The 71226-nt window shown below is 45.1% G+C and overlaps 1 protein-coding gene across 4 annotated transcripts; it reads left to right on the top strand.

Annotated features, from left to right (window-relative positions):
- The first annotated feature begins 13521 nt into the window (after positions 1-13521).
- Positions 13522-66906, top strand: Stau1 (staufen double-stranded RNA binding protein 1). Of its 4 annotated transcripts, none has more exons than XM_037205569.1 (13): positions 13574-13768; positions 39849-39990; positions 41306-41471; positions 53434-53532; positions 58453-58665; positions 60233-60313; positions 60878-61021; positions 61829-61975; positions 62978-63053; positions 63228-63547; positions 64041-64163; positions 64800-64885; positions 65599-66906. In XM_037205569.1, exons 2-13 carry the CDS (start codon positions 39911-39913, stop codon positions 65612-65614), a joined length of 1551 nt encoding a protein of 516 aa, XP_037061464.1. In that variant the 5' UTR covers positions 13574-13768; positions 39849-39910; the 3' UTR covers positions 65615-66906. The 4 variants fall into 4 exon arrangements, with proteins under 4 accessions (XP_028724388.1, XP_037061464.1, XP_037061463.1 ...); XM_037205568.1 differs by having other exon boundaries at positions 58435-58665; XM_028868555.2 differs by lacking the exon at positions 60233-60313 and having other exon boundaries at positions 13522-13768.
- Positions 66907-71226: the final 4320 nt, after the last annotated feature.

Genomic DNA, 71226 nt, shown 5'->3' with positions numbered 1-71226 from the left:
TGCTGGGATTAAAGGCATGTGCCACCACTGCCCGGCCTAGTTTCCTTTTTTTTCTTAAGAAAACAATTTTTATTCATTTTACATACCAAAGATCTCCCTTTTTCCTCCTCCCACCCTTCCAGCCTCCCCCTCTCAACCACCTCCTATTCCCTCCTACAAGAAGGTGAGGCCTCCCATGGGGAGGTACATTTAGTAGAGGCCCCTCCCCCTGTTTCAAGGCTGTGTGAGGTGTCCCATCATTGAAAAAGGCCTTCTGATGCACCAGGGATGGATTCTGATCCTACTGCCAGGGGGCCCCTTAAGCAGATCATGCTACACAACTGTCTGACTGTGCAGAGGGCCTAGTCCAGTCCCATGCAGGCTCCACAGCTGGTGATCTAAATTTCATTAGTTCCCACTGGTTTGGTTGTCTCTGTAGGTTTCCCCATCATGATCTTGATGCCCTTGCTCATAGATTCCCTCTTCTCTCTCTTTGACTGGACTCCTGGAGCTCAGCCTGGTGCTTGGCTGTGGATCTTTACATCTGCTTCCACCAGTTCCTGGAGAAACAATTAGTTTTCTTTATAAATTGAAGTCTCTTGCTTTTGAGATATTTGTTGCTAATATCTCCCCAAGAATTACTGAAAGCTCTTTGGCAATGTTCATTTTCTGTCCATAATGAGGAAATTTTAGCATTAGTAAAAGGTACCACAATTTCCACTGGGCCTATTTCTGTTAATTGACAAAGTCTTAATTTTCTTTCAGGATCAATTTGGAAACATTTTCTCTATAGGCCTTTAATATTTTACTCTGTTTGTGTGATAAAAATATCCATTTAAAGATTTTATCTTCTCAAGCCGGCGTTGGTGGCGCACACCTTTAATCCCAGCACTCAGGAGGCAGAGCCAGGCGGATCTCTGTGAGTTCAAGGCTAGCCTGGGCTACCAAGTGAGCTCCAGGAAAGGCGCAAAGCTACACAGAGAAACCCTGTCTCGAAAAAACCAAAAAAAAAAAAAAAAAAAAAAAAAAAGATATTATCTTCTCTTTGCATTAGGCTTCCAACAGGAGAATGTGCAGTAGGTAAAATAACCAGAATACAATCAAGCTCTGGATCTAAGTGACCCACATCTGCATCCTGTAATTTTTTTTCTACCAAAGCCAATTCTCTCTCAGCCTCAGCTGATAATTTTCTTGGACTATTCAAGTCCTTATCACCTTGTAAGTTTTGAAATAAATTACTTAGTTCTTGAGTTGTCAATACAGTTGTGTGCTGAAACCAGTTAATATCTTCCAGTAATTTTTGAAAATCATTGCGAGTTTATAATTGATCTCCCCTGATTTGTAGTTTGTGTGGTTGAATTTTTTGTAAACCTATCTTATATCCTAGGTAATTAATAGAATTTCCTCTTTGTATTTTTTTCAGGAGCAATTTGTAATCCCCAACAAGGAAAAATTTACTTTAATTCCTCAAACATTTGCTCTAAGGTATCTGCATCTTAATCAGCTAGTAAGATATTCATATAATGGCAAGTTATAAAATTAGGAAACTGATTACAAATAATTTCCAATGGCTGTTGTACAAAATAATGACACAAGGTAGGGCTGTTTAACATTCCTTAGGGAAGAACTTTCCACTGATTTTATTTTTTCTTTTTGTTTTATCGAGACACGGTTTCTCTGTGTAGCTTTGGAACCTGTCCTGGATCTTGCTCTCTAGACCTGGTTGGCCTTGAACTCACAGAGATCTACCTGTCTCTGCCTCACAAGTGCTGGGATTAAAGGTATGCACCATCACCAGCAGGTTGGGAATTATTATAAGTAGGCAACATGAAGGCAAATTTTTCTCTATCCTGTTCTTGCAAAGGTATAGTTAAAAAGCAGTCTTTCAAATCAATCACTATAATAGACCATCGTTTAGGTAATAGAGAAGGCAAGGGAATTCCAGGCTGTAAAATGCTCATTGGATGAAACACCTTATTAATAGCTCTTAGATATATTACCATTCTCTATTTTCCAGATTTATTTTTAATAACAAATATAGGAGATTTGCAAGGGCTGGTCACTTCTTCAATATGTTGAGTATACAGCTGCTCCTGTATTAACTGTTCTAAGGCCTGTAACTTTTCTGATGTCAAAGGCCATTTTTCCACCTAGACAGGTTTGGCAGTTAACCATTTTATTTACTTATTTAATTAATTTATTTATTTTGGTTTTTTGAGACACGGTTTCTCTGTGTAGTTTTGGTGCATGTCCTGGATCTCACTCTGTAGACAAGGCTGGCCTTGAACTCACAGAGATCTGCCTGGCTCTGCCTCCCAAGTGCAGGGATTAAAGGCATGCACCACCACCGCCCAGCTCCAGTTAACTATTTTAAAGGCAGGACTGTTGGTATCTTTGAAAGACCAGCAGCTGTTGTACTCTGTTTATGTACACTCTGAATGGTTTGTGTGTGTTCTTTATAATACCTTCTAATATTTTTCTTAGAAATATATGTTAGCTTATGATTTGTTTCTGAGATCGAAGGAATGTTAATATGGATATTTTATTGCTGTAACAAATCATGTTCCCATAAATTCATTGCTATGTTAGCCACATATGGCTTTAATTTTCTCCTCTGTCCTTCTGGACCTATACATTCAACCCATCTTGTGTTTTTTTTTTTTTTTTTTTTTTTTTTTTTTTTTTTACTTGAGCTAAAGTTCCAGTCTCTAACAGCTGAACATTTACCTCCTGAAGAGGCCAATTTGGATGCAAAGATTTTGGTGCAATTAGTGTTACATCTCCCCTGTGAATACCAAACTCAAATAAAATATATATATGGTTTTTCGAGACAGGGTTTTTCTGTGTAGCTTTGTGCCTTTCCTGGAACTCACTCTGTAGCCCAGGCTGGCCTCGAACTCACAGAGATCCGCCTGCCTCTGCCTCCCAAGTGCTGGGATTAAAGGCATGCACCACTACTGCCTGGCTCTTTTATTTACATTTTAACTTTGGTCTTTGATCATTTATAGAAGTTTGCCAAAATATTTGCTTTATTGTTTTTCCTGAAATTTTTGTTTTATCTTCTAAAGCTGTTCTTTCATCAAGGTAGTATAGTTTTCTATAACAGGCATTAAGCCTTTTATTTGCTCTATGAAAGAGTTTTCCCAGTACTGACAGGGAATGACTGAACCAAATTTGATATGGCGGTCTGTGAGAGACCCCCGATGGCATTTCCTAATGGCAAAGGGTTACCTTGCCTATCCTATGTTGAGCTCCATTCATTATTCCAATGTTGACCTTTGCCCCACCTTCTGCATATTCCAGAGGCTGGGGCCTTCTGTTTGGATTCTTTGTAGAAAAAACAATGTTCCTAGGAACATCTGGCCTATAATTCCTTTTCAGATGACCTGGTTTACCACAATTAAAACATCTAACTTTTTCCTTTTTCTTAAAATTTTTAGATCTCACTTCTCCTATCCAAGTATCATCATAAACATGAGATCATCAGCTGTATTTTTTTTTTTTTTGTGAGACAGGGTTTCTCTGTTTTGGTGCCAGTCCTGGATCTCGCTCTGTAGACCAGGCTGGCCTCTAACTCAAAGAGATCCACCTGGCTCTGCCTCTCTAGTGCTGGGATTAAAGGTGTGCCACCACCACCCAGCCTGAATTAGCATTTTCAAAAGCCACAGATTCAGTTAATATTAGTCTACCTTCTGGATCTGATATCATTCTATTTACATCTTTGTAATTTTTGCAAACAATCAGTGAATACTTGTTTGGGGCCTTGTATAGTTTTAGTAAATGGCTCAGTCCTCTTTTATGATTCTTCAACCTTTTCCAAGCATTCAAAGCTGCTGTACAGCATAGAGCCAAGGTAGGTGTGATCATCTAATGTAACCTGTCTTTTCACATCAGCACACTGGCCCTCACCAAGGATTTGATCTTGGAAAATCTCATAAACTCTAACCCTACCTTGCTGTTCTATGGCCCTAGCTTCATCTCTCCACCAGGTTCTCTACTGTAACTGAGGACCAGCTTCCAAAACTCCGGTACCTAAATCTTTACAGTCTTGTGGAATAATTATGTTCTGAGTGGCCCTGTTAGGGTTTGCAGGTCACCCGACAAAAGACCACACCACTCACATATGCAAAAGAGAAGAATTCATGAATGCAGAGGTCAGCCACACAACATGGCGATGACCATGAGAAGCTTGAAGGTTCCTTTTATAGATGGCCAGTAGGGGATTAAGTCATCCTAAACATGATTGGACAAGTGAACAGCAGCCACAGTAATATGTTTATGATTGGCTGAGGCTGTAAGTGCTGAATCATGCCTGGTATGCAATATCTCCCTTGCCTGCTTTACCAGAAACAGAAACTAAAACTTAACTGAGACTCAGGCCTAGTAGAGGCTGGGGCTGGAAGAAGCCCACCATGGTGCTACCATGGCCTCACAGCCCATGAATTTAACTTCTGCCTCACAAAAGTGGAATGCATACCATATGAAACTATTGCTTCCTTAAATTTCTTCCAATCTAACATTTCTATAGGATTCCAGTTAACGCTAAATAGCCTTGGGGATTCCTGTCATCTGGTGGTTGTTCTTGAATGGTAATTGGATAAATTAAGGTTGGTTTTCTAGTAAACTTGGGCTGCTACTCTTCATTTTCATAATGCAATGGTGCAGTAGCTTTTGCTCTAAACTCCTCTGTGTGTGAATATTTTTCTTAGTTCCATTAGTATGTCTTTCTAATGATCTTATCTTACCAGTCAATTTTTCATATTTGGCACTGATATCAAACACCTTTTTTAGGGATAAAACAAGAATCACCATGGGTTTGGGGATTTAACTCAGTGGTAGAGCACTTACCTAGCAAGCACAAGGCTCTGGGTTCGGTCCTCAGCTCTGACAAAATAAATAAAACATAAAATAAGGGCTGGAGAGATGGCTCAGAGGTTAAGAGCACTGACTGTTCTTCCAGAGGTCCTGAGTTCAATTCCCAACAACCACATGGTGGCTCACAACCATCCGTAATGAGATCTGGTGCCCTCTACTGGCCTGAAGGCAGAACACTGTATATATAATAAATAAATTAAAAAAAAAATAAATAAAATTGCTTTGGCTGGGCGATGGTAGCGCACACCTTTAATCCCAGCACTTGGGAGGCAGAGCCAGGCAGATCTCTGTGAGTTCGAGGCCAGCCTGGGCTACCAAGTAAGTTCCAGGAAAGGCACAAAGCTACACAGAGAAACCCTGTCTTGAAGAAAAAAAAAAAAAGAAAGAATCACCAAAATGATAACTAGCATTATATCAATTCCAGCTAAGTTGATTATCCCTTCCTTTAATTATTCCATTTTCACACCATCCATTGTGGAACTATTCAGAGACCTAACTCCATGCATTGTAATATTTCTCATTTTTAACATGGGAAAAAAACTTTTGTTTTAAAACTAATTTCCCATTTTAAGAATTCCCAGTTGTTGTAATGCCTCGGCCCCCCCCCCCCCCCCCCCCCCCCCCCCCGCACTTACCAACCTAAGACAGAGCACCTGTGTGGCCTGGGCAGGTGTCTCTATGACGGGTAAGGTGACCTGCTGACATCCCACGCAACCTAAGTCAGAAGCTCATTTTTTAGTAAAAGGGGGACCTGTAGGTCCCTGGCCCCCGTTTTGGGTAACTGTTGCCTTGCTTGCTGACCTTGACCTTGATATCCTCCCTATGCTAATTCCCTGCCGGGTTTCACTCTCCTGAATGCTTAAGGGAAGTTCCTTGTCTGTGTATCCTGCCTAATGGGCATTAACAGCTTAGATGCAAGATTGTAAAACATCAGTAGTGAACTTCTGCCCTCCGGGGTTCTCCCATTGTGCTGTAAGCCTGTATTTTAGACCTCTTCCCTCCTTCAATAAACAGCATTCAGCATTAAAAAAAAAAAAAAAAGAAATTATTAAACTACTTGAGAGACAACTCTGCATGAACAGGATGTGATATGTTGGATTTCTTTCTTCTCTATACTTTCTCCCAGCTACCTATGTCTATTAGATTTAATCAAAGAATGTTTTCCCTTCATTTTTTTTCACTATTCCTTGTATAAAACAGGAAACAAAGAATTTGGAAGTGACTAGCACAATCTTGAAATGATTGTGATTTTATTTAATTTGCACTGTGGTGGATTCATTAAGTATGGGTTATTGGGACAAAAAAAAAAAAGAATTCCCAATTGTCTCACCAAATCTGCTGCTGATGACAGTGAAGTGTAGGTTGTCTTGGACAGAGAACACAGAGGGTACACAGCCTGGCTGAGGGCAGCTGCAGTTGCTTGTGTGTAGCTGTGAGCTGAGAGTGTGTGGCAGTTGCAACAACAATAGAAATTCAAGCAAGTGTCGAGGCAGCTAATCAAGTGGCAGCCCAACCTGAGGAGGGGGTTTGGAAGAAGCCCACAAATCATGGGGAAAAGGAGCCAAGGAGCCATCCATCTTAAAAGCAGATGGGGGAGGGGGAGCCTCCAGCAGCAACTGTGGAGGCTGTGTTGCCTGCAAAGCCACAATAGAGTGGCTATCTCATACTATTATGCCCCATGTTGGGCGCCAGAAGATGTATTCATCTAATTATTCCTTATCAATAAAAAAATCAGGAGTCAGATATTAGGGTAAGAACCTGAAATATCAGAGAAGCAGGGGAACAGCCACCAGTGTGGTGGTATTCTAATTGTACTGAAATGTGATTTTGATTGTATGTTAATAAATAAAGTTACCCGGGGGGTCAGAGCTATTAGAGCCATAGACAGAGTGTGGCGGTGGTGGCACACACCTTTAATCCCATAGATCTCTGTGTGTTCAGGGATACAGCCAGCATTGGAGACATATGCCTTTAAGACCTAGGGGGCTGTACATTCAGACAGTGACGAGGCAGTCATGTGTTTGGGTTTACAACCAATGAGAAGGCAGAACAACATACTATAAAAAAAAAAAAAAAAAAAAAACGAACAGACAGGATATAGCTCTCTTTTGGGAAGCTGGGACACTGAAGGCGGAAGGGTGAGATTTTAGCTCTGAGCTCTGACCTCTCGGCTTTCTCTTTTACATTGTTTCTGTGTTTCTTATTTAATAAGACTGTTGATTACATCAACACACCAGTGACTTCCTACCTCTTCCATTCCTTCCTCCAAAGGGGCGGAGATCCTCCCTAAGCCCCACCTTACTACTTTCTCAGTCTTCCAAAACCTCAATGGTTAATTTTGTTCAGCTAGTGACTACCTCTGTCCTCTGATTCAAAACAAACTTTATTGTCACAATGCAATCAAAATATCACACAACAAAAGTGCTAGTCTTGCTGGGTGGTGGTGGAGCACACCTTTAATCCCAGCACTCAGGAGGTAGAGGCAGTTGGATCTCTCTGAGTTTGAGGCCAGCCTGGTCTACAGAGTGAGATCCAGGACAGGCACTAAAACTTTGGGGATTTAGCTCAGTGGTAGAGTGCTTGCCTAGCAAGTACAAGGCTGTGGGTTCGGTCCTCAGCTCCAGTTTTAAAAAAAAAAGAGTGAGGGGCAGAATACATGTAGAAGTTGAACTGGCATGGAAGCCACCTGTTATCCTAATACTTGAGAGACAGAAACACAGGATCCTGGGACCAAGCTGGTCTACTAGGTCTACCAGACTAGCCAGAATCACCGAGGTCTAGGTTTGGTGTGAGACTCTGCCTCAATATATTAGGTAGAGAGCAATCCAGGATGACACCCAATGTCAACCTGTGTCCTTCACACACATGTTCCCCTGTGGTGAATAGAAATGGCTCCCATAGGCTTATAGATTTGAATGCTTGGTCACCAGGGAGTGGAACAATTTTAAAGGATTTGGAGGTGTGGCCTTGTTGGGTAGGTATGGCCTTGTTGAAGGAAGTATGTCACTGGAGGTAGGCTTTGAGGTTTAAAGGGCCCAAGCCAAGCCCAGAGTCTATCTTTCTGCTGCCAGTGGATCCAGATGTAGGACTCTCAGCTCCTTCTCCAGCACCATGTCTGCTTGCATGCTGCTGTGCTTCCCACCATGACAATAATGGATTAAACCTCTGAGGTCTGTAAGCAAGCCCCAATTAAATGCTTTCCTTTATAAGAGTTGCCGTGCTCATAGTGTCCCTTCACAGCAACAGACAGTGACTGTGGCAGTTTGAATGTAAGTGGCCAGCATAACTTCATAGGGAGTGGCTCTTTTATTAGGTATGACTTTGTTGGAGTAGATATGGCTGCTATTGGTTGTTTTTGCTCTTTAGGGGGGGGTCTGCCACCCAGATCCCAAATAAATCACACATGGAGGCTTATTCTTAGTTATAAACGCCTGGCTTTAGCTTGGCTTGTTTCTTGCCAGCTTTTCTTTTTATTTGACAGGGTTTCTCTGTGTAGCTTTGCACCTTTCCTGGAACTCACTCTGTAGCCCAGGCTGGCCTCAAACTCACAGAGATCTGCCTCGCTCTGCCTCATGAGTGCTGGGATTAAAGGCTTGTGCCACCACCACCTGGGGCTTGCCAGCTTTTCTTAACTTTAAATTATCCCGTCTACCTTTGCCTCTGGGCTTTCCCCATTCTCTCACTTCTGTAAATCTTACTCTTACTCTGTGATTTGCTGTGTAGCTGGGTGGCTGGCCCCTGGAGTCTGCCTTCTTCTCTGGCTACTTCTTTTTTTCCTCTCAGATTTCTCCTTCTATTTATTCTCTCTGCCTGCCAGCCCCGCCTATCCTTTCTCCTGTCTTGCTATTGGCCATTCAGTTCTTTATTAGACCATCAAGTATTTTAGACAGGCACAGTAACACAGCTTCACAGAATTAAACAAATGCAACATAAACAAAAGTAACACACCTTAAAATAATATTCCACAACATATGGCCTTGTTGGAGGAGGTGTGTAACTATGGAGGTGGGCTTTGAGGTCTGATACATGCTTCTGATATATGATAGTTCACTTCCTGTTGCCTGCTGTTCAAAATGTAGGACTCTTGGCTCCAGCGCCATGTCTGCCAGCATGCTGCCTTGTCCCATCATGATGATAATGGACTAAACCTTTGAACTGTAAGTGAGCCAACACAATTAAATGTTTTCCCGTATAAGAGTTGCTGTAGTCGGGCTGGAGAGATGGCTCAGAGGTTAAGAGTACCGACTGCTCTTCCAGAGGTCCTGAGTTCAATTCCCAGCAACCACATGGTGGCTTACAACCATCTGTAATGAGATCTGGCGTCCTCCTCTGTATACATAATAAATAAATAAATCTTTAAAAAAAAAAAAAGAGTTGCTGTAGTCAGTGTGTCTCTTAACAGCAATAGAAAGCCTAAGACACTTTGCTGGGCAGTGGTGGCACACACCTTTAATCCCAGCACTCGGGAGGCAGAGGTAGGTAGATCTCTGTGAGTTTGAGGCTAGCCTGGTCTATAGAGCAAGTTCCAGGATAGGCTCCAAAAACTACACAGAGAAACCCTGTCTTGAAAAACCAAAAAAAAAAAAAAAAAAAGAAATCCTAAGCCAATGACCAAGAACATGCATACATAAAGGCATGTGTACACATACACACCATACATGCATACAATTAACCAAATAATTGAAAGAAAAACACTGAATTGTAGTGTCATAGCCCCTGCTTAAATATCATACTACACTTAGGACAAAATCCCAGTTTAGGCAGCAGGATTTACCTACCCACTCATCCAGCTTTAACTTCTGTCTCTCATGTATGTCCCCTACAGTCACACAAACCAGTCTTATTCTTTCCAAAGCCTTTGCATGGTCTGTTCCTTCTGTCTAAAATACTGTTTCTGATGCTTAACACATGACTGACTCTTTTTCACGGCAATGTCTTTGTTCCAATGATGCTTCCTTTGGGTGTTGTCCTCTGAGTACTTGTATACATACACTGTATGTATGTATGACCTCCACAAAAAAGGCAGACATGGAGATGGAGTGGTGGTATGTAACCACATGCTGGGAAGAAGAAGCAAGGCAGAGACAGGCAGATGAGTGGAGCTCCCTGCCCATACATCCAGTCTAGCCAGTCAGTGAGAGCTGGGTTTTGTGAGAGATCCTGCTTCAAAAAATAGGTGGAGAGCAATGAAATAAATCACTCTTTTCTTAACATACCCATACATGGGTGCACACCCAAAGATATACACATAGAAACACACACACACACACACACACACACACACACACCAAAAATAAATAATATGCCAGGTGGTGATAGCGCACATCGTTAGTTCCAGCACTGCAGAGGCAGAGGCAGGCAAATCTCTGTGAGTTCAAAGCCAGCCTGGTCTATGAAGCTAGCTAGTTCCAGGACAGCCAAGGCTACACAATGAAACCCTGCTTCTAAAAACCATAAATAATAGGATTTAGTGACAAGGCTTAGCAGCTGAAAGCACTATTTGCTCTTGCAAAGGAGTCAATTTGGTTCCCAGCTCCAGATCTGGATCACAGTTATCTGTAATACCAGTTCCAGATACCAACATTGTCTTCTAAACTCCGAGGGCACAAAGCATGTACATGGTACACATATGTACCTGCAGGCAAAACAATTATACACATAAAATATCTAAAAATAGGGTTGGAGAGATGGCTCAGCGGTTAAGAGCACTGGCTGTTCTTCCATGGGTCCTGAGTTCAATTCCCAGCAACCACATGGTGACTCACAACCATCTGTAATGAGATCTGGTTCCCTCTTCTGGCCTGCAGGCAAACACAGAACACTCAGAACACTGTAAACATAATAAAAAAAAATAAATCTTTTAAAAAAAATCTAAAAATAATTACAACAAATATTTTCTCCATCTTAGCACTGTTGCCGTTTGGGGCTGGTGGGAACCTGCCTGTTGTGAGGTGTTTCCAGCATTCTCCACCCACTAGATGTCAGTGGTGGCCCCTTCCCTGCTCAGACAGTCAACCAGGGTTTCCGATTGTTGGCCCCATCTGACAATCTGCTGCTTGGAACAGAGTCAGCATCTCGCTCCTCCAGGTTCTTGAACCAGGATTGTCCAGGTGTGACCCAGTTATTGGCCATGTGTGACACCACAGTTATTGCCCAGGTGTGACACAGTTATTGCCCAGGTGTGAAACCACAGTTATTGCCCAGGTGTGACACCACAGTTTTATTGCCCAGGTGTGACACCACAGTTATTGCCCAGGTGTGACTCAGTTACTCTGCCTGCTGGTACTAGAAACAGTTTTGCTTCTGTGTTCAGCCTGGGCAACAGTCCCAAAACAACACAACAAAAAACCTAAACAAATAACCACAACAAAGTAAAGAAACAGCATTTTACAGCAGTATCATCGACATCATCAACAACAACTAAAAACACATTTACAGGTTACCTGTTTTTAATCTTTTTCTAGTTTGCCTATTTTGTTCTAGGATTTCTTAGCAGGACTTTTGACAAACATATTGGACAACTAAGTGTAGCCAATTTGATAAACAGATGGGCCCCATGAGCTGTGGGCAGAAGAGTTTATTTATTTATTTATTTTGGTTTTTCGAGGCAGGGTTTCTCTGTGTTGTTTTGGTGTCTCTCCTGGATCTTGCCCTGTGGACCAGGCTGGCCTCGAACTCACAGAGATCCACCTGGCTCTGCCTCCCAAGTGCTGGGATTAAAGGCGTCCACCACCACCACCTGGCTTTTTTCCCCCAAGACAGTGTTGATAAAATGCTGTGTAGCTTTGCGCCTTTCCTGGAACTCACTCTGTAGACTAGGCTGGCCTGTCAAACCCAAGTGCTGGGATTAAAGGCATGCTTCACACACACACACACACACACACACACACACACACACACACACACACACACCGGGCTTATTTATTTATTTTTTTAAAGACAGGGTCTCTCTACATAGCTCTGACTGCCCTGGAACTCACCAAGATCTGCTTCACTTGCCTTTGCATCCCAATCCAAGCGCTGGGATTAAAGGTGTGTGCATTATCATGCTCAGTTGTTTTTGTTTTGTTTTATTTTTTGTTTCCCCAAGACAGGGTTTCTCTGTGTAACTGCCCTGGCTGTCCTGGAACTATCTCTGTAGACCGGCTGGGCTCGAACTCACAGAGATCCACATGCCTCTGCCTCCCAAGTGCTGGTATTAAAGGTGTGCTCCACAGGCAGTAGACTTTTTTTTTTTTTTTAAAGTTTTATTTATTATGTATACAGTGTTCTGTCTGCACATAACCCCACAGGGCAGAAGAGGACACCAGATCTCATTACAGATGGTTGTGAGCCACCATGTGGTTGCTGGGAATTGAACTCAGGACCTTTGGAAGAGCAAGCAGTGATCTTAACCTCTGAGCCATCTCTCCAGCCCCCAGTGGACTCTTTTTTGAGAGTAGTTCAGTATGTACCATAGGCTGGCCTTGAACTGTTAGCAATCCTGCCTCAGCCTCCCAAGTGCTGGAATTTGAGGTGTGAGCCTCAATGTCCAGCTTTTTCCATCCCTTTTTAGAAAGCCTTTCTTTTTATCTTTTTTTTTCTTTTTTCAGAGCTGAGGACCGAACCCAGGGCCTTGCACTTGCTAGGCAAACACTCTACCACTGAGCTAAATTCCCAAACCCAAGTCTTTATTTTTAGAGGTCTTTCTTCCATTATATCTTCTTGCTAATGACCCTCTCACATTTAGAAATAGTCCAATGTAACAGTTTTTCAGCAAATTTGGGAATGGTTTATATGGACTTATGGACTTAGAAGTGCTTTTCTTTTTCTTTCTTTCTTTTCTTTTTTCTCTCTTTCTTTTTTTTTTTTTTTTTTTTTTTGGATTTTCGAGACAGGGTTTCTCTGTGTAGATTTATGCCTTTCCTGGAACTCACTTTGTAGACCAGGCTGACCTCGAACTCACAGAGATCCGCCTGCCTCTGCCTCCCGAGTGCTGGGGTTAAAGGCATGCGCCACCACCGCCCGGCTTAGAAGTGTTTTTCAGTCTTGCTTCTCTCATATACCACATGCTTTAAGTGAGCGAAACATACACTCACGTACACACTTAAAAAAAAATTAAAACAACAAAACCCAGGAGGTCAAATAAAAAACAAAAAACAAACAAACAAAAAAAACTACATGATGAGTGGTAGATGGAGCTCAGTGGTAGAAGTTCGGTTCAGTCCCCAGGACAGCATCAAACAAAGCCACACCAACCTCTGAAAAGTCGTGTGAAGCAACCAGAAAGCACTTGTGCACGTTTGTTTTAGGCTCAGACTTCCGCATTAGAGTGTAAACTTCGTGAGGACAAGGACTTCTGCATCTCGCCTTTTTCTCAGCTTCTGACCTTGCACACAGCAGCAGGTTAACAAATGTTGACACAGAGAAGCAGTGACTGCGCAGAAGCAAACATAAAGCCGAGAAAGAAAGGAAGATAGGCCTGCTTTCCCAGCCCAGCTTGAGCTCCCGGGAAACTACAACTCCCAGCATGCCTGGACCCAACAGACCCGGGCTCGGCCCCTGACGCCCTAGCGTGTCTAGAGGGCGCAGGCAGGCTGCGGCGCCCGCCGGGACTTGTGGTCCCAGCCGCGGTGGGGGTGGGGCCGGCATGGAGGCGGGCGGGGGCCGGGGGCGGGCGCGGCCCCTCCCCCGTCACTTCCTGCCGGGCTGCGGGCGCCGGAGCCGCTCTTCAGCGTTTGCGCTGGCGGTCGTCGCGTCTGTGTCGTCTCCCTCTTCTTCTGATCCCCAGCCCGGCGGCGCCCGCCTCCTCCGCGGCCGCACCGCCTCTTCCCTCCCCTGGTCCCTTCTTCCTTGCCCTCTTCCCTTGCTCCTTCCCCTCCTCGCCGCCGCTCAGGACCGCCGGCCCGGGGACGAGCTCCGTGGAAGCAGCCAGGTGAGGCGGCGGGGCCGGGCCTCGGTACGGCCCTCGGAGGCACGGAGGCAGCGGGAGGTGGGCTAGGCCTCGCGGGCGCTCGTGCTGCGGCCCAGGCCCGTCTCCGCCCGCGGGGCCTTCCCGGAGGAGGCGGGCCCTCCGCGCCGCTCGTGGGCCGGGTGCCCGAGTTAGGCGGGGGCGCGGGCAGGGTCTGGGCCGGTCGGGAGCCCCCCGGGCCTCGGTGCTGTGCAGAGTGCTGCGTGCGGCCACTGCCGAGCAGTGGGACGTGGTGCCAATTCTCGGTTCTGCCCCCTTCGCGAGTCACTTCGTACTCTTTGTGTCTCTGTTGTGAGGGGAAAGGCGGGGGTAGAGAACTAATCCTGTCCGGATCCTGTCCCTGCCTCTTTAGACGGCAAAGGTGCAGTGAAATGGGGCGTGTAAAGCGCTTATCAGCGTGCCAGACCCACATCGTGTCCCAATAAACGGTTTGCATAATTTATTAGCATGATATGAAGGTATAATTTAGGGTGCAGACTGGACAGAAGTTGACCTACCTTCCCGTTTGGGTTTTCTCCGAGGCAGAAGAACCCGCGTGCCCACTGGCAGCGCCTGGGCATTGTGCTTGCTTAGCATCAGAGAGGGGCGCGCGCTTAATGGGGACACGGTAGCAGGCAAAATATGGATGTAAAGACATAGCCATCCTTTCTGTAGAACCAGCTGCGGGGGTTTCACCGGCTCCCCCAAGCTCAACCGTCTGTCCGCTGTCTCCCTGCCACCATCCACAAGCTCCCCTTGGGTTCAGCAGACCTTTCTGGATCCCTCCTGTGTGTCAGGCTCTGGAGGTGGGAGTGTGCGAAGCTGTGAAAACGCTGCTTTCCTGCTCCACATCTGCAGCCCTTCACTTTGGTTGGTTGAACTTCTCTTTCACTCCGGGGTCCCAGTTAGCAGTTTCCCTTAACCCCTGGCTGCACCTCCCTCCCCGTGGCAACATTGCTAGTGTGGAAGCTTTATTTGTTCCGTGCTGCCCGCCGTGGTGTGGGGTCCTTTTTAAAGGTCACTCTTTTCATCTGCTTGTAGCTGTAATTCTTGAGAAGGTGTTAGAAGAGATTTTGGATTTTCAGGCATCTGTGCTTACCAAATGAACTTAACATCGCTACTTGTTGAAGTAAAAACTAAAAATACAGTTGGTGAGTGTGGAGGAGCAGTCTCGGCCATTCTGGTGAACTTTTAGAAGAGCATCTTTTCTATTCTGACTCAGCCTTTGTTTTTATTTCTGAGTATTGTACCGGCCGCAGCTGTTGAAGTCAGAAGATTACTTTTGGATTCGATAGGTTGTCCGGCTCCTTGCTGCATGCTGAGCTGTCTCAAAGTGTCTGGTTTGTTTGTTTGTTTGTTTGGAATGTGTGCTTAGTGATGTAGGCATCCCCTCCCTTAAAGACATGTAAACTCAGATTTTCGAGTAGTATAGTGTGTTTGTGCTCAGTGACTCTTCTGTGCCTTAGGATGTATGTTTGTTTTTTTCCGAGACAGGGTTTCTCTGTGTAGCTTTCGAGTCTATCCTGGATCTTGCTCTGTAGACCAGGGTATCATCAAACTCAGAGATCCTCCTGCCTCTGCCTCCTTTAGTGCTGGGACTAAAGGCGCGCCACCACCGCCCCAGCTGCTTTAGGATTATTGTGTGTGTGTGTGTGTGTGTGTGTGTGTGTGTGTGTATTTTACCTTTGTGTTTATTTTGCCTTGGTGTTTATGTGGGCGTGTACACATGTGCATGTCCCTGTGTGCCTGTGGAGGCCAGAGGTCAACCTCTGGTGTCTTGCTCTTCCTTATTTTCTGAGACAGTCTCTAAGCATGATGCTCCCCTGACCTACTCATTTTTTCAGTCCCCCTGTCACCAGATTGCTTTGGGCAGTGAATTTCCTTAGTAAGTGGAGAATGTTTATATCACACCCACCTCAATAATGCAAGGCAGCCTCTGTGTTTTTGACATCTTTCTAAAATTTGTAACAGTCAGGAAATAGTTTCTAGTATCAATTGTTGAGTGTAGTGGCTTTTTAACAGCTCCTCCAGAAACGATTCTGCAAGCGGGTGCCAAGCATAGCCTTTGCCACATCGAAAATATGGTAGTTCAGGGAAGGGGTATTTAAGTGCTGTGGGGGAGAGCCTGAAGGTTTTTTTTTTTTTGACAGTATCTTTAGCTTCGGCTGACCTTGAAGGCCTGTCAGTCCTCTTGTCTGACCCACCAAGGTGCACAGATTACAGGTGTGAGCCGTCACGCCAGGCTTCTGAAGTTATTAAGTATGAAAGTTGAACACTATAGAGGGCACTGTGAATTGGCTGCCCAGCTTTGGCAATGATTAACTCCTCGCTCAGGTCAGGCCCATTTCATTTTGACCTCCATCCTTTGAGCTGGCTTGTTTGGAAACAAACCCTAAACCTGTTATAATCTTAGTCATTTTGACTTTACCATATCACCTCAGATTGCCTATTAAACTGTTAATAAAACACCATTTCTCAGTGTACTGGAACTGACAGGGTTTTTGTTTTGTTTTGTTTTGTTTTGTTTTGTTTTTGGTCTGGCTTCCTTGTTGACATGATTAATACACAGCAGAAAAAGAGCTGCAGAGTTAGCAGATTCCCCTCCTAGAGAACCGAGATTTCAGTCTTTCTCCTTACAACTGAATCAACTGTTCCTGAACTATTAATGACTAATTGAAAACTGGAGCAGTGGTGAATGTCTTTGATTCCAACACTTGGGAGACTGAGGCAGGCAGAGAGAGCCTGTCTGGAAAGGAAAAAGAAAAGGGCCGTGGGACTGCAGCTCAGTGGTGGGACACTTGCCTGTCATGCACGAGGCTCCAGGTTAAACCTCTAGCCTGCAAAGCTCCCAGACGTGTGCATTGCAGTCTGAAGGGCCCCTGCGGTGTTTACAAACAACTGTTGGCTGAGTGTTGAGGTCATCCTTAGCTCTCTGAACATATGGAACCCTAGGTAGGGATTGGTATTCAGAGATGAGGAGGACCGGAATGGTGTCAGCGTTTGCTGCTCTTACTCAGTTTTCGCTGTAACTTTGTTATTTCTGTGCTGCAGGTGTATATCAGAGCTCCCCCAGTACAGTGCTCTGCTGTTCAGTTGTTGCAGCCTGGGGGGGTAAGGAGGGGCGGCCTCTAAACATTAATTTAGGAGCCTGTTTTTGTTTTTTCTCTGATTTTTTTTTTTAAAGGGGAGGACGGGATGGAGGTTTTTTTTTTTTTTTAATTTTATTTATGTATTTTTTAGGTATGTGTGTTCTGTCTGCATGCATGTCAGAGAGAGCTTCAGATACCATGTGGTTGCTGGGAATTGAACTCAGGACCTTTGAAAGAGCAGCCAGTGCTCTTAAAACCTCTGAGCCATCTCTCTAGGCCCCCCCCCCCTTTTTTTTAATTTTTTTGAGACAGGGTTTCTCTGTGTATCCTTAGCTGTCTTGGATCTCACTCTGTAGACTAGGCTGGCCTTGAACTCACAGAGATCCGCCTGTATCTGCTTTCCAAGTGCTGGGATTAAAGGTATGAGCCACCACTGCCATGCTTAGAGCCTGTTCTTTTTTTTTTTTTTTTTGGTTTTTCGAGACAGGGTTTCTCTGTGTAGCTTTGCGCCTTTCCTGGAGCTCACTTGGTAGCCCAGGCTGGCCTCGAACTCACAGAGATCCGCCTGGCTCTGCCTCCCGAGTGCTGGGATTAAAGGCGTGCGCCACCAACGCCCGGCTAGAGCCTGTTCTTAATCCCAGAATTCCATGTATAAGAAGGAATAATAAAAAAAAAAAAAAAATTAAAAACACTTGATCTGCCAAGCGGTGGTGGCGCACATTTTTAATTCCAGCACTTGGGAGGCAGAGGCAGGTGGATCTCTGAGTTGGAGGCCAGCCTATTCTACAGAGTGAGTTCCAGGACAGCGAAGTCTACACAGAGAAAACCTGTCTCAAAAAACCAACCAAACAAACAAATAAAAACAAACCCAATTGGTCTTTCCTATTAGGCTTAAAGTAAAACTTTGGAGTACTTAGAATTTTTTTTTTTCTTTTGGTTTTTTGAGACAGGGTTTCTCTGTGTAGTTTTTGGTGCCTGTCCTGGATCTCACTCTGTAGACCAGGCTGGCCTCGAACTCACAGAGATCCGCCTGGCTGTGCCTCCTGAGTGCTGGGATTAAAGGCATGAGCCACCACTGCCCGGCTGTAAAGTAAATTTTTTGCTGTACTTAAAATACGTGTTCTCTTAAGTTTCAGTCATAAAGCTCATTTATATGCACATTACTTTAAGTTTAGACATGAACTTGAATCATGGATCCCCCTTAGTCTTTAGACTCCTTAGTCTAAACGGGAGCATCATTCCTGCTGCAATCCTGGCAGGTCAGGCAGCAGGAACCCAGTGGGCACCTTTCCTGTGTAGGTCCTGTACCTAGACTCGGGGGAAACAAGGTGTCTTCAGAGTTGATCTGCTCAGTTTTCCAGGCTGAAGGTTTTTGAAAAACATAGAACTTTTATTAGTTTTCTTCTTTGACAATTTGCGTACACTGCAGTCTGACTGCCCTCCTCACTGGCCCCTCTCCTACGGGGTGTTATGACCTCTATCCTATGCTGGGCCATCTTAAGTGACACTGTTGCACTCCTCAGTTGATGGGTTTGAGAGTGCTTGAAAAGCATTCTCTTAGCCTGGAGTTTTAAAGACTTCAAAACCATTAACAGGGTTTTCATGACTTGTTTCACAGCAGACCTGTTAATGGAGGACATGTGTGGAATTTTGTTGGTTTTTTTTTTTTTATTAAACACAAAAGCCAAAACTCCTTACTAGAATCAAAGCTGTAGTGTTTATGCTGCTCCAAAATATAGAAATTACAGGCTAACGGGTTGAACATGAGAAGACCTGTGAATTGCTATGGTTTACTTTCTCCCAGCATTTTATTACAAAGTTTCTGAAACTTGAGTCCTGGCCCTTGAGGCCCCACCTACTCTACCATTACCACTGACCCCACTTGCACTAACATGCTTGTCTGTCTCCTGTTGTTAATCTAGATTCTGGTGCACTTCACAGTTGCCACAGCGCCGCCACAGTTCACTGGTGCTCACTAGTTTGTTATTTGTTTTGCTCTGCTGAGAGTGGGCCTAGGACCTGGCTTAAAATAGCCAAATACCCTACTGCTGAGCTCCATCTCCAGCTGTTAAATAGCCAAATACCCTACTGCTGAGCTCCATCTCCAGCTGTTAAGGTTGATTTTAGTTTATTTAGTTTTCAGTTTTTTCTTTTTGAGTTGGGTCTTGCTTTGTAGCCCTGGCTGGCTGTCCTGGAACTTGTTCTGTAGACCAGGGTGGCCTCAAACTCACAGAGATCCACCTGCCTCTGCCTCCTGAGTGCTGGGATCAAAGGCGTGTACAACCATGCCCAGCCCAGATCTTTTGTAAAAGTCAAGAGTTTTGTTGATTTTTACTTCCAACTAGGCTTTGACTGAAAAATCTCTGCTTTTAAAGCTAATTGTTTATGAACTTTTCCACCAGGATCATGTTGACCAAATCTTTTGTTCTCACCTGCAGAGGAAATGGGTTAGAAGTAGCTGCGTGGGGATCTGTCTGTCAAAGGGTCCAGATGACGTTTGGCTATCTGCTTTGCTGGCTGCTTAGTGCTCTGAACTAAAAACCACACTGTGAACTGTTTTCAAGGAAGCTAAAGGAAATTACTGCCAGTACCTGAGTTATTTTTTAATATTTTCATTCTCACAGTAGTGACAGGTTGATTTATTTATTTATTTTTGACAGGTTGATTTAAAGCTGATGTCACCTTGTAAGTGGAGGAGACAAAACAAACCTCCAGTGTCACGTGTTCCTTTGCTTAATAAGGTGCACTCTGGAAGCAGAGATGGGAGGCATTTGCCTCTCACTAAATCAGTCTCTGCCAGGTGTGGTGGCACACACTTTTCTCTCAGCACTTGGGAGGCAGAGGCAGGCAGATCTCTCAGTTCCAGTCAGGCCTGGTCTACAGCCAGGGCTACAGGGATAGACTCTGTCTCAACCCTTCTGCCCCCAAACAAATAAAAAAAGAATTACAAGGTAGAGTTATTTATTTGATGAAGAAAAGAATCCAAGATGTGGAATTTATCTAAGAAATGGAAGCTGCCTGTTACTGAACTCTTGTAGACCGAGGTTGAAGTAGACCTTTCTTTATGTGGATTCCTCCCTTCTAGGACTAACCAGGCTGACCCCACTTTGGAGATCAGATGAGATCTGGTCTGACTGTAGACTTGATGTTAGATTTCTGTTCCCTTATCCGCTCCAGAGTAAGGGTCAGAGCTGAGGGTAGGCAAGCCCTTGGGACTCAAGTCCCTGGCAAGGTCCTCCACCACCGGAGCACTGATGGGCCTGATTCTAAAGTAAGGTTCTTGTTTTAGCCCTAATGGCATGTCATCTCTTGAGCCCAGACACTCTTTCCACAGAGTCGTGTGCGTCTCTGCACTTAGGGTACATTGCTTTTCTCTCTGGCATGGCTTTTGTTCATTAGAATTTCAGGCCAGTTTGAAAGAAAATGTGTTTAAGTAATGCATGGTCTTGTTTATGGGCCCTTTGGGTCAGTGAGTGCAGGACTCAGTAGTCTACACTGCTGCTTCCCTTAGTATACAGAGCATGTCACATGCGTAGGAGTCAGTCTTTCTTGTTACATATAAAATTGGGTTCCCACTGCCATTTTCATATGATTAGCTACTCAGTTGTCAAGTGATTCCTGGGTGGATTAGCTGTTAATGTGGATGATATGGTTGTAAACAAACATGTCTCACTAGTGTTGACTATTAAACTGTTAACCTGCCCACACCTTGCATTCATAAAACATTCCTAATAAGCCATATAAGTACATTAAGAAAAGCCACCTTAGAAAGACTGTGTACAGAGGCAGGCAGATCTCTGAGTGCGAGGCCAGCCTAGTCTACAGAGTGAGTTCCAGGGCAGCCAGGGCTACACAGAGAGACCCTGTCTCAAAAACAAAACAAAACAAAAAAGGTTTATGTGCATGCCAGATGGTGGTGGAGCACACCTTTAACCCCAGCACTCAGGAGGCAGAGGCAGGTGGATCTCTGTGAGTTCAAGATCAGTCTGGTCTATAGATGGAGTTCCAGGAGAGCCAGGACTACAGAGAAAAACCCTGTCTAAAAAGAAAAAAAAAAGGCTGTGTGCATGCAGAACAACATTCTCTTGTTCTTTTGGTGTTGAATGCTTCACTCTCAGCAGACAAGCCGCTGTCTAGAGGTCAGTGGTGGTGAGCTAAGTATTGCAGGCAGTGGAGGTTCATGCTGCAGCAGACTGAAAGAACTCTATCTCCCTACCTGCCTGTCACCAGGTAAAGGGTCATGGCACCTCACTGGGTAGACCTGGTAAATTGGGCAGCAGAGAACTGTAGACTCCAAACCTAATGTGCCTTTGCTGGGTGTGTTAGCCTCTGACAGGGAGGGCGCCAGCATTCTGTACAGCATCAGCAAGCAGCACTCCCATTTCTATCAGGGTGAACTCTGCAAAAGCATCCTAAGCCTGTAATCCCAGCACCTGGAAGGTGGGGATAGGAACATCAGGAGTTCAAGGCCAGCTTTGGCTACATACCAAGTATGAAATTGTTCCAGGCTCCATGAGACCTGTCTTACCCACACCCCTCCCAAAAAAGGGGGGGGCATGGAAAAATTAGGCAAGATCTGAGGCAATCACAAGGCCTGTTCCTGATGGAAGTAATTAGTAACCTGAGCAGTATTATCCATTCACTTCATCCCAGAACAGACCCTTCTGTTGGATGAGACACACTCATTCCATCTGATTTCACAGTAACCTCCAGATGTCACCCACCACACACCACCAAGGCAGTGGGTGTCACTGATCAGCCTCTTAGGAGCAGCCATAAGGAGGACTGACTGACTAGAAGGGGGCCAGAGAGGCTTGTAGTTCAGGAGATGAACAACTCAAAGGAAGTGAGAGAGAAATGGTTCAGCAAGCAGCTTACCGCTGAACGCTAAACTACTAAATTAGCCAGGCTCTTAGAACAGGTGGGAAAGACAGTGGCAGACACACTGACCCTGGAAAAGTCGCTGGGATTGGAGAACCGAGCCCCTCCCTCCCAAAAAAAGTTTAATTGAAATTTATTTCTTAGTACCACCGCCACAAAAAAAAAAAGAAAGAAAGAAAGAAAGAAAAAAAAACCTTCAGAAGTTAATTGGAATCTTAATATTTTTATAATAAAGCAGATGATTATAATTCAAAAGAAAATATTTTTCATTTTTCTGTTTGTTTTGTTTTTGCTTTTTTTGTTTTCTTGAGACAGGGTCTCACTGTGTAGCCCTGGTTGGCTGTCTTAGAACTTACTATGTAAACCAGGTTGGCCTTGAACTCACAGATTTCCTACCTCTGCCTCCCAAAAATTAAAGGTGTATGCCACCATGCCCAGCTGAAAGTAAGTTTTTTTTAGCAAGAATTTAGTCTATAGTCAAGGTATCACTTATTTCTATTTATTTATTTATTTATTTGGTTTTTCTAGACAGGGATTCTCTGTGTAGCTTTGTGCCTTTCCTGGAACTCACTTTGTAGCCCAGGCTGGCCTGGAACTCACAGAGATCCACCTGACTCTGCTTCCCCAGTGCTGGGATTAAAGGCGTGCACCACTATCACCCGGCTAAGGTATCACTTTTAATAAAGCCCAGTGACATATTACAGTTGAGGAGATAACTGGTGTTCCTCAAGAAAGGTTGTAACATAGACCTCTCCCTGTTTAGTGTTGTTGCCTGTCCTTAGCCCTCACCCAGACCCGCAGTTCACAGCCAAGGGAGCTTTGCTGTTGCCACGTGTCTTTTTCAGTAACCAGGTAATGTTTATTCTAAGTGATTTATTACTAAGTGAGGACTGCTCTGGCCGGATGTGGTGGATGTGCTTCTAACCTCAGCCCTAAGGTATGAGTTTGAAGCCGGCTTGGGATACATAGGAAGATTCCACCTCTCCACAGAGGTGAGCTTGGTGGTGCATGCCTTGAATCTCAGTCTTGGGAAGTCTCTGAGTTTATGGCCAGCTTGGTCTACCCAGTGAGACTTAGTCTTCAAAAGAAGTGACTAGATAAGCAAATATTGCAGATACTGCACTTGCTGTGCTCAGGCGGGCTGTTAATCAGTGATCCTCTTCCCTACTCTTCTGAATGCTGGAATTACAGTATTCACCACTTGTGGCAGAAGTGTGTGTGTGTGTGTGTGTGTGTGTGTGTGTGTGTGTGTGTGTGCGCGCGCGCGTGCGTGCGCGCGCGCATGTGTGCCTGGGACATAGGTGTGCTGTTTCCAGGCCGTTTCTGCTTAGTAAATTAATAGCTTCTCACACAGAATCCAGGAAAGATCTAAGTTCTTAGACTCTGCCAGCTTCAGACAGAGCTTATGTCTCATGGCAGCAAGACAGTGGAGAGAAAGGCGCCATTTGTTATCACTACTAAAGACTTCTTAGATTTCGTTATTTTATGTCTGTGCACCATGAGCATGCCTAGTGCCTGTGGAGGCCGAAAGAGGGCGTTGGATCCCTCAACCAGAGTTACAGATGGCTGTGGGTTTCCATGTGGGTTCTGGGACCTCATCCAGCTCCTCTGGAAAAGCAGCCCTGAGCCATCCCTCCAGCCTCATCCTTTATTATTGCAACAGTTGTTTGTTTTTGTGTGTTTGTGTGTCTGAATGCACATGTACTATGTGCATATAGAGGCCAAAGGACAACTTATAGGAAGGAGTCAACTCTGCTTTCCACCATGTAGGTTCCAAGGCTTGAACTCAGGTCCTCAGGCTTGGAGGTTAGTGCCCCCTACAAGCTGAGCCATTTTTCTGGCCCCATGCCCCATCCTATGTATTTATTTATTGTTTATTTATTTTGGAACAGGTCTCTATGTAGACCAGGCTGACCCCAAACTCACAGAGATCTGTCTGTCCCTACTGTATTTTTGTGACAGAGTTACTGTCCTGGAGCTCACTGATTAGGCTGGTGGGCCAGCAAGCCCCAGGCACCTGCCTGTCTCTGTCTCCCTACTGTGCTGAACTTTTTAAAAAAATGTGTGTGGCCAGGTGGTGGTGGTGGTGGTGGTGGTGGTGGTGGTGGTGGTGGTGGTGGTGGTGGTGGTGGTGGTGGTGGTGGTACACGCCTTTAATCCCAGCATTGGGAGGCAGTGTACCCAGATCACAGGCTGATCTCGGTGAGTTTGAGGCCAGCCTGGTCTACAGAGTGAGTTCCAGGTGTGTGTGCGTGCACCTGTATGTGCATACCTGCCATAGCAGACGTTCGAAAAACAAAATAGAACTTGTGGTAGTTATTTTTCTCCTACTGTGTGAGTCCTGGGGGTTGAACTCAGGTTGTCAGGTGGTGGCACGTGCTGTCCTTGTAAGACATTTCCCTTCTCAGCTTTCCCACCTGGGTCCTTGTGTGTATGACAAGCACTTCACTGACGGAGCCGTCCAACTCTGTAGTCCCCAAACTGAAACCTCTCGAACATTTTAGATTTCCAGATTAGGATTGTTCATATTTTACTGTTTAGAGGTAGAACTTGAGCTGTAAAGACAGAAAGAAGCAGCAGCAGCACGCTTGTAATCTGACTTGTGGAATTTAGGCAGTAAACAGCAATTTTCTATTGTCTGTGAAGACAGACTGAAATGAACCCAAACTGTAGAAAGCACAGAATTGCAGGCAAGGAATTCTAGCTGCTGCTCACTGCTACTTTTTTCTTCCTTTCCAATTTTCAGTGTACAAAACATTGAGTTTGGCTGTGCCATTTTCTGTATGTATGTATCCCATCGTGCTTTGTCTGCGTGTGCCGTGCTCACCCTGCCCTGTCCTCCTGACAGCTGTTGTTTCTGTTCTCTAATTGGTACTTGATCTCCCTCCCACCCCACAGTGAGGCAGGGTCTCACTGTCTAGACCAGGCTGGCCTAGAACTCCCAGCCTGCCTCTGCCTCCCAAATGCTGAGACTGAAGGTGTGACCACCATGCCTGTTGTGAATTGGTTTTATTAAATATAATGTGCTTTTAAAAATCTTCACACCCTCTCCACTGTGATGTCCCCGAGTCTTAGGTGCAGGAGTTGTGTTGTAGATGCGTCCGCTGGGCTGGACACCCGTGACCGGTTTGCTGCATCTTCACCAGTTGGGATTGTCTGTTACCGTCTGTCTTTCAGAAGCTTCTCTGGTCAGGATTGGAGCTGCTCTTTTTTTTTTTTTGGTTTTTCGAGACAGGGTTTCTCTGTGTAGCTTTGCGCCTTTCCTGGAACTCACTTGGTAGCCCAGGCTGGCCTCGAACTCACAGAGATCCGCCTGGCTCTGCCTCCCGAGTGCTGGGATTAAAGGCGTGCGCCACCATCGCCCGGCTGGAGCTGCTCTTAGTGTGTGTATGAGGACTAGTGTGTGGAACGCAGTTAGGAATTATGCTGGTCTAGTAAAGTGGCAGTGGTAGGTTCCCTTCCAGGATCTGTGACACCCCCCCCCCCATCCTTGGGTAGTTAGCTAAGTTTCCAGTAACAGGCATGATCTCCTTGTTGGGAGGTCTTAAGTCCAGTTAAACTTAGTTACTGGGCTGCTCTTCCAGAGGTCCTGAGTTCAATTCCCAGCAACCACATGGTGGCTCACAACCATCCATAATGAGATCTGGTGCCCTCTTCTGGCCTGTAGGCATGCATGCAGACATAATAAATATATATAATAATAAAATAAATAAAATAAATTCAACTTGGTTACCTCCAGGGTGTGACTGCTGCTGTTAGACCTTTAGGGTGGCTTGCCATGCTGGTCATTGTAGTTCTCAGACTTCACATCTGCAGAGAACTCTTTCGGTTCTTCCTTCCCTTGACAGCTTGCATAGCACCTTCCAGGACTGTTGAATTTCATTTTAAAACTGTTGTGGGGAAGGGGAAAATAAGAGCCTGGTAAAGTTCTAGGGATAGAAAAGAAAATGAGGTTTATGGATGGAAAGGCTGTTGGAATTAAACTTTTTTTTAAAAGACTGGTTCTCTCCATGTAGTCCTAGAACTCAGAGATCCTCCTGCTTCTGTCTCCTGAGTGCTGGGATTAAAGGTGTGTACCACTGGTGATGCCTGGCCTTGGAATTAATTTTTTTTTAACTTTTGTTTGCTGTAGCAGTTTTTCTGGGAGGAACAATTAATGATGACTTCTCATTTAGGAAGTGTATTTTTACTTAGATGTATTTATTTTATATGTATGAGTGTTTGACCTGGATATATATGCATGCACCACTGCTTGCCTGGTGCTTGTGGAGGTCAGCAGACAATGTCAGATCCCCTGAAAAGACCTATGAGTGGTTGTCAGACACTATGTGGGTGCTCAAAATAACCTGGGTCCTCTCTGGCTCTCAACCTGTGGGTTGTGACCTTTTTGGGGGGAGGACGAACAACCTTTTCACCAGGGTCACCTAAGATCATTGGAAAACAGATATTTACACTACAATTCATAATAGTAGCAAAATTACAGTTAGGAGGTAGCAATGAAAATCATTTTATGGTTGGGGGTCACCACAACATGAGGAACTGTTAAAGGGTCCCATCCTTCCTAGAGGTTGAGATCCACTGCTGTAGTCTCTAGGAAGGTTTTTTTTTTTTTTGGTAGCAGGCCACCCAGCAGTCACATTTGTGTGCAGAAGAATCCTCCCATGTCCATTTGACTCTGGCAAATGTGCTATGGGACCACACTCAAGGCTTAAACTGTGTGCAGAGGCCCTGCGGTCAGGCATTTCCAGGCGGTCAGTTGTAGACAGTTCTGTTGTCTAGCTAGTGAGTGGGAGTGGGACCCCTTAAGCTAACTATCCTGTCCTGTTTTTGTTTCTCTTGAGTACAAAGTACATAGTGGGATGCTTTATAGTTGTTTGGTTACATTTCTTTCTTTTTGCAGTTATGTATGTATCCAGAACTGTGGTTGAACATGACTTGACATTGATCTTAAAGTGATCACTTTGGGAATTATTGTATAGACTGCTAATGACTGACACCCATCTGTGCTCATGGCTTTTCTTGCTCCAGGTATTTGGATGATACTGGAGCCTATGGGTTTTTTCTGGGAGGGAGGGGAAGCAACCTGAGAGGTGAGTTCTACTCCCAGAAAACAACTGAATTGCATCTAGAAAAAATGTCTCCGATAAGGGTCTTAGGCTGGAGTGATGGCTTAGTGGTTGAGAGCTAGCTCTTCCTGTGCTTCCGGAGGACCTGAGTTTAGTTCCCAGCCTCCACCTGCAGTTCTAGCTCCCGGGGATCTCATGCCCTCTTTGGCCTTCGTGATCACCTGCACTCAAGTGCATATCACATATACACACACACACATAATTTAAAAATAAAATTAATCTTATAAAAATAAATAAAAGGGTTGGGCGATGGTGTTGCACGCCTTTAATCCCAGCATTTGGAGGCAGGTGGATGTCTGTGAGTTCAAGGCCAGCCTGGTCTGCAGAGCAAGTTCCAGGACAGTCAGGGCTATACAGAGAAATCTTGTCTCAAAAAAAATACAAAACAAAACAAATAAACAAACAAAGAAATAAAGGTTTCTTTAGAATTGAGAGGTCCCCCACAACACACACAGACACAGACACACACACACACACACACACACACACACACACACACACACACGGTTTCTCTATGTAACAGCTGTGGCTGTCCTAGAACTTACTCTGTAGACCAGGCTGACCTCAAACTCAACAGAGATCCACCTGCCTCTGGAGATCACTTTTACAAAGGGGAATGATGTGTTGATTATACAGAAGCATAGATACTACATTATCTGTGTTAATTAGTGAAAAGTTGGTTAATTAGAAGTCTTCTCCATGGGTAAGAAGGATGACTTAGCAATTAAAAGTGCTTGCTCAGCAAGCCTCATGACCTGATTTCAATTCCTGAATCCCATGATGGAAAGAGAGAACCCATTCCTGCAAGTTAATCTTCTGACCTCCACACACATGCTGTGGTATATGTGTGTCTGCACTCACACACTACACCACATCACATCACATCACTCACTGCTAATTTTTTTAAGGGCTTATCTGAGCTTGGTCCTACATGCCAGTGATTCTCAACCCTGAAGAGGTAAAGGAGGATGATTGCCATTAGGCCAGTCTGGACTATGTAGTGAATCGAATCCTTGTTTCAAAAAGCAAAACACCAAACCAAGACAAAAAGTGCTCAAGTTGTTGTATACTAATAAGACTTGGAAGTTGTATTTGGAAATCAGTAAGACTAATGGCCCTTGCAGCTAATCCTGGCCTCCTTTTCTGACGTGTTCCTTGTGTATTAAGTCATTCCGGTGTGCTCAGTATCATCAGGTGGTCCTGCATTTACTGCTGAGTGAGGAACGCATTCACATAGCCACTGTGTAGCACACATGTGCAATTCAAACAAACAAACAAACAAGCAAACAAGGATTTTATGAGGTTTACAGGCTCATGTTCCTTTCTCCACATCCAGAAAAAGTGCTTTGTACTTGTAAAGTAAAATTTGTCAAACCAGGTGAGGCCCCACTTTTGGTTTTATTATTGTGTGTGTGTTGTGTTTGTATATTATGTGTATGTATATATGTGTGTATATATAATTTTATTTGTTTTTAGACAAGACCTCACTGTGTAGTCCATGTTGTCCTCAAATGAGCCTCTTATTTCAGCTGAGATTGTGGATATGTGTCATTTTCCAAGTGAGACTCTATGAGGGTTTTTTTTTTTTTTTTTTTTTTTTTTTTGAGACAGGGTCTCTATGTAGCCCTTGCTGGCCTAAAGTCCATCATATCTAGACCAGGCTGGCCTCAAACAGAGATCCACCTGCCACCCCAATGCTTGGATTAAAGGTGTGTGCCACCGTGGCTGGCAGTTGTTTTTTGTTTTTTGTTTTTCTGGAGCTGAGGACTGAACCCAGGGCCTTGCGCTTGCTAGGCAAGTGCTCCACCCACTGAGCTACACCCCCAGCGGTAGAGATGCTATGCCTGACAGTTTTGATGATACTCTGTGTCAGTTAGCTGATGGGAGTCCCTGGTGTTGAGCAGGTGCAGATGTTTTGAAAGAAGCACTTTAAGCTCCTCCTTGTCATTCCTTTTGTGGTGTATTGCTTGTGTGTCAGTAAATGTTGTTTTGAAAGGAAGACTAGCATGTTCTCCTGAGCTGGCCTCTAAGTCCTTCAGTAGATGATGCAGAAGGATGGAGGAAGTGGACCCTTACAGTCAGATGTCCAGTGAGACCTGAGCTCTCAGCTTCCTTTCTCTATGAGTGACAAACAGTTTGGTCTCTCATGAGGTGAGGCCCTCATGTACCTGGTTGGAAACAGCCCTGAAGGGCAGGTTTAAAGGAAGGCGGTGGCATGGAGGGTTCAGCTGCATGGAGGGTTCAGCTGCAGCGGTAGAGATGCTAAGAAACAGCAGTTGGAATTCCGTGGTCCCCGGGGCTGCTTTGAACTTGACAGATGCCAGTAGTGGGGAGCTTTGTTCCTCACAGTGCATTTTCCCCATTTGTAACTGTGATGTTTGTATGGTGCCCCTGCTTCCTCTGCCCTGTATAAGAGCTATAGTAAACCCCTTTACATTGATCAGCTATAGTAGACCCCTTTACATTGATCAGCTATAGTAGACCCCTTTACATTGATCAGCTATAGTAGACCCCTTTACATTGATCAGCTATAGTAAACCCCTTTACATTGATCAGCTATAGTAGACCCCTTTACATTGATCAGCTATAGTAAACCCCTTTACATTGATCAGCTATAGTAGACCCCTTTACATTGATCAGAAGTGACAACCAGAAATACCCAGCCATTGCTGGATGTTCCTGGAGACACAGAATTGTTCTCTCTTGACAATCACTGCCCCTCATTCTCTCTTCAGGCTTAATCATGACACCCAGGGTTACATTAGCAAGTAACTAAAGAGTGACTAGCAAATGAGTATTGCTTGGTGTCTTTTATTATTTTCATTTTTTTTTTTTTTTTTTTTTTTTTTTTTTGGTTTTTCGAGACAGGGTTTCTCTGTGTAGCTTTGCGCCTTTCCTGGGACTCACTTGGTAGCCCAGGCTGGCCTCGAACTCACAAAGATCCGCCTGCCTCTGCCTCCCGAGTGCTGGGATTAAAGGCGTGCGCCGCCACCACCGCCTGGCTTATTTTCATTTTTTATATGTTGTCTGGGTCTAGGACTAAATCCAGAGTCCTCTGTGTGTATGCTGAGCAGCTGCATCTTCACTGGCCTGCACCCCAGCTTCTCGCCTGGTGACTTTCAGTGTTGCTTATGTGGCAGTCTAAAGCTTACTAAGCAGTTGTATAATATGCTTTAACTACCCCTCTCCCATGTATCGTGATGGGTACTGGTGGCCAGGCCAGAGCTTGACACTTGGTGTCTTCCTCTTGAAGTATACCTCATATTCATTCATTTATTCATTCATTCACTCACTCACTCACTCACTCACTCACTCACTCACTCACTCATTCCTTTTGAGGCAGGCTTTCTTTTTGAACCTGGAGGTTGCTGATGGACTAGACTATTTGGCTAGCAAACCCCAGGGTTCCTCCTGCCTTTACCTCCCCCGCTCTCCCAGGGTTCCTCCTGCCTTTACCTCCCCAGTGCTGGGGTGATAGGCTGTTCTGCCACTGCTCTTGACGTTTTGTGGGTGCTGGGGGTCAAAATCAGGTCCTCATGTTTACATGACAAGCATTACTCACCGACCACCTATGCTTCTTTTCTCCAGTTTTTAGCTGTGTATTTCACTCAGTCGTTAGCTCTTTAAGGTGTGTTTGAAACCAGCATTTTGGGGGCACTCTGAACCAAATCCTGTTTGTTCTGAGCTTCTATAGTCCTCGAGTATTTATGACTGGAGCTGGAAATGTTGTCAGTGGGCCTGCTTTATATAGAAGCCAAAAAAGGGTTTTGAACCCCCCCCCCCCCTTTCTAAGTTTAGGCATTCATTCAGTCTTCAGTTCTGCAGGGGCTGGAGGATCTGCTGGGACAGGCTTTGTCTGGGTTCCTTTTCTGCCTGTGACCTCTGGCTCGTGTTTAGAGTTGGGAGGAAACTGATTGTCCCCTTCAGTGAGTAAAACAGACAAGACAGACTTTAGGAAGACTGGGGGAGTGAGGCTGGGAGAGAGAGGGAGCTTTTTCTTATTTGGCAGCTGAAAGAAACAAACCGAGGAAGGGCACAGCTGATTGCTGAACCCTTGTGGGTTTGTGTGTGCACCCTGGAAGCCAGTCTGCTAAGAACAGTTCTGCATCTTGGATGGTAACCTCTGTTTTTGTTCCTTTCCCAAAGTAGACAGGGTGGTGCAGCGGGACGGTGCTGGGGACTGAGGCGGGTGAGGTCATGAGCTAGTCGCCCTGGCACTTCTTTGGGCTTTGCGTCAAGTGACTTGCTTGCTCTGGTGATAAAGTCACTGTGGGGTTACTCTGCCAGGGAACAGCTGGTCAGCTGGTATATGCGGGAGGCCTGGCTGGTTGCCTGTTTCCATAAAATACTAGAAAATACAATTTCTAGCCTTCACTGAAGCTTTTTTACTTAAGTACTTTTAGCTCCCTTACAACTTCCTGTGCTTTTTGAAAAATGGTCACAAGTATGTATAGAATTGTTCCGACTCCTAAATTTTTATTTTATGTGTACAAGTCTTACCTGCATGTCTGTTTATGCATGATGTGTACGTAGTGCCTGTGGCAGTCAGAAGTAGACATTAGATCCCATAGATGGAGTTATACATGGTTGTGAGTTACCATGTGGGTGCTGGCAACACACCCAGTCCTCTGGAAGAGCAGCGAGTTCTCTTAATCACTTTTAGCCAATTCTCCAGGACCGGACCCCCCCCCCCATACTTTTTCTTTTATTTTGTTGTTTTGGGGATAGAGTCGCTACAGTCTTGTTATTCTAGAACTCATTGTGTAGACCACCTACCTCTGCCTCCTGAGTGCTGGCATTAAAAGTGTGAGCCACTATGCCTGACTTTTACTTTTTAATTATTTTACTGTATTTTGCTTGTATAGATTGTTGTCTGTGTGACCCCTGTGTGCCTGGTGCCTGTGGAGACCAGAAAGGGATGTTGGATCTCCTGGAACTGGAGTTAGAGTGGTTGGGAGTTGCCAAGTGGGTACTGGGAATAGAACCCAGGTCTTCAGCAGGAGCAACTAGTACTCTTAACAGCTGAGCCACTCTTTTTGTTTTTGTTTTTTGAGACAGGGTTTCTCTGTGTAGCTTTGCGCCTTTCCTGGAGCTCACTTGGTAGCTCACTGGCCTCGAACTCACAGAGATCTGCCTGCCTCTGCCTCCCGAGTACTGGGATTAAAGGCATGCGCCGCTGCCCGGCTTAGCTGAGCCACTCTTGAGCCAACACCCCACACCCCTTTTGACTTGTGAAGAAATTGGCTTTGCAGTTTCTTGTACCTTAAAAACTAAGTAGGAGACAGTGAGTGCCCTGCTCAGCTCTCCGGCGCCCCTGCAGTGGTCCCAGGTCAGCATAGGGTCCGTCAGGTCACTCTAGGATTGTGAGCCTCAAGGTTGGTGCAGTGGTTTTCTGAGTAAGAATCTGTAAGTAGATGAACCTTCTAATAAACCTTTCACTCATACAGATCCATCTTTATGCTAATAAAGCGAAAGAACCGTCAACAGTGAGAAATCCCTCCTGTCGGTCCCTTCAAACTGCTGCCCTTGACAACAGCAGTTCATAGTGACCTGCTAATGGTGTCACTCCCCAGGTTGCTTTCAACTTCTCACAGGTTTGAGACCAGAGGCCTTTACCATGAGCTATGAATATTAAGCACCACTACACACTGCTGGTTCTCTTTGCAAAATGACCACACATTGCATGGGTATATAAGTCATCTTAAATCACTGCAGAAATGCAAGCCAGGACATTGCAGCATGTCAAGGAGCCGTAGACTTCTAACTGATCCACATAGCTACATGCTGCCTGGGCTGTTTTTGTAGCTGAGGTAATGCCAGGATTGACTGCATTTCAGCAGTTACTTTCCACCTCTGTAATTTAGCGTTTTATTCTCTTTCCCTTGCTACTTTCATATAGAACTTTAGCTTTCCTGGCACTGACTCAGCCGCACTGAAAACAGTTAGTCTGGAAGTCGTTCATTCTGTTGAGAGTGGTCATGTCTCACATTGAAGTACAAATTCAGGTTGCATCTGCTGCTCTCTCTGGGAGCCAGATACTGAACAAGGACTGGTTTCTTCTCAGTCTTCCCGCTAGCTGCCTGCTCTCCACACCCGCAGTTAGACCTGCTGCTCCAGCAAGGCTGCTGGGCACATTGTAGCTGCGTGTCTCCTTTCTCGTCTCTCCTCAGCTGGTTTCCCATCTGACAAGCAGCTCCAGAGGTGGTGCTAGGGCGCTCTGCTTTTCCGTTAGGAAGCAGAAGGAAGTATTGCCATCTATATCTCTGTGTCCAGATAGGGAACCCTGGTTGGATATGGGTAGATAGACATGTAACTTCCAACCCAAACCTTCTGTTTCAAGGTCTTGGCAGCTAGCAGAAAGAAATGGACAGGAAATACCACTTGGGATGGCCATTGTTCTGTCAAAATTCTGCCCTTTGAATGACTTCCCAGAACTGATGAAGAACTGTTTTCTGTCTGAGTTCCTGTTCGTGCATCAGTAAGGTTTTATACCAAGAAAGGGGTGGCCAGATTTACTATAAGACCAGAGTCATTAAAAATAATAATAATAGTGAAACATAATAATATGCTATCTATCCCTCATTCATTTTTATGGAAAATTTTTATCTATCTATCTATCTATCTATCTATCTATCTATCTATCTTTATTTGAGACAGGGTTTCTCTGTGTAGCCCTGGCTGTCCTAGAACTATCTCTGTAGACCAGGCTGGCCTCGAACTCACAGTGATCTGCCTGTCTCTGCCTCCCGAGTGCTGGGATTAAAGGCACATGCCACCAGGGCCTGGTAAATCTGTTAAGACACTGATTCTCTTTTGCTTAGCTGCTCCACATCTTAACCTGCTTCACCAGAATCATTTAGATTGTCTCACAGGATGACATTCCTGACTCCTCAGATGTGTGTGACTGTTTTAAAGGGAAGAGCATAAACCATTGCATTCCCCTGGGCTTTACTGCTTTTTCTTTTATTTATTTATTTTTGAGACAGGATCTCTCATGTAGCTCTGGCTGTCTAGGAACTATGTGGACCTGGTTTGCCTCAAACTCACCGAGATCCATCTGTCTCTGTTTCCCAAATGCTGAGATGGAAGGTGTGCGTCACCATACCTTTCCACCATGCTTTTTATTTTAATGTGTCCTTTGCTTGCTTGCTTGGAGATGTCTTGCCACATAGCCCAGGTTGGCTTCAACTCTGTGTAACTTAGGTTGTCCTTGAACTCAAAGTAGTTCTCCTGACTCAGCCTCCTGAATGCTGGGACTACAGTTGTGTTGTTTTGTTTGCTTTCTCTTTTTGAGACAGGGTCTCATTTATGTAGTCCTGGCTACACTGGAACTCACTGTGCAGACCAGGCTGGTCTAAAACTTACAAAGCTATGCCTGCCTTTGTTTGCCTCCCATGTGCCGAGATCACTATGCCTGGCTAAGGGTAGTTTTACAGCTCTAAGTTATTTATGTGTCTTTTGTGTGTGCAGACACCTATGCCATACCCTGCATGTGGAGGTTAGAGGGCAGCTTCGTCGATGTCAGGCTCACTGAGTTACCTGATAGTCAGCTGCCTGTGTGCTCTTCCATTTCCATGTATTGACTTTGTGAGACTCCCACCAGGGCCATGGTATTTCACTTAGATAATTGTCCGAAGTAGATCACAATTGAGAACAGCAGTCTTTAGGAATGTTCCAGGAATGAGAAGCCAGGTTTGAGGAAAACGGTGGTCCTGGCTGGGAGATAGTGATGTCCCTTAGCTGAGATTTGACATGGCGGTCTGCTCCAGGGACTGCACGTGGGCTTCTTGGCCGACCCCAACAGCAGTGCTTCGTCAGGTTCCAGTTTTGCCCCGGCCAGCTGTGTGCTGTCTTTGTTCTTAGTTTAGAGTGCTGGGGATGGAACCCAGGACTTGACATGTGCTGGGAAAGGGCTGTTTCACTAAATGACGTCTCTAGACATAATAATAATCACTTTCCTAGGTTACTCAGCTACAGGTGGTTCAGCAATGATTCTGGTCCTGTCTTCTCTAAGCATCTACAGATTTTCAAACTGCTAAGAATAAGGGATACAAACTCATCCTTATTCTAAACAGATTTTAGATAATCGTCTTTATTTTTATATATTTTGGTTTTTCGAGGCAAGATTTCTCTGTGTAGCCCTGGCTGTCCTTCCTGGACCAGGCTGGTTTTGAACTCATCAGTTGGCCTGCCTCTGCCTCCCAAATGTGCACCACCATGCCTGGCTTACTGAGAATTGCCTCTACTTTTACCCTTGCAGGATGGATCAAGAAAATACATGCTTTCCTTGGATTATTTGGCTTTTAAAACTCCAAGTCACATGAGATTGTGAGGGATTTGGAGTGGACAGTCCCCAAGTGCTATGATTTCCCATGAGTGTTCCAGACTTTGAGACCTCTTACTGCTTGCAGCCTTCCTCAGGCTCTTTTCCTGCTTGTTTGCATGTGGGAAGTCAGTGAGGCCGCTTGTCGGTAGTCTGGGTGAGGGGCTGATGGTGCACAGTGGGCCGTTGTCTCTAAGGAAGGTTGGGCTTTCTCAGTTATCTTTGTTATCTTTTTCAACCTTGGAGAATAAAAGACTCTGATGTGAAACAATTGTTATAGATGGAATATTTTTATGTGTGTATGTGTGAACCTGCAGGAGTTTCTGTGCACCATGAGGAGGCCAGAGGGCATACATGGAGTTACGGCAGCTGTGAGCTGCCTGATGTGAGAGCTGAGAACTGAGGCAGCATGTGTTCTTCATCTGAGCCAGCTCAGCTCCTTGTTGGAATTGTCCCATTTGGTATCTGATGAAAGCCTAATTAGGAGCTAGAGCGGTGACTGGGGGTGGGTAAGGGCAGTGACGACTGTTCTTCCAGACGACATGAGTTCAGCTCCTAGCTTTCCACTGTTTGTAACTCAGTCACAAACACCTCCTTGGGCACCAGGCACACATGTGGTGCATGCATGCAGGCAAAACACCCATACACATAAAATAAAAATCAGTCTTTACAAACAAGCATAATTGTGCTTGAAGTGTCTCTTGGTGTTGGTGCTTAGACAATAGAGTGAGATTGTCTCAAAACAAGGAAAAGTGAAGAAATACCTCTCGAGGGTGATGAGCAGCCCTTTAAACCATACCCATTAAAAGTGCCTAAGGTCCAAGTGGGGCAGCCGTCAGCAGCTTGCCTAAGCCCTGGAGGCACGCTTGTGCTTCTTTTCAGTCCAGCTGACACTTGGAGATAAGCTCCGGGAAGCCGATAGAACTAGTTTTCAAACTGTAGCACACAGCTGCTGCCACAGCTGGGGGAAGAAAGGAATTTCCTCTAAGCACATGAAGAGAGGAATCTGGCAGTCTGTCTGGGCCAGGATAGTCTGTTTTCCAAAGTGTGTTTTGGGGCTTCCCAGTATGGCATGATGGCTTCCTAAGCATAGGTCCTACACTGAGTGGCAGATACCTCCTCACTATCCCAGTCTGCCGTCCCTGACTGGGTGGTCTGCAGAGGAGTCATGGGGAGATGCTGTCCCCATACAGTTTTTAAGGTTGAGGAAAAACATGATGAAAATACCTTTTTCCTTGGGTAAGGCTATGTAGCTCATCAAGAGCATAGGTTTTTAGTAGGGTTGTGTCAAGTCAGTATGGCAGTATTGCTTTTTTTTTTTTTTTAGATTTATTTATTATGTATACAGTGCAGAACACCAGAAGAGGGCACCATATCTCATTATAGATGGTGGTGAGCCACCATGTGGTTGCTGGGAATTGAACTCAGGACCTCTGGAAGAGCAGCCAGTGCTCTTAACCTCTGAGCCATCTCGCCAGCCCCGGCAGTATTGCTTTTATAATCTGTCAATCAGCAGTGTGGATTGTCTGTCTCCTGATGATTAACAAATATGGTGATATTTTATTTGTACTGAAATGTAATTTTAATTTTATGTTAATAAAGTTGCCCTGGGGTCAGAGCTATTAGAGCCATAGCAAGAGCGTGGTGGTTAGAAGAGCTAGGTAGATTTCTGTGTGTTCAGGGATACAGCCAGTATTGGAGACACACGCCTTTAAGACCTGGAGGACGGTACTTACAGGCAGTGATGAGGCAGTCATGTGGTTGGGTTTAGAACCAATGAGAAGGCAGAACAGAAAGACTATTTAAACACAGACAAACAGGAAGTAGCTCTCTCTCGCGGGGAAGTTAGGAGCACTGCAGGAGGTAAGATTTTATCTCTGAGCTCTGACCTCTCGGCTTTCTCTTTTACATTGGCTCTGTGTTTCTTATTTTAATAAGACGATTGGTTACATCTACAAACAAGGGTGAGAAAAGACTGCCTACATGCAAGCTAGTAGGTCATAGTGCTTCAAACAAGGACCCAAAGCAAATTAGGAACCATGGATGTGTTTGGGAGGCACTTTCTGGAGGCTGTGACTGGGGGGGGCAGGGGATGGCACCGGCGGCGGCGCTCTACTTACAGTTCCCAGTCCTTGGTAATCAAGAGTGAATTCTGACCAGCTCAGGTCAACCTTTCTTTTTGCCTTTGATTTCTCTGTGGTGGTCATTCTCTACTCGAGATAGATTCTGAGTCTCAGAGTGATTGAAGGTCTTTTGTTCTGTAGACCTTGAACTCACAGATGAGGCTGCCTCTGCCTCTGTCTCTCAAGTGCTGGGATAAAAGGTGTGTGCCAACACCGCCCAGTAGTTGAGGTGATTCTAAAATGCAATTATGTCTGTCTGTCTGACACACACACACACACACACACACACACACACATACACACACACACACACACACACAATTCTGTTATGAGGAAGAACAGTAATTCATTTGACCTTCTGATTGTGCAAGACCATTGATATTCTTATGAATTTGATTTATAGTCTAAATTTAGTTCAGCCAATTTTAATATAAAATAAAAATCATTTTTATTTTTCTCTGTGTTATCTTAGAGGCATTTAAAGGTGAATTTTCGGGGCTGGAGAGATGGCTCAGAGGTTAAGAGCACTGACTGTTCTTCCAGAGGTCCTGAGTTCAATTCTCAGAAACTATGTGGTGGCTCACAACCATCTGAGATCTGGTGCCCTCTTCTGGCCTGCAGTCATACATGTTGTATACATAATAAATAAATCTTAAAACAAAAAAACTAAAGGTGAATTTTCTTTTCTTTCTCTCCCCCCACCCCCCTTGAGACAGGGTTTCTCTGTGTAACAATCCTGGCTGTCCTGGAACTCACGCTATAGAACAGGCTGGCTTCAAACTCACAGAGATCTGCCTGCCTGTCTCCCAAGTGCTGGGATTAAAGGTGTGCGCCACCACCCAGCTTCTTTTTTTTCAAGATTATTTATTTTTATGTGTATTGTTTGCCTGAATGGACGTCTGTGTACTGCTTGTGCACTTGGTGCTGTTGGAGGCCAGAAGAGGGTGTTAGATCCCTTGGAACTGGAGTTACAGATGGTTGTAAGCCACCATGTGGTGCTGGGCTAGGTGGTCTTTCCAGCCCCCCAAACGTAGCTTGCTATTGCTAGTGTTCTTTGTTTTTGAGATAGACAGCTCAGGCTCTTCTCAAATTTATAATCCTTCTGCCTTAGCCTTTCAAGTGCCACTAGGCCTAGTGAAAGTATTTGTTTGTTTTAAAGATTTGTTATTTCTTTATTGTGTACATGTGTGGGTTCTTGTATGAAGTGCTGTATGGAGGTAGGACAACTTCCCCGCATTGTCTCAGTTACCATGTGAGTCTGTAGGGTTGTGTTTAGCTCTCAGGCTTGACAGCATGTGCCTTAACTTAGTGTGTCATACCCAAGGTCCAAAAGGGATGCTTTCTTATTTTTTTTTTTTTTGTTTTGTTTTTTTGTTTTTTTCGAGACAGGGTTTTTTTATGTAGCTTTGCGCCTTTCCTGAAACTCACTTGGTAGCCCAGGCTGGCCTCAAACTCACAGAGATTCGCCTGTCTCTGCCTCCCAAGTGCTGGGATTAAAGGCATGCGCCACCACTGCCCGGCGCTTTCTTATTTTTAATTAATGATTTATGTGCATGGGTGTTTTACCTGTGTACCACTGTTGCCTGGTGGCTCTAGAGGCCAGCAGAGGGTGTTAGATCCTTTGGAACTGGAGTTAGAGCTGGGAGTCCCCTTGTGGGTACAAAGGATTAAACCTGGGTCCTCTGGAAGGGCAGCTAGTGCTTTTGATGGCTGAGCCCTCGGTCCCGCCCACTCCCACTCTCAAGGGTTGTTTTAAAATGTGAGTTGTGCAGACAGTAATCTTTTCAGGCTGTTGTAATGGGTTGTGAAGATTTATGAATTGGATGACCTAGGAGAGCAAATTGAAAGATGAATAGTGTGTGTTTTGTTTGTTTCTGTGAGAGTGCATGCACACATGCATACAGATGTGTGTGCTGTGTGTGGAGTTCAGGAGATAACATCAGATGATTTCTCATGTCACTTTCTGACTATTCCTTAGAGATGGGACCTATCCCTAAAACTCGTGTCCTCAGCTAGGTTGGAAACCATCAATCCTCCTGTCAGAGCTGGGTTACAGGCGAGCGTGGGAGCCAGACTTCGTACGTTGGTGCAGGGACCTGAACTGGTCTTATGATTGGACCGCAAGTGCTCTTACTGCTGAGTCCCGTCTCTAGCCCTAGTCTGTATTTTCTCATGTTGATGATTTTGAGGAAAAAGCTTCCTCTTGATGTATATGAAAATGAAACTGGTTTCCTGTCATCTGTGACCACATTTCAGCCTCACTGTAATGCCAAGTCAGAGACATTGGATGCTTTCTGGTCCTTATTTGCCTTCTCCAAACAAGCTACTTGCCTTTCCTTCCCTTCCTAGGTTTTTCCTGTGGTTCTGTACACTATGCGGATTCTTGGGTTTCCTGATGGACAGCCATGGGGTAGATCTAGTTAGTACTTGGCTCTTTGCAGTACATTCTGAGTCTGATTTACAGCCATGCTTCATCAGTGCCTAGGGCCTGAAACTGTTCTTTGTATGACTTTTATGTTGCAGAAAGCATAGCTCCTACCACTGCAGTGCTCAATGCACTTGGCGTGAAACTGGAAGGAAAACCAATGTATAAGCCCGTGGACCCCCACTCTCGGATGCAGTCCACCTACAGCTACGGCATGCGCGGAGGGGCCTACCCCCCCAGGTATGTGCTCGGGGACCTAGAGTGATGTCTGTCAGTTGTGACCTGAGTCATGATTTGCTCTGACCGAGCCCCATCACTGGGGTTAAGGTGTGCCTCTGGTGCTGTCTTGCAACCTCTGTTTAAGCTGCTTTTGCAGAGGGCCTGAGCAGGTTGCTCAGGAGCCTCTGCACTCACACTCCCTGTCTGGCTGCATTGCTTCCTTTGCTTTGTGGGACCCTGCAGCACATGCTCCTGAGCACTGAGGCCCTCTGCTCGCTCTTTCTGACTTTTTTTGTACTGTGTAAAATACTAAGATTAACTAACACTGAGAAGTGCCAAACCTAGTGTAGTTGCAGAATGCCTGTAATTCCAGTGCTCAAGAGGTGGAAGCAGAGAGATATCTGCTGCACAGCAGCCAGGCTAGCCTGGGCTACATGAGATCAGTCATGTGTTGCAAAAGCTTTGCTGTCAGGAGTGAGACATTAGTGAATAGATCGATGATGAAAATAGATATTTTATTTTCCTCCCTTCCTCTGATGAGGTGGGAAAGGGCAAAGCCTCAGTCAAGAATATGAACTTGAAGTTGAAGGAACCAGACTCTTGGACTTGGTGCTGCTAGATTTCAGAAGTGAGGGTCCTTTCTAAAAGGCTTCACTCTTAAAATTCCCAGGTTCCTTGGGAGGCATGCAAGTGCAAATTGAAGACTTGAGAGAGTAAAGTGAGCGAAGTTTGTCTGAGCCAACACCCATTCCATTCTGGACCCTGTCATTATAGCCCAGCATGAGAGTCAAGTGCAAACCATTTGTCAGCTCCGAGCTTGCAGTTCAGTGTCAACTTTGAGGCAGCCTCCATTGTGCTGAACAGAGTGTGGTGATAGATTGTGTACTCTAATAAACTTGCCTGAGGATCAGAGGACAGGCTGGCCACTAGATTAGACACAGAGGTCAGGCAGTGGTGGCACACACCTTTAATCCCAGCAATTGAGATCTCATGCCTTTGCTTGGGAAGCACACATGCCTTTAATCCCAGGAGTAATATGGCAGGGCAGAGAAAGATATATAAGGTGTGAGGAAACAGGAACTCACTCTCTTTAGACTGAGATTTCATAGAGGTAAGAACTAGTGGCTGGCTGTTCTGCTTCTCTTTCAGCTTTCACCTTGATATCTGTCTAGCTCTGGGTTTTTTCTTAAAAGACCATCTAAGATTCAAGAACACCACAGGGTGTTTCTAGCTACAGACACAGTGAGGAGACCCCAGTCAGGAAACGTGGGATTTGCTGAAGACGGCATGGGTGACTTACCAGCCGGAGCCTGAAACTTCCATCCTGTATTTGTAGGTACTTTTACCCATTTCCAGTGCCGCCGTTACTCTACCAAGTTGAGCTTTCTGTGGGAGGACAGCAGTTTAATGGGAAAGGAAAGACGAGACAAGCTGTGAAACATGATGCCACTGCCAGAGCACTGAGGACTCTGCAGAATGAGCCTCCACCAGAGAGGCTGGAGGTAGGTGGACACAGGCCTGGGACAGACCCAGGCTGCTGCTGACATGTCTGTAGTTACTGAGTGGTAGCCATCAAGATTCTGTGGCCTGGAGAGTGTCTCCTAAATGTCTCAGCAGGAAAGCTGGGCAGCCTTTCTCTTCCTTTCCTTTCATCTGGCACAGTGTGAGTGACCTGCATGTGGAGAGAGTGCTGGGAAGGCTGGGACTGTTTCTCAGTGCTGAGACCCATGTTGTTGGAGCTGCTGATTGATATTCTCTCTCTCTCTCTCTCTCTCTCTCTCTCTCTCTCTCTCTCTCTCTCTCTCTCCCCCTCCCTCTCCCTCTCTCTCCCTCTCTCCCTCTCTCCCTCTCCCTCTCTTCTTCACTGTCACTGTGTAGCTCTGGCTGGCCAGAACTGGCAGTGTAGACCAGGCTGGCCTCAAACTCACAGAACTCTGCCTGCCGCTGCCTCCTGAGTGCTGAAATCAAAGCTGTGAGCCACCATACCCAGCTAGAACCTACTGATGGGCAGTGCCAAGTTATAGAATTTCTGTAGAAATGCTTGCTGTCTTTTGATAGCACACTATCCCAGAACATGGTGCATGTTTTTGCTCACCCTGGAGCTTGGGCAGGGGTAGGTGTGGCCGCTTGTCTGCTCTGCATAGTTCTGGCAGAGGAAGCTTACTCTGACTTGGGAGGGCCTGGTGGCAAAATGGCTTCCTCTGCCAGGGGACTTTAGTTCCTGTTTAGTGGTCCTCTGCGGGGACTGTTTACACTTCCTCACAGTTTGGTGACTACATCTGAAGAATGAGTGTCCTTGTGCCTGGAGAGGTGGCTCAGTGGGCAAGAGCACACTGACTGCTCTTCCAGAGGACCCAGGTTCAGTTCCCAGCACAGCTGTCTGTAACTTCAGTTCCAGGAAATCCAGCATCCTCACAGACATATATACAGGCAAAATACGAGTGCACATAAAATAAAAATAAATTTTTTAAAAAAATGAGCATTCTCTAAGATAGGAAATGGAAACTGGTTTTTTGTTTTTGTTTTTTTAAAAAGATTTATTTATTATGTGTACAGTATTCTGCCTACATGCCAGAAGAGGGCACCAGATCTCATTACAGATGGTTGGGAGCCACCATGTGGTTGCTGGGAACTGAACTCAGGACCTGGAAGAGCAGCCAGTGCTCTTAACCTCCGAGCTGTCTCTTCAGCCTGGAAACTGATTCTTAAGACCCATTCCCAGAAATCACAGCCCAGCTAGGCTAGGCAGGCCCAGAGCCAAGGGAAGAGACAGGGAAGCTCACATTTTATGTTGTTTTATTAAAGTTTCCATTAGATAACTCACCGGCTTAACTTGTACATGTATAATCAATCCAGTGGCTTCTAGGGCATTCACAGTGTGGAGAAGGGAAGAGAGGCGTGTCTATGAATTTGGGGCCTTTCTTTGTCTGGTTTTCTTGTTGCTGAAGGTTAACGCTAATTACATGCTGGGCTACACTGCTAGCCCTGTGCTGTGGTTTAAAACTACTGTGGTAGGAAAGGAATCTTTTCTTCTTTGCTTTTTGTTTTTTGTTTTGGTTTTTCGAGACAGGGTTTCTGTGTAGCCTTGTCTGTCCTGGACCCCACTCTGTAGATCAGGCTGGCCTCGGACTCAGAAATACACCTGCCTCCGCCTCCTGAGTGCTGGGATTAAAGGCATTCACTATCACTGCCCAGCTGAAGAGTAATTCTTAAGCTGTCTGTTAGTAGCTGCTTGACCAGTTCCATGCCAGTGAGAGACTGTCTGAAAGGTGGGTGGGCCTGAGGTGGTCTCACTCCCTCACACACAGTTCAATTTCAAACCAAACTTTTTAGATCTTCAGCTTTCTAAGGCACTTTAGTAAGTAAGTAGTAAGACGGGCTTCAAGAACAGGTACAAGGGCCAGGGAGTGGTGTCCCCTCTGTTCCCCGATAATTAGGAGCCTGTAGATGTAACCAACCGTCTTATTAAATAAGAAACACAGAAACAATGTAAAAGAGAAAGCCGAGAGGTCAGAGCTCAGAGCTAAATCTCACCCTTCCTTCTGCTGTCCCAGCTTCAAGAAAAGAGACCTACTTCCTGTCGGTTCATTTTTTTATAGTATGTCGTTCTGCCTTCTCATTGGTTGTAAACCCAAACACATGACTGCCTCGTCACTGTCTGAATGTACAGCCCCCTAGGTCTTAAAGGCATATGTCTCCAATGCTGACTGTATCCCTGAACACACAGAGATCTTATGGGATTAAAGGCGTGTGCCACCACCGCCACACTCTTGCTATGGCTCTAATAGCTCTGACCCTGAACACACAGATATCTATGGGATTAAAGGCGTGTGCCACCACCGCCACACTCTTGCTATGGCTCTAATAGCTCTGACCCTCGGACAACTTTATTTATTAACATACAATCAAAATAATATTTCAGTACGATTACCACCACATTTCCCCTTTTCTATTTTAATAAAAAGAAAAAGAAAGCAAAAGGTTATAACTAACAAAAGAAAAACTATATACAAAAGTACAATAACTATATACAATATATACAAGATAAATACCTAAACAGGTATTTGACAAATCAGAAAAAATAATTCCATTATCTATCCTATTTTGGTAAATCCAAGATGTATCTAATGCACTTTCTATCCTAATTAATTTTCAACTATAACTAACTAATCTTCAACCATAACTAACTAATCTTCAACTCCCTCAGAGACCCAAGAAGGGAATAATATTAGCTAACAAAAATAAAAACAGGAAGTGCATGCAAGCAACTTCCAAAAAATTTTGTGAGTTGACAGAAACAGCCAGCTGCCTGGGCAGTCACCTGAGGTTTCTCCGCAGTGTTGGGGCATCATCTTCAGCCTATAGGCTTAGTGTATCTGACAGACTCATTTGTGAAGTAGGATGTACACAAGGTCAACAGTTCAACCTCACATTGGGTGAGAGCAGTCCACGTACCAGAAACACCTGAATTCCACTAGTGTCCTGTCATGATTCAGGATTTTAAATTCTGGAAATTGTTGACAGTTTTTTAATTTCAGCTGTCCATTCTTCTTGGCTGTGTATATATGGCTTCATCTCAGCATCCCCTTCTTCTCCACATCCCTCTATTAAATGCCAGTCTACTTTTGAGAGGCATGAGCTTTCAGCTGCTGTTCCATTGCACAACAGAAGCCATCGGCCCTCTGCCTGTTAAGCTGCTTTGAAGAAAAGGGCACCGTACCTTTTCCGGATGCGAAGGCCATTTCAGGGATGGGGCCGTATTGTCCTGGCCTCAGAAGATGCCTTTTGATAAAGCCATAACCACACTTGTTTTGGCAAGAATCAGTAGTCCCTTGTTTCGTGATCTGTCTGTCCATTTTGTCCTGTTGATTCGAGGATACTTTGTTGTCCAGTGGCTAACTTTTGCCACAAGGAAAGTTGACTCCATATGCAGTTTCTTCAATGCCCATATTTTCTCTGAAGTAGATTAGTACTGCCAGGAGCTGACATGTCTCAAAAAAGAAAAATTTTCTAAGTTATTAAAACATTTTAAATGCCATATTCTGTAGATCTCTGAAGATGACCTGTCTAAAACATCTCTGCTTAATTTTTAAAACATATCTAATCTGACTACAAGTTCTATGATAATGTCTAACTACTAGCTTTCATTTCTTTATATCCTAATAGTTGATAATAATAACATTCAAGGATCAGAAATTTGCATTACATTGTTAAATGGATGGAATAAATACAATTAGAAATATACATATAGCATTTTCTAACAATATCAGTTTCAAATTTGTATACAATATAAAACAATCCAATCCAATGTAAAGTATTTAAAATTAGTAATTGTCTTTTTCTTTTCTTTCTTTCTTTTTTTTTTTTTAAACAAGAACCTTAAATCTAATCTCCTTTGCTTAGCCTTTTTCCTAACCCTTGACAATAACTTGTAACCAACCCCCCTAAATACTGAAAATTATCCCAGACCCAAAACCCATTACAAAGACCAAAAAACCACCCGCCCCACACCACCTCTTTGGGAATGTGGGCGTCGTATTCTTAAAATTGCTTCCTGCTGGGTATGGGCGAAGTTTTCTTTATCCTGAAAGAAAAATTTTAGGTTAATTGTCAAATTCTAGGAGAGGTAACTATATCCTTCATTATCCAGTCTGTGTATAATGCCAAAGTTCAGGGTTTATCTCAAGTCCTTATTCAAGTAGTCTTTGAGACTGGATCATCTCAGCTAGTCATCTCAAATTTGCTCTGAGCACCTTGTAGTTCAAAGCTGATCTATGGATGATGTTTGTCAGCTTAATGATATTATTATTGTCCACGTGGAATTGTTGTTGTTGTGGGGCCCCATCTTCTTTCTGGAGACTTCAGTTGATGTTAGGCCTGGCCGTGATTTCCTGCAGAAAACTGATAAGAGACTCGAACACAAAAGCATATATATGCAGCTAGCCTTTTTTCTAGAATTAGTTAGTACTCTATGTGACCATTCATATCTTAACAAGTTTAAAATGTATATATATATATTAATCTTGTAAATTTTGATATAAAATTTATACTTTGAGAAAAGTTTAAAGAATCGGAATAGAATCAAAGAGTTGAGATTAGTAATAGAATAGTCCCTTAATTAATTTTGCTTTTGTCCTGTACCATAGCAGAAGATGGCTCTTATTCTGGCATGATACAGGGAGTTTGCATTTTCCTTTTAACAACATGCTTGAGTTTAAAGAAGGAGAGAGCCATTCTCCAACTCCAAAGTCAGCTTTAAATTTTAATTGAACTGGGACTATTAGAAAACCAATAGTGTTAAATCTTTAGAGAAAAGCAGAAACAAACATTTAGGAAGACATAAAAAATTTTTTAGATAATATATACCCATACACCGTTTCACTCTGTTTCTTGGGATAGATGATTTGTCACTTTTCTTCAGTTGTCTCATTTGTCCAGTGTTCTTCAGATTCCTTAACCTTCATTCTCCTAAAAGACAAAAACAAAAACCTTTCCCCAAGACTAATTTTGGGGATGTTTCCTTTTGACAAGTTATTATCTGATTAAATGAAAAGGCATGTGTTATTGATACAAGTTAGTTTAAATTGGATGTTCATGCTGGTTGATGAACTATCACCTCCTCTAATTAAGAGGTCTCTCTTGTTCAAATCGAACCTTTATCAATTTTGATGGTACCCACAGCTTATCTTCTCCTGTAGAAACAAAAGCAAAACCACGTCCCCAATGTAATACATACCCTGGTTTCCATTCTGAGGTCAGCACATCCTTAAAGTATATAGGCTGATTTAATTCTGTAGTTTTTTCTATTATCCAATGTCTCTCTGCAGCTGTTGTTCCTTTCTCATTGGCATTCAGAAAATTCAAAGTTAGAAGAGCATTATGCAGTCTATTTCTGGGGGTTTTTGTTACCCATTTCTGTTTATTTAGCATATCCTTTAGAGTTCTGTTTGATCTTTCTATAACTGCTTGACCTGTAGGATTATGTGGTATGCCTGTAATATGCTTTATATTGTAATAAGCAAAAAACTGTTTCATTTTAACAGAGACATATGATGGAGCATTGTCAGTTTTGATTTGTGCAGGTATACCCATGATGGCCATAACTTCTAGCAAATGAGTGATTGCAGAATCAGCCTTTTCAGAACTCAAAGCAGTTGCCCATTGAAATCCTGAAAAAGTATCAATGGTGTGGTGTACATATTTCAGTTTTCCAAATTCTGCAAAGTGAAACACGTCCATCTGCCAGATTTCATTTCTCTGAGTACCCTTTGGGTTACATCCTGCTGGTAATGGCGTTTGATTGTAGAAGGAACAAGTAGGACATTTCTTTACTATTTCTTTGGCTTGTTGCCAGGTTATGGAAAAATCCTTTTTTAAACCTTTACTATTGACGTGATGTTTTTTATGAAATTCTGAGGCCTCCAGCACATTTCCTATCAATAATTTATCAATCTCATCATTGCCTTGTGCTAGAGGGCCTGGCAGACCAGTATGGGATCGAATGTGAGTTATATATAAAGGATGATTCCTTTTCCTGATTGTATCTTGTAATTGAATAAATAGTGAAGTTAATTCTGAAGCATCAGGGATAAATTCTGCAGTCTCAATATGTAACACCACTCTTTCAGCATACTGAGAGTCAGTTACTATGTTGAGAGGTTCTGAAAAATCCATTAATACCAATAGAATAGCATACAATTCTGATTTTTGAACTGAATTATACGGACTTTGAACCACTTTACTTAAATTTTCTGATTTGTAACCTGCCTTTCCTTCTTTGTTGGCATCTGTATAAAATGTACGAACTCCAGATATGGGTTTTTGCCGTACAATTCAAGGCAAGATCCATTCAGCTCTCTTTATAAGATCAATTCTATTGCTTTTGGGATATTTGCTGTTAATTTCTCCCAAAAAATTACTGCAAGCTCTTTGCCAAGGTTCACTTTCTGACCATAATTTTTCAATGTCCTCCTTAGTTAATGGTACGACAATTTCTGCTGGGTCTATGCCTGCTAATTGACGAAGTCTCAATTTTCCTTTGTAAATCAAGTCAGAGATTTTTTCCACATAAGTTTTTAATTTTTTATTTGGTTTATTTGGTAAAAATATCCATTCCAATATAATATCTTCCCTCTGCATTAATATTCCAGTAGGAGAACGCCTAGAAGGTAAGATAACCAAAATGCAATCCAGCTTTGGATCAATACGATTCACGTGTCCTTCATGCACTTTCTTTTCTACCAAGGCTAATTCTTTCTCAGCTTCAGGTGATAATTCTCTTGGACTATTTAAGTCCTTGTCACCTTCTAAGGTTTTGAACAAATTAGTCAGTTCATCATTTTTTACCCCAACAATAGTTCGTAGATGAGAAATGTCTCCAAATAATCTTTGAAAGTCATTAAGAGTCTGTAGTCTATCTCTCCGAATTTGCACCTTTTGGGGTCTAATTTTTTGTAGCTCTATTTTATATCCTAAATAATTAATAGAATCTCCTCTTTGTATCTTTTCAGGAGCAATTTGTAATCCCCAGCAAGGCAAAATTTTCTTTACTTCTTCAAACATTATTTCTAAAGTATCTGCATTTGAGTCAGCTAGTAAAATATCGTCCATATAATGATAAATTATAGATTTAGAAAATTTTTTACGTATCACTTCCAATGGCTGTTGCACAAAATATTGGCACAGAGTTGGGCTATTCAACATTCCCTGTGGGAGGACCCTCCATTGAAATCTTTTAACCGGTTGAGAATTATTATAAGTAGGCACTGTAAAAGCAAATCTTTCTTTGTCTTTTTCTTGTAAGAGTATTGAAAAGAAACAGTCTTTTAAATCAATAACTATGAGAGGCCATCCTTTTGGTAACAGAGTAGGCAAAGGCATCCCAGATTGTAGAGAGCCCATTGGCTGAATTACTTTGTTAATTGCTCTAAGGTCTGTTACCATTCTCCATTTACCAGATTTCTTTTTAATAACAAATACAGGAGAATTCCAAGGGCTGGTTGATTCTTCAATATGCTGAGCATTTAACTGTTCTTCTACCAGCTCTTCTAAAGCCTGGAGTTTCTCTGTTGTTAAAGGCCATTGCTGGACCCATACAGGCTTGTCTGTTAACCATTTTAAAGGTAGAGCTGTTGGTGTCTTTGGAAGATCATCAGTTATTGTGCCCTGTTCTTGTATAATATGGATGGCTGGTGACCACTCATTAGAACAATATCTTCTAATATTTCTCTCAGTAACATGTGCTAGTTTATGATTTGTTTCTGAGATTGGAGGGATGTTAATCTGAGTATTCCATTGTTGCAACAAGTCTCGACCCCACAGGTTCATAGTTATGTTAGCCACATATGGTTTTAATTTTCCTCTGTCCTTCTGGACCTATACATTCGAGCCATCTTGCACTCTGTTTCACCTGAGATAATGTCCCAATTCCTAACAGTTGAACGTTTACTTCCTGAAGAGGCCAAGTTGGATGCCAAAATTCTGGTGCAATTATGGTAACGTCCGCACCTGTGTCTACCAGACCAGACAACAAAACACCATTTATTTTTATTGTTAATTTTGGTCTTTGTTCATTAATAGAAGTTTGCCAAAAAATTTTCTTTATGTTTTCTCCTGAATTTTCTATTCTCTCTGTTTCATCATCCTGACCAGCATGATTTATTCCAATAGGCATTTGGTTATTTAATCGCTCTCCAGAGCAGGCATTTCCTCTATGGCTGCAGGAAAGGTTTGAACTGGATTTGCACTGGGGGCCTGCGCGAGGCCCCTCTGGGAGTTTCCCGAAGACTGAGGCAAAGGATTCCCTGTCTGTCCTTTGTTGATCTACATTCGTTGGTCCAGTGTTTTCCCTTACCACACCTTCTGCATACTCCAGAAGGAAGGGGCCTTCTGTTGCCATTGTTCCTTGAAGAAACATTGTTTCTGGGAATGACCTGTCTACAGTCCCTTTTCAAATGTCCTTGCTTTCCACATCCAAAACATCTAACACTCCTCAAACCTTTTGAAATTACTTCTCCTACCCATGTATCATCATGCTCATCAGCTTCAACATTAATTGTTTCTCTAATCCAATCTTCCATAGGTGCAGATCTTGCCCTTAATGGCCTGATTATTCTTTTGCATGCTGCATTTGCATTCTCAAAGGCCAAAGATTCAATTATTGCCTTACTAGCTTCTGAATCCGAGACCATTCTCTTTACTGCTGAAGCCAGTCTTTGTAAAAAATCTGTAAAAGACTCTTTAGGGCCTTGCTTCACCTTTGTAAATGACTCAGATTTTTTTCCTGGTTCCTCAACTTTGTCCCATGCATTCAAGGCTGCCGTTCGACATAAAATTAGGGTTTGGACATCATATAAACATTGTGTTTGTGCTGAAGCATATTGGCCTTCGCCCATAAGCTGATCCTGGCAAACTTGTATTCCTTTATCCCTCCATTGTTTTTCTATGTTTTTAGCCTCCTCCTTAAACCAAGTCAGAAATTGAAGTCTCTGGCTGGGTTCCAGAACACCTTGTGCAAGGTCCCGCCAGTCCTGTGGTACTATCCTATTATATGTTGACCAAGAGTTTAACATTTGCTTTACATATGGGGAATGCATGCCATAAGATACTATTGCCTCCTTAAACCTTTTTAAATCCAACATTTCAATTGGAGCCCAATTATTTTGTGTAGCCATTTGATCAGGCATCTGCTGTACGGTTACAGGATAAATTAAGGGTGACTGTGTGAAAACAGGCTTTCTTTCTGCAACCTTATGATCCCGACTTGAAACAACTTCACTGTTAATTTCTTCTGTCTGAATTTTTACAGGTTTAACAAGTTCTTCTAAAGCTGTTATCCTGGCACTTAAATTGACTATCTTTTTAAATATTAAAATGTGGATTATTATAGTGATAAGGTGCATAATTCCACCAATACTAATATTATATAGTTGTTCCATTGCCAGACTGCCTAAAATTTCGAACAAAAACCAATTTTCTTCCAATGTACACATAAAACCCATTTGTTTTTTAATGTGGAAAAAATTCTCTTTTAAATAGTTTCCTTTAAAATATCTGATATGTTATGACTTACCAAATCTGCGTAGAACAGTAGAAATCCGAGGGGATTTTCAAAGCAGCCACCTAGTGTCCCAGGTGTAAATCCAAAGAGAAAGAGAGAGAGAGAGAGAGAGAGAGAGCAAGAAAGCGTAGCTGGCTGAAGTTTAAATGCAGCCACGTGTTCCCTCTTGTGCCGAGTCAAGGCTTGGGTCTGGCTTCCTTAAGCTCCGACCACGTGCGTTGGCTTTACAGGCAGGGCCCTGTTCGGCAGGGCAACTCTGAGTTGTTTGTAGCACCGGCTTTAAGCAAGCAGGATTTAAGCAAGCAGCTCACCGATAGTCCAGCCTGTGGTCAAGCAGAACTAGACCCAGGCTAAGAAGCTGCTGCTCGGACTAAGAAGCAGATCGCCGCTGGCCGCCGCGGGCCGCCGCCGCCGCGGGCCGCCTGCCGCCCTTGCGGGAAAGCGGACCTGCCGCCAAGCCAAGCAGTTTTTAATGGATTCTTGTCACGTTGGGCGCCAGATGTAGATGTAACCAACTCTCTTATTAAATAAGAAACACAGAAACAATGTAAAAGAGAAAGCCGAGAGGTCAGAGCTCAGAGCTAAATCTCACCCTTCCTTCTGCTGTCCCAGCTTCAAGAAAAGAGACCTACTTCCTGTCGGTTCGTTTTTTTATAGTATGTCGTTCTGCCTTCTCATTGGTTGTAAACCCAAACACATGACTGCCTCGTCACTGTCTGAATGTACAGCCCCCTAGGTCTTAAAGGCATATGTCTCCAATGCTGACTGTATCCCTGAACACACAGAGATCTTATGGGATTAAAGGCGTGTGCCACCACCGCCACACTCTTGCTATGGCTCTAATAGCTCTGACCCTGAACACACAGATATCTATGGGATTAAAGGCGTGTGCCACCACCGCCACACTCTTGCTATGGCTCTAATAGCTCTGACCCTCGGACAACTTTATTTATTAACATACAATCAAAATAATATTTCAGTACAATTAGATTACCACCACAGGAGCCGAGGCAGGAGTGTCTCTTGAGTCCCAGAGTTGGAGTCCAGCTTGGACAATATGGCAAGCCCATGAGGAGAAGCAGGCCAGGGCTCTTCCTGTTCAGGAGTAAGGAACCATCAGAGCACTGGGCACATGATGCTGATGAATGAGGATAGTAATGGAAAGAGCCCCCGGCTGGGAAGGAAGGAAGCACATTGTTGAGCAGGAGAAAGCACTGTGTGCATCTGGAATAATAAAAAGATGTGCTGCTCTGAAGTGTGCCTGGGTGATGTCTATGGGTCAATGCCCGAGAGCTTTGCTTTTTCGTATCTTACTTGACCTTTATGACTTGCTTGCGTGCTCTCTGTGGGTAGGTCTGCTTGTGAACTGACCCACACAGCAAAGCCTGGCTAGTCCTGCTATGACCTGTTAGCAAGTTCAGCCAGGGGGTTCCTGTTAGGGCTAATCCTGGAACCAGAAGTTGACGAATTTAGCAGAAGAAAGCAGCAGTGTGAAATTAGCAGCTCTGGCCAGGGCCAGGTCTGCTGGGGATGTGTTGGACTAGCCCCTCCTGAGTCTTTGCTGAACTCTGTAGAACCCGCGTTATCAGCTCAAAGAGAGGTGGCCTGGGCCCCTCTGACCCCTCCTAAGGGGCAGGAGGACTGGTAAACCTTGACACCAAGGTGGACTCTACCCTGCTTAAGGAGACTTTATTGGTTTGTGCCTTGGCTGTTGGCCTGCTGCACTGTGTGAGCCAGGGCCATGGGGCATTCTGACCCACTGCCTTCTTGGTTTCCAGGACCTCTGTAGTCGGCCTGCTCACCTGCCACAGAGGGTGGGTGACCTCTGTAGTAGTCGGCCTGCTCACCTGCCGACTACAGAGGGATCTCCCTCCCACTGACTCTGGCTCACGGACTCAGCTGTGCTTCCTCTCCCCAGCAGCCCTGGTGCCTTCCACAGCACCACCAGATCCATTGCACCTCAAGGTGCTGCTGTGGCTTATTACAGTGGCTTTACTAGCTACAGGCGAACAGTGCTTGACATGCGACTTGAGACTCAGTTCTCTGTGGCCGCCATCTGTGGTTATTGTTAACTATGTAGTGCTGACGTTCAGTGACCTTTTGGCTTGACCAAAAGCTGACTTTTCTGTTTCTTTCATTTATTTACTTATTTATTTATTTATTTATTTATTTACTTACTTACTTACTTACTTACTTACTTACTTACTTACTTATTTATTTACTCATTCATTCATTCACTCATTGAGACTATGTAGCTCTGGCTGTCTTGGAACTTGCTCTTATAGACCAGGCTGGTCTTGAACTCAGGGATCCGCCTGCCTCTGCCTCCTGAGTGCTGGGATTAAAGGTGTGCGCCACCATACCTGGCTCCTCAAAGTTGACTCATAACAATTATTCTTCTGTAGATGAATGGAAGAGAATCAGAAGAAGAAAACCTCAATAAATCAGAAATAAGCCAAGTGTTTGAGATTGCACTGAAGCGGAATTTGCCTGTGAATTTTGAGGTAAGCCTATTTCACATGCACAACATTGTTTTTACCAGATCCTGTCAGGATTCCCTATAGGATCAACTCTCTCCTAAATATTACAGTAGTACTCACATAAGGTGACCCTGCACCCTGACGGCCCAGACTTGGTGCTCAGGAGAGCAGTGGCTAGTTGTCCTTCTGCAGGTCTGTGTCCTGGAGTGTCTGTGGGTCTCTTTGAACTGGCACAGTGAACTGTGCCATGCTTGTCTTCACAGAGCACACAGGTCCTACCCCTTCCATTGCTCTGGAAAGCAACTTTACCTCCCAGGTCCTCTGTCTCTCTTTAGTCAGACTTGCTGTGTGATACACACCACGAGGAACAGCCTGGAGGACGATTGCTTGCTTGCTTGTTTGTTTGTTTTTCCAGACAGGGTTTCTCTCTGTAGTCCTAGCTGTCCTGGATCTCGCTCTGTAGACCCAGGCTGGCCTTGAACTCAGAGATCCACCTGCCTCTACCTCCCAAGTACTGGGATTAAATCAGATCCATGAGATCTGATGTTTTTTTTAAAAAAAAGAATGGGTTGTTGCTCAAAATGGAAAATAAAGTACATTTTAGTACATTTCTGTTCCAGACTAGTCCCAGTACACTAGGAAAGAGGAGGAAGATTTTTTATTTAGTATTTGGATTGTTTTGTTTTCTCTCTCTCTCTCTCTCTCTCTCTCTTTCTTTTTTTAAGATTTATTTATTTATTTTGTATGTAGCATGTATGACCAGAAGAGGGCACCAGATCTCATTACAGATGGTTGTGAGCTACCATGTGGTTGTTGGGAATTGAACTCAGGACCTCTGGAAGAGTAGTCAGTGCTCTTAACCTCTGAGCCACCTGTCCAGCCCTTGTTTTGTTTTCTTTGCGACAGGTTTTCTCAGTGTAACAGCTCAAGGAGGAAATTTTTTTTTAAAGTTTCCCTTGCAGTTTTTCACATGGCAAATTCTGTTTTGGTTGTTTGAGATAGGGTCTTACTATATAGCCCTGATTTTCCTGGAACTCTTAGGAGAGCTGCCTATCTCTAGTTTTGTTGTGGTAGTGGTAGTGATTTGTTTTGTTTGGGGGGCAGGGTTTGTCTGTTGTTTTTTGAAGACAGAGTCTGTAGCCCAGGCCTTAGATTTCCTGTGTAGCCAAGGATACCCTGAACTCCCTTTTCTCCTGCTTCTACCTAACACTGGCATCTCAGAGTCCACCACCATGCATTCCTTATGCAGTGCTGAGGATGGAACTCTGGGCCCTGATGCTCACAAGCACTCTACCAGTTGAGCTATATCACCCAGCTCGGAAAAGTTGTTTTTATTTATTTACTTATTTTTGGGTTTGTGTGTATGTAGAGGTGTGTGTGCATCTTTGTGTGTGTGTACAGGTATTTGTGCGTGTATTTGCATGTGTATTGTATTCAATCACAGGAGCTGTTTTTTTTTAACATTTATTTATTGAGTGTATATGTATACACATGTCCATGCCATTGGAGATCATGACAACTTGCAGGAATTGGTTCTTCCTTGTCACATGGATTCCAGGGATTGAACTCAGATTGTAAGGCTTGGTAGTATATAAATGGACATGACTACTCTAAGGTATGCTTAAGGGGAAAGTTTGCTTTTTTTTGGCGGTTTTCTTTGTTTTGTTTTGTTTGAGACAGGGTTTCTCTGTGTAGCTCTGGCTGTCCTGGAACTTGGCTCTGTAGACCAAGCTGGCCTTGAACTCACATGGAACTCAAGGAGGTGAAAACTGTTTCCACAAAGTTGTCCTCTGACTTCCACTTGTGTGCCACAGAGCCAAGATCTGCCCACTCTGCCTCCCAAATGCTGAGACTAAAGGTGCCTCACTAATGCTCAGCTAAGGGGAAGGTTTTTATTGTAGACAATGAGGAAGAGAACAGCCAGAAGTATCTAGAAGAGCCCAGAGCAGAGAAAGAAGTAGACTGGACGTGGCTAGCAGACTAGGCCTGGCCTGGAAGGGAAAGAGAGGAAAACATAAGCTGGGGCAGAGCCGAAATAGCAGGGATGTGAGGAGAAATGAACAGCTGGGGACAGAAGCCCACGAGCCGGAGAACTTTATACAGGTGCTTGTGATAGGAGGGAGCCTAGAGGCCAGCATGTGCTCTGATATGCTGATAGGCACCACAGGTAGACGTTTGTCCCTTCTGCCAGTGCTAAGAGGAATGGTTCCTTCTGGTGGAGGGGAACTGTCTTCACAAGTTCCTGATGAGTGCTGGCTTTTGGCTAGTGATCAGAATTTGGGGACACTGTTTCCTTGGACCTGACAGGTAGCAAGCACCTTTAACCACTAAGATGTTTTACCAGTCCCCCAAAACTCAAACTTTTTTTAAATGAATTATTGTGTGTGTGAATGAGTGTGCATAGCACACATGTGGAGGTCAGAGGACAACTTTGTGGAAGCAGTTTTCACCTCCTTGAGTTCTGTGATCAAACACAGTCCTCCAACTTGGCACAGCAAGTGCTCTATCCACCACGCAATCTCATTGGCTCACCTTCTTTTTCCCAAGCAAGGTCTCTTAATGATATTCTGGGTCCCCAGTTTAGCTAGGCTGGCTGGCCCCAGCGAGCCTGTCTTCACCTCCCCATGACTGTGACCACCGTGACACACACCCTCCTTTCCTGTGTGAGTGCGGGGTCAGACTCAGGATCTCACACTCGCATGGTAGGCCCTTACCCACCGAGCCTCCTCCTTCGTCTCTGGCATCTGTTGTTGTCTCTGTGAAGCTCTTACTTTAATTCTGCATTTAGAGTGATCCCCTCATTTTATTTCATAAAATGCATACCTTCTCCTGCCTCACAGCTCACATTCATCCTTCATCCCGTAGTCCGGTGGGGTGATTGTCCTATGGTCTGGTAGTACCCACTTCCCACCATGGGGCAGAGGTAAGCTGGAGAGCTGTGCTTGCCTCCCAGACCAGCCTGTGTGAGGACTGTCCTTGTTCCCTGCTTTAGAAATCAGAGCCTCCTGTCTTACATGCCGACTCTGGGGGGGAGGCACCATGTGGCTGGCTGGGATGGGAAGGAGACATGACACAGAGTGAACTGGGCTAGTTGCTGGGTGGGAGCTGTATCCCACTCTCCCTGAGTGCTCCCTGTAGGAAAAAGAAAACTGCCCTTTCTTGGGGGCAGTGTAGCATGAGATGCAGCTTTAGATGCAGGAGAGATGGTGACCAAGATTAAGACCAAATCCCATTCGCACTAGTTACTGTCCTACCCAGGCCTCAGCTTTTTGGAGCCTTTTATTGTGGTGGCATCTGGGGATTAGATTACTTTCCTTCCTTCTCCATGGTCACACCTGCTTTAGGAATAAGTTGTCCAGAGACATGTCAAGCAGCTACCCAAGAGAAATTGTCAGTGTGCCCCCAAGTGATGGTCTTGTAAGGTGGACTATTTTTCTCTTGCTGTGATAAAACACCGTAACCAAGGCAAGAAGAGTTGGTTTCGGCTCATGCTTCCAGAGGAAGCAAGTGGGTAGATGGGCTGAAAGAACAGGATGCTGAGAGCTGATATCTTCAGTGGCAAACGTGAGACAGAGTGAACTGGAAACAGGATGAGGCTCTACTCTTAATGCTTGTCTTGTCCACAGTGATACACTTCCTTAGTATCCCCATGACCCCGCAGTGCCACCACCTGGGGACCAAGTGTGGATATTTTCATTCAAATCAGCACATGGGGTAGTAATGTGGAACCCTTGTGGTTCATCTATAGATGGTGTCAGTTTAATGTTCCTGCTGAGTAACTGTCAAGTCAGAAGGGTCACAGCCACAGTCATTGGCAGATTGAGTGGGTCTTGCCTTTTCTGTTGCATGTGGCAGATTGCCTGGCCTATGCAGGGTTCTCAGAAAGTATTGAATAAATGAACATAGTAATTAATTTCTGGTCAGGTTTGTATATAGAGGGCCAGGTGGGCTGTGAGGTTAGAATGAGCTAGCATCCTTCATATTTGATCTGAGGAGGTAGGCACTTCCGGGCTTCTCTCCCCCAGACAGCTGTTTCTTCGACAGACCTTGTTTCCTGGACAATTTTTTCAACTTTCTGTTTTCAAAAAATGTCACATTTGACAGGACAGCTTGAAGCAGGCCAGTGACTCTGTCCTCCTTTCACTCGTGGTTGACATATCATGTTTTCTTTTCCTCTGGCAGAACACAAGGCATCTCAGTGTTAGCCTCTGCCGTGACCGGTTGCTTGACTGTGTGGTAGATGTGACTTTGGTTCCTGTGATTAGAGCAGCGTGGGGTTGAAGGATTCGAACCCTTGCCCTGTTGAGATAGGAAGCTGAGCCCTGCTGTGACTGTCATTTCCCATACACTCTCTTCCTGCGTCTCCCCGCTTTTCTGGGGGCTGTTTATTGCTGCCCTGCCATACAGCTCAGGGCCTTCATCTGTGACAGTCCTCAGCCTTCCATTTTCAGAGCTTGGTGTGTTGCAGGGCTAGTTGAGCGGCTCTCGATCGAGTGACTGGATTCAGGACGTGCATCTTTAGTAGGGTCCTCTTCACAGCATCGTGCCACACCCCTGTCGCCGATGGGGGTTCTTCCCCTTTGTGCACTGGTTTAGGGCTCTACAATGGATATGATCCTTGCAGGGAGTCTCTTTCTTCCTTTGGGATGTGGGACCTTTTGGGGAGCCCCTCGTTTCCAGAGTCTGGCAGTTAGTGAGGAGAATTACCAGTATCATCTGTTGGGGGGGGGGTCACTGACAATCGTGTGAAGTCTCCAGCCTCTGCTCTGCTGGGAGTGGAACCTGTCCTCTCTTCTCTCCCCTGTGATATCCTGCACCTGTGTTCACAGATGGGCTAGAGCTCCTCCACATGCATTTCTTTGAAGTAAGTGTGCCAGGCAGTGTGCCTTACCACTTTTAACAAGTGTCTGTCACGCTTTCACTCAGTCTGTCCCTCTGACACAGGTGGCCCGGGAGAGTGGCCCACCCCACATGAAGAACTTTGTGACCAGGGTTTCAGTCGGGGAGTTTATAGGGGAAGGAGAAGGGAAAAGCAAGAAGATCTCCAAGAAGAACGCAGCCAGGGCCGTTCTGGAGCAGCTGAGGAGGCTGCCGCCTCTGCCTGCCGTGGAGCGAGTGAAGCCCAGAATCAAGAAGAAAAGCCAACCCACGTGCAAGGTGAGAGAGCCTTCCCCCGAAAACCCACAGGCAAGGTGAGAGTCTGTACGACAGGGTTGCAGTGTTGGAGTGGTCAGGGTAGAAGCCTGGCTGCTGTCCAGTACCACACGGGCAGTTGGATGCTTTACAAGTACCACGTGTGAGCTACAGGTTGAGTAAAGATGAGGCCACTAAGTGTGTTGAGAAGAAGCACGTCCAAGTGTCAGTTCCTGTGAAGGTGCGCATCGTAGCTGTCACCTCTGTGGAATGGGTGGGGCTGCGTGGCCGTCTGTGGATTGCTGACTGAACCACCTCCAGCTCGGGGCTCAAGGTGCAAGTGGTACACACAGGGCTGCGTCTTGGGTATTAGAGCCCAAGAAACTGTTCTGAAAGATTGTTTGGATATTTGATTGAAACTTAATGGCTCTATAAAATAAAACATTGACCTGCTGGGCGGTGGCGGCACACGCCTTTAATCCCAGCACTCAGGAGGCAGAGGCAGGGGAATCTTTGTGAGTTCCAGGACAGCTAGGAATGTTACACAGAGAAACCCTGTCTTGAAAAACAAAAAAACAACAAAAAACATGATCCACGGGGGCTGGAGAGATGGCTCAGCAGTTAAAAGCACTGGCTGCTCTAGCAGAGGACCTGGCTTGAGTTCTGGCACCCACATGGTGGCTCCCACCTCGAGTTCTAGGGGTCTCTTCTCACCTCCATGGATACCAGGCACACATGTGGTAATGCATGCATACAAAACACTCATATACATGAGATAAAAATAAATAAATCTTTATTAAAAACGTAAATAAAAAAACGTTGACTCCAGCTGGGCGGTGGTGGCGCCTGACTTTAATCCCAGCACTAGGGAGGCAGAGGCAGGCGGATCTCTGTGAGTTCGAGTCCAGCCTGGGCTACAGAGTGAGTTCTAGGACAGGCTCCAAAGCCACACAGAGAAGCCCTGTCTTGAAAAACAAAACAAAACAACAAAAAAACCACGTTGACCCCTTTTCAGCAGCAGAAAGGGCAGCACTTGGGCATCTACTCACGGTCTCACATTTGCACATGTTCGGACACTTGCCTTTCTTCCTTTGCTGTGTCAATCACTTCAGTCATCTGACAAGGGCTTTGGGGAGGGAGCCTCCTTTCCTAGGCTTCAGCTGGAAGCGTTTCAATTCATAATATTGTTTTATTTTTGCAGTACTGGGGATTGACCAAGGGTCTCGGGTTTGCTGGCCAGGGCCTCCACCACTGAACTGCATCTTCAGGTCAAGGGCTTGCAAACGTTTGAAGTGGTTTCTGGGTTTTAGAGATTAAGAAAGCTAGGCAATGGGCCCCTTGTAGATTCAGCCAACCACTGGTGATGGCCTTGACTCCATTTACACTTTTTTAAAAGGTTTGTTTATTATATAGACAATGTTCTGTCTGCATGTACACCTGCATGCCAGAAGAGGGCACCGGATGTCATTACAGGTGGTTGGGAGCCACCATGTGGTTGCCAGACACTGAACCAGGACCTCTGGAAGAGCAGCCAGAGCTCCTAACCTGAGCCACCTCCCCAGTCTCCTTTTTGTCATTCTTGACCCAACAGTGGTCCCGTAGCCCTTTCCACGGCAATGTCTGCGGTCCCGAGGAGCCACCTTCAGCCTGCAGGGAGTGGCTGAGCACACGTGTGAGCACTGCCTGTTGTGTAAGGGTTGGGGCGTGCACAGGGTTTGTGTCCTTGGGGAACCTGGGAGAGTTCTCTGGTTTTATAATTTTTATGTTTTACATTAAAATCTATAGATTTGTTTATTCTTCCTCTTCATTTACTGTGAAGACATTACTTTGGAGCTTTCCCCTCACAATGAAATACTGAGGGCTGTTTTCTAAGACACAAAAATCGTCTGAGCATGATCATAAAGCATGTTCAGTTCCGTGTCCCGTGTCTCCCCCCCCCCCCCCCCCCCCCCCCCCCCCCGTGTTTCTCTCTGTAGCTTTGCGCCTTTCCTGGAACTCACTCTGTAGCCCAGGCTGGCCTCGAACTCACAGAGATCCTCCTGCCTCTGCCTCCCAAGTGCTGGGATTAAAGGCATGCGCCACTACCACCCGGCATATGTTCAGTTTTTAAAAGGTTTGATTCTAAGCCATTACGCCAGCACTGAGTTTCTTGTCTTCTGTCGTCTGCTGACTCTGGATAGGCTGGTTCCTTTCTGTGAGTAACATGTCCACTGTCTCTGTACTGTTTGCTCTCCAGCTGCAGACAGCCCCGGATTATGGCCAGGGGATGAATCCTATTAGCAGACTGGCACAGATCCAGCAGGCCAAAAAGGAAAAGGAGCCGGAGTACATGCTCCTCACAGAGCGAGGCCTTCCCCGTCGCAGGGAGTTTGTGATGCAGGTGGGTTGGTGTCCGTTGGTCCACACTACCACTGACTACTGTTGTCAAAGCCATGTTGCCGGTCATGGCCTGGGGGGCGTGCACTTCATCTTTGTACCCTTGAGGCAGGGTCAAGAGGCAGGGATATCTCTGAGTTTGAGGCCAAGACAAGAAAATGAGGATCCACTTTGTAGGGGAAGTGGGGCTGGCAGTTTGCCTGAAGTGGTTAGTCTAGACCACTGTGCCTAGGCCAGGGGAGGAGTCTTGTTAACCTTTTCAGTGTTCTGGCAGATTTTGATTTTAGCAGCCAGATACCTTGTGGTCAGAACAGCTTTAATGGAGTATATTGGAATTTGTCCAATAGCCAGTCCTCAGAGTCGTATGGGAGGAGGCTTCATTGTGTTTAGAGACACACCTGCATTTTTTTTTTGTTTTTTTGTTTTTCGAGACAGGGTTTCTGTGTTGTTTTGGTGCCTGTCCTGGATCTCGCTCTGTAGACCAGGCTGGCCTCGAACTCACAGAGATCCACCTGCCTCTGCCTGCCGAGTGCTGGGATTAAAGGCGTGCACCACCACCGCCCAGCCACACCTGATTTATAAACATGTTGGTGGAAAAGACAATGGCACACATTTTCCATATGATATTCTTGATTATAGATGTGAAACATTTCTAACTTGAATGTGGCCATCACAACAATGCGGACCACACAGAACACTTTGTACCGTCTGGTTTAGCAAAGCCATCCCCAGGGGCTTCCGGCAGCACAGCAGCCAGCTCCTGTCGTGTCTCAGAAGTTCAGTCACGGGTCTTTGTTGATGTGTTCTGCAGGTGAAGGTTGGGAATCACACTGCAGAAGGAGCGGGTACCAATAAGAAGGTGGCCAAGCGCAATGCTGCCGAGAACATGCTGGAGATCCTGGGGTTCAAAGTCCCCCAGGCGCAGCCTGCCAAGCCAGCACTCAAATCAGAAGAGAAGGTGACTGCTGGGACTCTCACTTCCAGGTGGCCTAGCTCCCTGCATGGGCAAGCCTGGGGCAAGGCTTCATCTTCCCTGCAGTAAGCAGCCTGCCCCCTGGGGTTCGTCCATTGATAGTGTTGGCAGGAGGGAGTTTCCTGTCCAGTTGACCGTGTCCCACGCGTGGTTTGGTTAAGTCTGTTCAGTGTCACTGTGGGCTGGATGTGCATTTCTGGAGGATGTCCTGTTCTTTCCTGATGGGTAGTTGGGATTGGAATGAACAAGTATGACTGTTATCTGTGCTTCAAGGGGGATCTGTATGACCTAGTCTTTCTGTTCCTATGGATCTGGCTTTGGTTTTCTGGGACAAGATAGCATGGTTAATAATAGGCCAAATCTCTCAGTCAGATTGAGATGCTCCTGTGAATTCTTAGTTGAATATTTCTCTGTATTGAGAGCTCACTCTGCAGAGTGGTCAGCAAGATTGCAGGAGTACATCAGCCTCTGGTGCTGACCCCAGCCACTGTCCTGCTGGAGCAGACGAAAGTCGGGCTGAGCTGCTTCTGAGCTCTGCCGTTTCATGACTGAGAAACAGCTCCCACTGTGCCTGCAAAGTCAGTACCTGGCACCCAGAGGTTCCATGTGGAGTTTGCACAGCCTGGATTTGGATTTCAGACTTCCCATTCAGAAACCCTGTAGAGTACTTGGAAGCATCCTCACCTCGTATCTGACAGTTATGCACTAGATGCCTCCAGCTTCTCTGTGGACGTACCGTTTCTGGGTGTTCTAGGTAATGTAAGGCACACATACCTTTTAGCGCCAGTGCAGACTCTGCTTGCCCACTGGGCTGAGCACTTTCATTCAAGACAGCATCTTCTGGTCCTCAGCACAGAGCCAGCTCTGCGTTCATGATCTGCTCTATCTATGTAAATGCCATGAGAGCTTGTGTGGTGGGGGTCATGAGAGACTGTGCACACAGGTCCCAGTGCTTGTCCATGCTCACTGCCATTTTTCTTTCTTAAGACTCCAGTAAAGAAATCAGGAGACGGAAGGAAAGTAACGTTTTTTGAACCTTGCCCTGGGGATGAAAATGGAACTAGTAAGTGTGACCCTCTTGATCCAGTGTGGTTTGGGTTTGTATGGCTTTTGTGTGACAAAGCACAGTAGCACTGCCTTCCTGAGCTTGTGAGTGCTGGGGTGGTGGGGAGAGTGGTACTTACTGTACCTTCTTGGGTGGTTGGGGTGGCTGTGGTGACCTCTCTGTCCCTTACAGGTAATAAAGACGAGGAGTTCAGGATGCCTTATCTTAGCCATCAGCAGCTGCCAGCTGGAATCCTCCCCATGGTGCCAGAGGTCGCCCAAGCTGTCGGGGTTAGTCAAGGACACCACACCAAAGATTTCTCCAGGGCAGCTCCGAATCCTGCCAAGGCCACGGTAACTGCCATGATAGCTCGCGAGTTGTTGTACGGGGGCACCTCGCCCACAGCCGAGACCATTTTAAAGAGTAACATCTCTTCAGGCCACGTACCCCATGGACCTCGAACAAGACCCTCTGAGCAGCTGTACTACCTTTCCAGAGCCCAGGGATTCCAGGTAACTGTGCCTTTGTGTGGAATCTCTGGGTCTCAGAGAAGGACCTTTCCAGCATCTTCAAGTTAGATTTTTCCTGCTTAGAATCACGTTTGTAGTTTATGCAAGACCCTGGGTTATGTCCCCAGCACCACAGAAACCAGAACAAGTGAGGCCATGTCTAAGAGATTGGATGTCCAGTATGGATCTGAGCAGGAGCGGCAGGGATGGGTCTGGAGTGTGACGAGGTGGCTCATCATGTAAAGGGGCATTATTATCAACCTGGTGTGTGATTGTTGGTGGAGAGAACCAACTCCAGCAAGTTGTCGTCCTTTTACTTCCACATACATGGTATGCCATGTGCTCACCACACCCGATGGGGGTGTGGAGAAGAAGTATGACAGGTCTGTAGGGAAAGAAGACACTTTTCCTTAGGAAGCAGCATTTAAAACCTAAGCAGGCACCTGGAGGATTATGGGCTGGGGCCCACATGACATAGGGTGTTTTTCCTCCTTAGGTTGAATACAAAGACTTCCCTAAGAACAACAAGAACGAGTGTGTGTCTCTCATCAACTGCTCCTCGCAGCCACCCCTCGTCAGCCACGGCATTGGCAAGGATGTGGAGTCCTGTCATGATATGGTACGTGGGCCCCAGGGCTGCTGAGAAGCTGCTGCATTCCCTTTTCAGGTTGTTAGTGCGCTTGTGAGGGACACTTCTCCTGTAACCTGTGAACAGGTCTAAACTCTTCACTTCAGTCTCTCTTCTGGCAGCTGTAGAAATCCCTTTTTGGGAGGTGGGGGGAGGACTCTGTTCAGATAACATTAAACCCTAAAAGAGGATTCTGCTCATATGAATGAGTTTGTCACTTAATGGAACATAATGCTGCATAGAGCTGATACCTCTGATTTAGAGGGAAACACAGGAGTTTTTTGTTGAGAGCAGGGTAGGTCACTATCAGGTGAAAAGCCAAAAGGAAATTATGTGGTACCCAGGGGAAGGTGCAGTTTGGTGCTTGATCTTAAAAATTCAAACTTTTTAGCTGAGTGGTGGCGGCACATGCTTTTAGTCGCAGCACTTGGAGGAAGATCTTTGTGAGTTCGAAGTCAGACTGGTTTATAGAGCGAGTTCCAGGACAGCCAGAGCTAGAGAGAAACCCTGCCTTGGTGGTTGGGGATGGGGGTAGGAGTTCAAACATGGCTTCCCATTTGCGAATGTCCCTTTCCACGTGGGTCTAGTCTGTTCTTTGTGGTTTGACTTTTCCTTCCACCCTTCTAGGCTGCACTGAACATTTTAAAGTTGCTGTCTGAGTTGGACCAACAGAGCACAGAGATGCCAAGAACAGGAAATGGACCAGTGTCAGCGTGAGTGAGCACATGCAGAAGGGAGTGTATGTGGGTGTCCATGGCAGGCAGTTGTCGGTGACCATGTCCAGGAAGTGCCACAGCATTGTTGGTTGACTCTGGCTGGGGAAGCATTTGCCTGAACTGCAGCCTGGCTTTAACCCCTGAAGGGCCCCATGTTTTCTAGGCAGTACCCCCCTTGATCTAGCCTTGAGAATGAGTAAAACATTCACATGATTTTAATGGTGCGTGGTGATACATCTTGGCCTCATCAGTCCCCTCTCCAAGAGTCACATCTTACTAGTCTTAACGTTTATTTTCATGTGCATTGGTATTTTGCCTGCGTAGGCCAGAAAAGGATGTTGGAGTTACAGGTGGTTGAGCTGCCATGTGGGTGCTAGGAACTGAACCCAGGTCTGGAAGAACAGGCGTACTCTTGACCACTGAAGGAAGTCCAGCCTGTGTGCTTATGGAAATAACCCTTTCCTTGAGACATTTTTCTTTATTGCAGTGCTGGGGGCTAAACCCAGAGCCCTTGGTCATGTCAGGCAAGTGGTCTGCCACTGAGCTGTGTCCCTGGCCCGCTATCATTTCCCCTCCTCTTCAGAACCAGAATACATGCAAAATCCCCGTCCTTTCTCCAATTAGTATCAGTTCCCACAAATGGGGCCCTGTGTTTACAAGCTACCTTTATTCAACATTCCTGCCATTGTCATTTTTTTTCTTCCTTAAAGGTGTGGGAGGTGCTGAACCTTTTCTGGCCACAAACCATTATAAATCCCAACATATATACTGAAAATACTGAGAACTGCTTTGAAAATTTGGAATTTCTGATAACTCCAGTGGGCTGAGACATGGTGGATAAGAATGTGGAAGCTGTAGCAAAGACGACAAGAAACTCCAGGTGATGGATGCCCTTGGTTGTGCTGTGCTCTGCCACCATCACGAGAGACCAGCCCCATCACCTCCAATTTTTCTATCGTGATAACAGAGAAACATGGCGAATTCTCATGCTGGCTCACTCAGATACTTTGGGACAACCCTGGACAGCCACGCCAGAGAAGCCTAAGAGTGGCCCCGGAGCTATAAACACCAGAGAAAAGCCAGTGCTTCCTACCCCACCTACCTGACTCAGCGTGCTCAGCCTGCCACACATAGTACCCACCCACCGTAACCACTGCTTTCTCTTCAACAGTGATGCTGTTGGTTCCATTATTTCCTTTGGTTGACATGACACTATGTAGTTTTCAGTTCAGTTTCTCAGTTGCATCTACTTATCTAGCAGTTTAGAAACTTGTCCAAGACTGATGCCATATGATGACTGATAACCGGCAAAGATCACAGCTGTTTGGTGATATGTCTGTGCCTCTGGCTTGGCTAGACAGTTCTAGACTTACCAGAATCCTTGACACCCCTTCCCTTGGTATAAATTGGACAGCTTAGGAAATTTAAACTTTAGATGATCAAAAGATTTGGTCCTTTTTATTTTATTTTTAAGCAGCAGACTTAAGCCTGGACCTTTAAAGATTACAGAAATTGTCAATAGGTGTGTCTGTTGAAGAGGTAGCTTTCTACCACACTACAGGACATTACTTGTGGGCCCAGGCGCCTGCAGGCTGGTGTCCCTGGAGTGCCTAATGCAGTCAATCTCAACCTCTGTGGGGGGAAAGGTGACAGGTTTCCTGTTGCTGTGCTGGTGTGCACAGATGCAGGAAGGTTGGCTGGCCCTGGTGGAAAGCGTTGCAGCCTTGAGTGCAGCACTGCTTCCATTTTGGTACAGCTGGAACTTTTTCACTCATGGAATGTAAGTAAACTAAGTCTTTGTCAACAATAAATGGTAATACTAAATTTTTTTTTTTTTTTTTGGGGGTTAATTTATTTTTAAATACCACTACTTCTAGATCAATCCCCTTCTGGTTCATCACCCACCCACCCCCAAAAATGTTTGTAATGCTTGTGATTCTGTCTGGGCAAAAATCTGAAGATCTAAAAATCTCTTTATATTAAAATATTGGTCAATAAACAGCTACTAAGAAAGTCTTTTCCAACTGAGCAGTAACTGAAGAAGGAGTGGTGATAGGAGGGAAGGGATGCGGCAGCTTGGGGAGCCATGTGGACAGTGGCTTAAAATCCACTTTTTATTTATGTGTGGTATTGGAGACAGCGCTTCTCTGTGTAATGGCCTTAGTTGGCTGTCCTGCACCCGAGAGATCCACTTGCCTCTGCTTCTGCCTCCTGAGTGATGGGATTCAAGTTGTGCACCACCATGCTGACAGGGAATTCACTTTTAAAGACTGCATGTATGCTTGGCTGTGGAATGTATGCAAAATGTAATGGTAATATTCAACATGATTGGTTGAGACATTTTATCTAAAAAACAAAAAAGGGCACTCAAATATTTTCACCAGCTGCAGACCAAATACATGAGCATGTGGAGGTGACTGATTCAAACCAACATGGCTTACTTGAACATAGGTAGGTACCTTGCCAACCAAAGAACATGGCTACCCCACTGAAGAAAATCTAGGCCTTCCCCAGTAACCAGTGTAGATCCTCAGGGAGGGCTGGGTGGAACCCTCTGAGCCCTTCCTCCTCAACATGGATGTAGCTGGAGTAGAGAGTACTCGAGCATGCCTGCCCCTGCTGCAGGGCTCTCCCTCCCTCTCCCTCCCTCTCTACCCAGCCCCTGCTGCAGTGTTCTGAGCCTTCTCATGCCCCCGCGGGGCCCCCCCCCCCCCGTGTTTCCATTAGTATTTTAATGTCACACAAAACTAAACATACACTTTGACCCTCGGATGTGTTTCATGGTTCCTGAAAAGCTAGAGAGCACTAGAGATTACAATTTTTAAGACACACACACACAACAAAAAAAAAGCTAAAGGACTCCAAGGAATGCTGGCTACACATGGCCCCTTTATACTCACTTTGCCTCTTTAGGCTAGGGATAGTTTTATCTCCGTGTCCCTGCATGTTTCATTGTCCTATAATAGCTGATTCACTGAACTGCCTCTGTGACACCTTTAATCTGGTCCTTATTGTTGATACTTAAAACTCAACATGCTCACCTATTCTTAAAGAAAAGGGGGGAAAGAATCAGATCAAATGCCAATTGACAAGTAAATTTGAATATTGTCATCTATTTCCTAAATGTTATACGAAAGAGCAAACTGATTGATTATTGCCACAGTCAACCACAGATATGCTTGGGTAAGTAATGTTAAGGTTGGCAGTGGTGTGCGCCTTTAATCTTACCAGCGCTCTGGGTGCAGAGGCAGGTGGAGTTCTATGAGTTTGATGCCAGCCTGATTATACACAGTGAGTTCCAGGACAGTTAAGGGCTACTCTGTCTTGAAAACAAAGCCAAAAAACAACAAAGAAACCTCATTATTTTTGAGGCAGGGTCTTGCTATATATCTAGCTGGCCTTGGACCACCTGGTGATTCTCCTCTCTCCTCTAGAGTCCTGGAATGATAGGTATATAGTGCCATGCCCAGCAAGATGAAACGGGAAGATGTAGTCATGTGGGCTAAATCCTTATTTTCATAGCCGAAGTTAACAGACTGCTCCCAAGATGGCACAGTTGATACAGGTGCTTGCTACCAAGTCCACAAGCTGTCTTCTGACCTCCACACAGATGCCACCACACATGCCCCCTACCCACAGATGTAAAAAGGGGAAGAATGTAGTGGTGAGGGAGATGCAAAGGTGGAAATGTTCACAGAATGTGGAGACGAGAAGAACTTGATAAAAACTTCACACATGGAAATGATCTGCTCATGTGCCAAGCTGATTATCCCTAACGTATAAATACGCATTTTCCTTTACCACAATGGCAACAAAGCGGCTGGGAGTGTTAGCCTGGTGGGAGAGTTTCTGGGTTTGATGTTTAGGAGCGTCGGAGAAAAAGACAAGAACCAACCAAAGCCAAGGAAAGAATGCCCCATGAGTGCAGGATTAGGGTTAAGGTTAGGAAACCGGAGTAACTTCACCTCCTCAGGAAATAAACAGGACCATGTGTAAGAATGTGCATGGAATTAGCCTCACGATGCCCCAGTGTGGTATTTGCGGGCTATGACCTGGTTTTTAGGGGCACAAGCACTGCTGGCTGTTGCTGTGCACTTAGTCGAAGTGCTGTGGGCATTGCCCTGACTGATGACATCGTAGTCCTGACAGGTGCCAGTGTCTGCTGACGCCAATCACAGCATTAAATGTTATAAAGACTATCCTCTGTAGAGGGGAGAAATCCAGCAAAGTGCTAAACTATCGGGGTAGAGAGATGTCTCCGAGGGTAAACCTGAATTCTCATCTCCAGTAATGGGGATGGAGACAGGATCACAGGGTCAGCTAGTCTGAGAAAAAATGGCCAACTCCAGGTTTGTTGGGAAACTATGCCTCAGTTAACATTTCCAAAGAAAAATACTTTTGAGATTAGTTATTTTAAAAAGTCCACATGTGCTGGATGGTGGTGGCACACCCCTTTAATCCCAGCACTTGGGAGGCAGAGGCAGGCGGATTTTTTGAGTTCATGGTCAGCTTGGTCTACAGAGCTAGTACTAGGACTGCTTATAGCCTGGCCCTGGTTCTCACAGGTTCTCTGCTTCCAGAGCTCTGTGTGCATTAGCTGTCTTTTTAACCTGACAGTGAATAGATCACAGGAAAGCACAAACATCAAGAGGCCAAATAAGTAACCTGCTACAGCTGAGAACCAGTGCAGACTTAACTCAAACCACCCCTACCATTTATCTGTGTTCCCCACCCCCTGCCATCTAAGGATGGAAGCCAGGGAGGGCCTTGTGCAGGCTAGGTAAGTGCTCTGCCACTGAGCTACACCCCTAAGCCCTACCTACCATTTCCTTACAATATCTTTAAAAACCAGATTTAAAAATTGTATTGGAGAATGGCATAACAGAATCCTATCAAAAACAAAACACAATTTAAACAGGTGAATGAGATGGCTTAATGCAGTGGTTCTCAGCCGTCCTAATACAGTTCCTCATGTTGTGGGGACCTTACCCATAAAATTACATTGCTGCTCCTGTTATGAACCAAATGAAGACATCTGATATGCGACCACTAAAGAGTTGAGAACCACTGGCCCAATGGGTTAAGGCATCTACAGCCAAGCCGCAGGACATGAGTTGATTCTGAGGACTCGGATATTAGGAGAGAATACACAAGTGCTAGAAATAAAATGCAGTAAGCATACCAAGTGGACAGGATACCATGGGTAGAAGCACTTGCTGTGCAGACTTGGGACATGAGTCTGATGGCTGGGTCTGACATGAAATGTGGGTGGCACAGTCCTCCACAGGAGCTCCATGGACAGCATGCAAACACGTAAAACGGAAAAAAAAAAAAAATAGACAAGGTAGCTGATAACTAAGAGTCAAGCAAACCAGCAGTCTCCCTGTTACAAACAACCCGGAAACACACTTGCTGTGCTTACAAAGACCAACTGAGGAAGGAGAAATGGATGTTTATCAGTTGTGAATGGCACCCAATGTCTCCAGTAACATCACTGCGACAGCTGTACAGTTCGCTCCGTAACCACCCAGAGGCAGCTGCACATTACAGGACTCAGGTCCACAGTGTCCTCTTCCTACCTTCCTGTCATTTTACAATTCTTTTTACAAGTTTATGCCGAAAATACTCAGGAGGCAGAGGCAGATGGACCGCTGTGATCAGGACAGCCAGAGACCACATCTCAAAAGACAAAATGTTCATGTCTAAATACGAAAAGTTAATGTTTCTATTGCTATTTAAAGAGTAACAGCAGCAGCAATGGGACCTAAAACACATAAGATGGGAGCTAGAGAGAAGGCTCAGTGGTTGGACCAGGGGCTGCCCTTTCAGAGGATCGGGGTTTGGTTCCCAGCATCCAAACCACAATGCTCTCAGGCTGCTATTCCAACTCCTGGAGATCTGACAGCCTCTTCTGGCCTCATCAGGCACCCGCACATATATGTGTGAACTAATGTATAACAATATATAGTGTTATACATTAATTCACAAAGGGGTGCACACACAAAAAGATGGTAGAAAAACGTAAAATTGTTTGAAACCTACCAGGAAATGTAACAAAACATGTATGGGGGGGGAAGGTATACACGGGGTGGTATGGTTCAGCATGACCAAACACTTCCCAAACTGGAAAAATCTGAGTTCAATCCACAGAAGCCGCATGGAGAAAACCGACATGTGCATACAAAAGAAACAACAAATGCAAAATAAATCATTTTCTAAAAGCCATCTATAGTGTCCATGGAAAGAAAGAAGAGAGAGAGAGAGAGAGGAGTTGCTTAGCCTGTGTCCACAGGAAATCCCAAGTTAAGTACAACAAATGGACAGTCCCCTGTAGCTGG

This window comes from Peromyscus leucopus, chromosome 4 (assembly GCF_004664715.2).
Source record: "Peromyscus leucopus breed LL Stock chromosome 4, UCI_PerLeu_2.1, whole genome shotgun sequence".
NCBI lineage: Eukaryota > Metazoa > Chordata > Mammalia > Rodentia > Cricetidae > Peromyscus > Peromyscus leucopus.
The sequence above is the reverse complement of the archived record's forward strand: the minus strand, read 5'-3'. Positions and strand labels throughout refer to the sequence as shown.

Coding starts and splice junctions, on each gene's coding strand:
- Stau1 (XM_037205568.1), top strand. CDS start 39,911: ATGTATAAGCCCGTGGACCCCCACTCTCGGATGCAGTCCACCTACAGC. Junction 61,022..61,828: donor GCAGGGAGTTTGTGATGCAG/GTGGGTTGGTGT, acceptor TGTGTTCTGCAG/GTGAAGGTTGGGAATCACAC. Junction 61,976..62,977: donor CACTCAAATCAGAAGAGAAG/GTGACTGCTGGG, acceptor TTCTTTCTTAAG/ACTCCAGTAAAGAAATCAGG.